Source organism: Chlorocebus sabaeus, chromosome 15 (genome assembly GCF_047675955.1).
Source record: "Chlorocebus sabaeus isolate Y175 chromosome 15, mChlSab1.0.hap1, whole genome shotgun sequence".
Lineage (NCBI taxonomy): Eukaryota > Metazoa > Chordata > Mammalia > Primates > Cercopithecidae > Chlorocebus > Chlorocebus sabaeus.
The window spans coordinates 89,219,566-89,291,255 of NC_132918.1; the positions used below are offsets into that span (position 1 = coordinate 89,219,566).

General features: G+C 48.7%; 2 long non-coding RNA genes across 2 annotated transcripts in view; one reads left to right on the top strand and one right to left on the bottom strand.

Annotated features, from left to right (window-relative positions):
- Positions 1 to 1,250, bottom strand: part of LOC119625811 (uncharacterized) — a 48,881-nt gene extending 47,631 nt beyond the window's left edge. Inside the window, exon 1 of the long non-coding RNA XR_005241955.2 lies at positions 1,153 to 1,250. This is a non-coding gene — a long non-coding RNA (uncharacterized lncRNA). The remainder of the gene's footprint in view (positions 1 to 1,152) is intronic.
- Positions 1,251 to 23,499: 22,249 nt separating this feature from the next.
- LOC140713556 (uncharacterized) lies at positions 23,500 to 36,499 on the top strand. The gene is made up of 4 exons (XR_012095668.1): positions 23,500 to 23,910; positions 26,483 to 26,616; positions 26,722 to 26,953; positions 35,612 to 36,499. It is a non-coding gene; the product is annotated as an uncharacterized lncRNA (long non-coding RNA).
- Positions 36,500 to 71,690: the final 35,191 nt, after the last annotated feature.

Sequence of the window (71,690 nt, forward strand, 5' to 3'; positions counted from 1 at the left end):
TAGGACATAAGTTCATGTTCTTGCTCAGGACAGGGCAGGGAACATGCCGTCTGGGCAGTCTTTCTCCACACAGCCGTTCGAAACCCCAAGGCGACAGATGCTCTGGATTTTAAGTTTGTAGCTTCCGAGGTCATGGCGGGTTGCCCCTGTTCCATCCAGGCAGAAGGGTTGGAGCTTGGAGACTACTTCCTGGGAGGTTTCTAGGGGCAGGCTCTGGCGTGGAGCAACCCACTCCACTGCTCACACTCCACTGAGCAGAACCCAGTCCTAGAACTGGACCTCACTCTAAGGCGGTGGGAGAATGAGCAGCTCTATCCTAGCAGGAACTCAACCACAAAGGAAGAAGAACGCCCTTGCAGTGGACAGCTAGCCTTCTTCTCGTTTCTTATAGTTTATTCTACTCTGCAGGTGTGTTCTGAGGGTTAAATGAGGCTTTTGACATAGGCAGCGTCCTTAGTATCACGCACGATTAAATAAATGGCCAACGGTTTGAAAATGGAAAAAGACATGAATGGGAAGCGCCTTGAGGGATGAAATAGGAGACAGGCTCTGGTGCACAGTACAAGTGTGGGCCCCCCCTTTCTTACCCAGGCATCCTGGTGGCCCGGTCTGGTGTGTGGTAGGAAGAGGGGAGTGAAATCCTTAGGGTGTCATTCCATCCCAGCAGCTTCTTCCCCTGCTTCCTTTCCAGCCAGATGGAGAAGTTGCAGATCCAGAGTCTTGACAGCCTCACAGCTTCCAAGGCAGTGGCCCCGTGGGGTGCAGACCCCTCCTTCCTGCAGTTGCAGAGCCAGCTAAGAGGTGGGCAGCAGACCAGGCCCCCTCAGCAGCCCCTGGAGCACATACCAGTTGCAGATGCTCAGGAGGCTCCGGGGAAGGAACGGGTTTTTACCAGAACACCACAGGCAGGGCCTCCCAGGAAAGGCCTCCAGATGCCGTGAAAACCTGCAGCTTGTTCTCCTCCCGGCTTCCCAGGTTACCCAGCCACAACGCACAGGTGAGAACCATCTCAGGACCTCCCCACTTTTGGGCTCCCTTACCCTAACTCATCAGTCCACAAGAGACCAAAAGGGGTCAGTAGAGCAAGGCCCCTACCTTCAAAAGAATGCATGTTTCTTTATAGCTTCATATTAATTATTGAAAAAACTGTACCTCAAATCACACCCCCAACCTCTCAGCATGAACAAGCTCCAACAGACTTCTCCCATAAGCCCCTCCCGCCTGTCTCCGCATGTAGGTCGGCTTTTCAGAGCTGCCATCAATGTGGACATGCAGTCCTGCTTTCCACGCTCCTCGCCCTGCTTTGTATACACTTTCCCATGCATCTGGGTCAGCCTGGAGGTGAGTCTTTCACAGAGCAGCAAAATATACAGAAGGCATATTTTGGTTTAGAATCTTAATACCCAGAACATCTGGGTGATACTCAGACAACTGGAGAGATTCTTGCTGATGCTGCAAGTCTCCAAATACGGTCCCTTGCAGAGAGAAAATGCTGTATTTTGCATCTGTACCTACGCACATGGGTTTTCTCAAGCATAGTGGATTTTGGAGTGTGACAGTTAGTGATTTCTCCCCGGGAAGTGGCATGACCTGTAGGAGTTACTGTTGGCTGCAGCTGCTGGTGCAGCCCGAATTATTTATTGGTTTTGATTCGTGCGCCGTTCCCTGTGTAAATTAAAATGTGACATTATTACACCCTCTGACAGCCCATCGACGACCTTTAGCACTCTCCCCCCCTCTGCAGCCATTATTCAGCATAATGTGACTGGTTTCAGGCGAGTTGGGAGGGTGGGAAGGGATGGGTGGGGGCAGGGGAAGGCAGAGTCCAAATTAGAAACAGATTTAAAGAACATTTGCAGGGAATTAGGCAGTGGGCCAGGCGTGCTTGCTGCCAGCATGTGTAACCCCTCTTTAGGGACTGTCAGCTCCTCCCAGGTTTCCACAGCGGATGTTTCCCGGTCGGAGCGCAGCTGGGTTTCAGTTGTCAAACCCACAGCCAAGACATCTGAGAAGCGGGTGGAGCATCCATGTGCACGCATGTGTCTGCACCCGGCCACATGCACACACACTCGGCCCTGAGGACACTCCCAGCACAACTCCACACAGCCACACCTACGACAGCACACTCAGGACATAGACGGATACAGGTGCACACAGACAGAATCAGGACAGACACACTGACGCAGGTGCACACGCAGACTCCACTTGTGCCTTGTTGACACTTTCTAAGAGGGATTCCAGAGCAGATTTCCTAATCCATCCTCCCTCCCTCCACCTCAAGTCGGGCTGTGTGACTTGGGTTAGCCCTCGACCTCTCTGAACCTCTGTGTCCTTAAATGTAAGAGTGAATAATGGCAGCTGTGATGGTCAAAATGGGATAATGAAGGAACATGGTGTACACTCTGCAGCTTTGTTCGGATGTGGGAAAGGGCAAGCAGGATGGTGGCCATGATCATGAGGAAGACAGTGGAGGTGATGGTGAGGAAGACAGCAAACCTTTGGCTCGTGGCCTTTCTGGAGGGGACATAAAGCACTTTGCAGTCATGCTGCTTACTTTGATGAAAAGAATGAAGGGCACCCATATGGGGAGAGCAGGGCAGAGAAGGAGCAAGGCACCCTTTCCCCAGGGCCCCTGTGGTGGGGAGGGAGACAGCAGTCAGCACCAGCCTGCACAGCCCTGGGCGCCTTGCTGCGCAGGAAGCCTGACCCTGAGGCCTGGTCACTGGCCACCCAATACAGGTGCGCACCTCAGAGTGACCAGTGCCAGAAGCCAGATGGATTGGGGGTGGAGGGCTGGGGGAGAGACACGAGGCAGGAAGCAGTTAGGCACCAAAGTAGGAGTTTCTAGACCTTTGGTCAACAAATATTCAAGGAGCACCTACTTGTGCTAAGTGCTGGAAATGCAGTGATGCATAAAACACAGAGCCCGCTTTGTGGAACTTAGCATCAAGAGAGAACAACTGACATGCAAACAGGCAATGCTAGTGTCGTGGGATGTGTGCTCCCCAGGAAATGGGCTAGGCGTGTGGTACTTGGGGCACAGAGGGACCATCTCATTCGGACAGGAAAAGAGGCGGCTTCTGGAAGAAGTGGACAAGACCCAGGCTGTACAGGGAGGGACCTTCAAGGAGCTCAGGAGGGCTGCCAGGTCAAGGGTAAGTGGTGGTGAAGGAGAGAGATGAGGCTTAAGAGGTAAACAAGGGTCAGGTTGTCCTGGCAGCCCCTCTCCGCTGGCTTCTTCACTCTCACTTACATCTTCCATTCTGCAAATGGTGCGAGCAACCATTTCACAGGTCCTGTGCTGGGTGCAGAGACTGCAACGGTGAGCAAAGCAGACACGGGTGGGTTGAACGAAGGTTGTAACTGGGAATGGAGAGCAACTGGTAGATTTGAGAGATCACAAATGAACTGTATTTGGACGATGGTGGTGAGAGAGAGGAAATGATTTCAGATGATTCTCAGATTTCTAGCTGGGTGCCTGGGTGGAGAAGCTGTCCCTCCCTGAGGGGGAAACACAGAGATGGCAGCAGATCGAGGGATGTGGGGGAAATGCTGACAGTGATGAGTCTGCATTGGTCTTGCTTGTTTGCAGGGCTGGGACAGGGGCTAGGTGGAAGCTGATGGCCATCCAGATGAGAGCAGACCCCCAGATGAAGATACAGACAGCAGTGGCAAGAAGGTGGCAAGAGACTGGCTGTCCGAATCCCAGTTAAGAGGAGCAGGGTTTAGGACAGGGTTCCAGCCTGAGCTGGGGAACGAGAGTGCTAAGGGCAAAAAGCCAGCTCATTCCAGGGGTTTCGGGCACCAGGACTGTGACAGCAAAACCATATCAGCCCCTTCTTGCTGGTGGACCAGTCAGGCCCAGCTGCAGGAACCCTCTGTCTGGATGAGGCTTACACAGCTGAAGGCCACCAGCATCTACATGGCGTAGTCTTCTGTACATTAGGCGCTTCTCACCACCACCACTAGATCCCACACAGCACTTGGCACAGGGCTGGTCAGATAGTAAGTGCTCAATTAATACTCTCCTGGGAGCGGATAGACTTTCAGCCAAAAGCAGGAGACTCCAGTGATGAATGCGGCAATAGACCCTTACTGGGCCCTCACTGAGTTGCCTTTGAATTGAATTGGAGCCGCTGGTCTCCTTTAACCACATTAGGAGAAAGCCCCATTTACTAAATACCCTCTCCCTGTCCACCCTCCACAAAGACGGCAGTTTTCAGTGACAACCTTTAGTCTCCAGCGTTCAGGTCAGAGACTCAAGCTTACACCCTTTGAAACCCCAGACATTCGACCTACAACTAGATTCCCTGAAGTACTGCCGTGTCGAGGAAGTCCAGGCTGACTGCTTAACGTAAATACCCACAATCAGGCTGAAATTGAAGTCCGGGAACACATGAGAACAGACCGCCAACCAGAGGTGGAAAGAAAGTATTTTCTCCGCTCACGCGGACCCCCTTGGGAGGGGTCTCATTTGAACAGGGAAGTTTCAAAAGTGTATACCAAAGAAAGGCTATTTAATCAGTGAGTAGGACAACGTGGAAGGCAAAACTAGAGGGACTGGGTCATGATTTTTGGACGCTCATAACATGGGCAAGATCTCACACAACAGGACAGAAAGGCTATGGGTGGCCAGCTGCAGGGCTGCCCTACTCAGAAGCACGGTCTCCTCCCCTGCACATCACGGTGGGTGACCTGCACTGGCACCTCAGAGCCGCCACCCCGCAATTCACTATGGCACAGGGCACAGCACCAGGGCTCCTCCTTCAATCCCAGGGCCGTCCTTATCCAGCAAGGCTCAGCTCGGCTGGTTTTCTAAGGCTGGAGATGAGGTAGCTGAGAGGGAAGTGACTTGCCCAGATCTCCAGTTTAATGGAGAAATGGTGGCAAAGCTGAGATAAGAACCCTGGTCTCTGAGTCCAGTTCTGATGCTGCTCCCCACTTGTGCTGTGAAGAGGACTGCCAGCAAACTCAAGCTCATCCGTCTATGTTTCTCTCCAGACAGAAAATCCTTTATTCCTTGTCATCAATCTCTATCACTCTCCAAGCAGTTGATCTATCCTGAGTCATGATTAGGATGTATTTTGTGTATACAGAAAGAATATTAGAGAAACGACAATAGACAGAGGCGTGGATTCGGTGGCATCAATACATCGCACTTGTGGTTAACTGCAGGTGAAATTTTGGCCTCGTTCAATTTATTTTAAGATAAAAACTACTTCTGTAAACCAGGCGCAGTGGCTCGCACCTATAATCCCGACACTCTGGGAGGCCGAGGCAGGCGAATCCTTTGAGGTCAAGAGTCCAAGACCCGCCTGACTGACATGGTGAAACCTCGTCTCTACTAAAAATACAAAAAAATTTAGCCAGGCGTGGTCGTGCATGCCTGTAGTCACAGTTACTCAGGAGGCTGAGGCAGAAGAATCGCTTGAACCTGGGAGGCAGAGGTTACAGTGAGCTGAGATCACACCATTGCAGTCCAGCCTGGTCAACAGAGCAAAATTCTGTCTCCAAAAAAAAAATATATATATATATATATATACACACACACACATATAATTTTTGTAATGCTTACCCTATTAAATGTATCACTGATTATTTGATTTTTAAAAATATAAAAATTTTTAAGTATCACATAATTGGAGTCAGAAATAGATTTGCATTAAAATATTCAACTTAATATTTTCCATTTCAAAAACAATAAAGTAAATGGAAAAAGTATCTTAAAAAGAATTACAAAAATATATCTTTATCTCTTTTCAGATGCTGGGTCTGGGACAGCTCCACTGGAACCTGAGGTGCCCTGAGGGTGTCCCAGTGATATAAAATATGAGGAAAGCAGAAACAACTAAGAACCAGACTCTGAATGTGGCAGATTCTAGAACTGAAGTGAGCAGCCAGAACTTGACTGACATGCCGACCGGGAGAGCGGTGCCGGCAGCCTGAGAATACCGCCCGGCCGCCACGCCACCGGGATGGGAGTGGGCCCGCCGGACTTCCTGGCTTCTGGTCAGACAGACTGCCTTCCTGAATTACGAGGTCCAGGAAGTGTGGTGACCGGGTGGGGGCGGGTGGAGAGGTTGCACGTGTCACTTACCACCCCCATATGGCCCTCTTCCTGACTGTCGCCTCCCTTCCTCGCTTACAGACCAGTTACTTAATCCGCCACATGACGAGATGGTATCTGGGATCTCTAACGGCTCTGAAATCCCACAATTCTATGACTGGTCTTAGATACAAGACCGGTACGAGATAGGCAAACCCTGGCTCCGCCCGCAGTTTGCTCCATGTGATACACCGTTCACACCGAGTGCTAGCAGTAGGGGAAGAAGCGGTAACTGCTCTGTGTTCAGCACTGAGCCCGCACTTAGCAAGGTGATGCGTGTTTCTAGGCATCGTCACATTTCGTGCCCACGTGGGTGTTCCTAGCACCAGTCAGAAGAGAGAGCTTAAACAGTTGGAGTACGTTGCCCAAAGGCCAGCCCCAGTTTCCCTGAATCTCATCATGCTGGACACTGGACTATTTCTGGAGGTTTAAGGCTGAGAAAATCTAAGTCTGCATCCTCTCCCACTCCTCCTTACACTGGTATCCCTGGGAGAAACCTCGACATTACTCCCAACTTCGCTTCTCCCCAGGAGCAGGATGATTTGTCTGACTCATGAGTTTGGGAGAAAACCTGCACCTGTGGGGCTTGATCCCTCTGCCTCTTGGAGCAGAAGGCAGCCTTCTGTGTTGGGCTCCATCCTGGGGGAGGTTGGCAGCTGACCAGCTGCGCAAGGCCCTGGCAGATAATGAAGCCTGTCTGTCCCAGGCGTGATGTATTAGCAAAGCCTGCCTGGCCACAGCCTGCCTGGCCACACCTGAAGCCGCATCTTCCTCCAATTTGCTGAGAAAGGAAACACTTTCTCTCAGTTGGTTCTGGACTCTGAAAGAAGAAAGGGTGTTGTTGTTCATCGGGCTTCCTAGAGCCCCACCACAGGGACACCTGGTGCAGCCCTGAAGGGAGGAGATGTCAGCAGGTTTAGGGATGGAGACATCTCAGAGCCAGAGGAGAACTTCTAGCAACCCAGCAGAAATATAATGAAGTCACATAGGTGACTGTCAATTCCCTAGTAACAACATCAACAAATCAAAAGAAGCAGGGAAAATTAATTATAATAATACATTTTACTTAGTTCAATCGAGCAGATGATCATTTCAATATGTGCTCAGAGTGCACGTGTGGCTAGTGGCTTCTGTCATGGACAGTACAGCCCTAGGGCCTCCTATGCCTGAGGGGATCTGTTCCCTTTGACGATGTCCCAGTGCAAAGACTTCCAGGTGTGAAGAGGCCTCAACCTTCTGAATCACTCCATTTACGTGGTGGGCATTTCTGGTTGTTAGAAACACCTCATCTTCCATTGGCCCCCATCCCCCACTCAACTCGCTTCTGTCTCTCTGAGAGACAGCCAGAGTGGAACACATTCCTCTAGAAAGGTCCTCAGTCTTTCTGGAAATGCCTGTCTCCTGTCTTTCACCAGCTGCTGCCTCCCTGAGTCGTTGCCCAACATTGGTACTTTTTGGTGGGACAAAGCTTTGGTGTTTTTCTCACTTGAGAATATTATATTTGTAACTGTTGTGGACACCTGTTGTTTTTTGACGACTCAGCATCCTGTCTTCCTAATTTAGAAGAATCCCAAAATAGGTGAGAAGTACAACCCCGCCTCTGACCCCGCCTCCTGTCACGGAGGTGGAAGGGGAGCAGACCTTCACTTTCCACACCTCAAGGCGCTCAGTCAGTCACCCGTTCATGCCTGAGATTGTGAATCCAATAGGAAAGTACAAGGACATGGAGACTGCCAGAGCTGATGTATGATGGTGGCAGCAGAGTCAAGAGTCCAGCAGAGAGGCAGCAAGCATCCCAGGGATCCCATGGTTGAGAACCAGCTTCTGTGGTTTAGAAGCAAGGCACCAACTGGTATGAGAAGCACAGACAGATGGTGCCCTGGGAACACTGGCTGTCACATGCTGGAGAAGGTTCCTCAGCAAGTCACCTTCCCTCTAGGGGCCTCTATTGGAGAGAAGGCACAAAGATCATTCCAGCTATGATTCCTGAGCTTTTAATATATTCTTTCTGATGATTAAGAAATATATCTGTAGGGCGTGATGGCTCACGCCTGTAATCCTACCTCTTTGGGAGGCCGAGGTGGGTGGATCATGAGGTCAGGAGTTCAAGACCAGCCTGACCAACATGGTGAAACCCCATCTCTAATAAAAATACAAAAATTAGCTGGGTGTTATGATGTGTGCTTGTAATCCCAGTTACTCAAGAGGCTGAGGCAGGAGAATCGCTTGAACCTGGGAGGCAGAGGTTGCAGTGAGCTGAGATCGTACGACTGCACTCCAGCCTGGGTGACACAGCGAGACTCCATCTCAAAGAAAAAAAGAGATATATCTGAATTTGACATGGAAAGAGGCTCAGAATATCAGACAGACATTTTACTATAGATCTTGAAAACAGCTCTCCAAAACTAACTCCAGATCCACCTTGGGGTTCTCAACTCCACATGGTTTTCTAAAATTGAGACCAAGACTAAGATGAAGACCTATGCCTCACCCTGATGCTGCCAGGACTACTGTTCCCATGGCTACCTTGAGACACAGCCTGAGGCCCTGGGTGTTTATGGTGGCAGAGTACAACAGAGGACTAGGAGTCAGAACAGTCTGGATCCTCATCCCAGCTGGGCCTCCTGATGTTGGAGGGCCCTGGACAAAGGGTTTTCATTTGCTGGGTCTTAGTTCTCCACATGGAAAACAATTCACTGTATGAGTTTTAAGGTTCTTTTCAGTTCTGACTCTCTGTGACTCTGAATCCAGTAGGAGCTATTATTTCCTTGATTCCTCCTTACTGTTTTCTTCCCTTCTTCTCTGGCTTCTGTATTAAAACATTATATGTTCATGAATGGATAATCAAAATGCAGTATATCCATATCGTGGAATATTACACAGCCATGAAAAGGAATGAAGTATTGATGCATGCTACAACATGGATGAACCTTAAAAACACTAGGCTAAGTGAAAGAAGCCAGTCTCCAAAGATCACGTGTGATATGATTTCATTGACATGAAATGCTCAGAATAGGCAGATTTATAGTGACAGAAAGTACATTAGTGGCTGCCTAGGGCTAGGAAGAAATGGGGAGTGACTGTCAATGAGTACAGGATTTCTTTTGGGAGTGATGAAAATGTTCAAGAATAGATTGCAGTGATGGCTGTACAACTATGTGAATATATGAAAAACTTTTGAATTATACAATTGAAATTGGTGGATTGTATGGTATGTGAATTGTATCTGAATAAAGCTATTTTAAAAACAGGGAAAAAGTTTAAGAGAAATCCAATATATTTTAAAGCTCTGTTCATGGCATTGGAGGTTAGCCTTGAAAATTAAATCCACTCACAGTCCAACAATTCTATATTGTTTGGGTTTTTAAATTTTTCCCCAGTCAGTTAACCATTATTAAATTGATTCGTTTGAATGTAACTACTTTAAAATCACCCCTTCTTAGGTCTAATTAGCAGCCTAATGGGATCAGAAAAAGGAAAAATGGGATCTGACAAGTTTCCATGCTTGATTCCAGAGAGTTCATTGAGGTAGTGTCCCTTTTCTCTAGACTCTTTTGTTAGATTCTAATGGAAATCCTATCTGAAGAATTATTATAGAACAGTACAGCTCATACTTTAATGCACACACAAATAACGTGGAGATCTTGTTAAAATACAGATTCTAATTTAGGAGGTCTGGGGTGGAGCCTTGGAGTCTTGAACTTCTGACAAGCTTCCCATTGATGCTGATGCTGCTGGCCCATGGACCACGCTGCAAGCTGCCAGGTTGCAGAACACTGTTTAATATGACTAACGAGCACTTGCAATGTGGCTAGTCTGAATAGGGACGTAATGTAGGTGAATAAATGAGATAATATAAGTGATGTCAGTGTAAAATATATACTAGTTTTCAAAGACTTAGTACAAAAAAAGAACATGAAATAGTTTTTATGTTAGTTGCACATTGGCATAATAATATACTGTGCTGGGCATGGTGGCTCACGCCTGTAATCCCAGAACTTTGGGTGGCCGAGGCAGGTGGATCACTTGAGACCAGGAGTTAGAGACCAGCCTGGCCAACATGACAAAACCCTGTCTCTACTAAAAATGCAAAAATTAGCTGGGCATGGTGGTGCACGCCTGTAATGTCAGCTACTCGGATGACTGAGGCACGAGAATCGCTTGAATCCAGGAGGTGGAGATTGCAGTGAGCTGAGATTGTACCACTGCACTCAAGCCTGGGCAAGACAGCAAGAGTTTGCCTCAACAACAATAATAATAATAATAATATTCTGGACACATTAGATTAAATAAAATGTGTTATTTTTTAAATTTCAAGTTTTATTTATAAAAAAGACTGGGAGCATCCCTCTCTCAATTATTCAACTCCCCTTTTTCCTTAATAATAGATTTCCAGCTGGGCATATGGTAGCCACATGGAATAAAGACTGCATTCTCCAGCTTCCCTTGCAGCTAGGTGAGACCTTGTGATATAGTTTGGACATTTACCCCAGCCCAAATCTCCTGTTGAATTGTAATTGTAATCCTCACTGCTGAAAGAGGCCTGGTGGAAGGTGTTTGGATCATGGGGGAAGATCCCTCATGGCTTTTGGTGCTGTCTCCGTAATAGTGAGTTCTCACAAGATCTGGTCATTTAAAATCATGTGACCCCCTCCCCCCGCCCACTCTCTCTCTCTCTCGCTCCTGTTTTCTCCATGTGAAGTGCCTGCTCCAGCTTTGCCTTCTGCCATGACTGTAAGGTTCCTGAGGACTCCCCAGAAGCAGGTGCTACTATACTTCTTGTATAGCCTGCAGAACCATGAGCCAACACAACCTCTTTCCTTATTATAAATTACCCAGTCTTGCGTATTTCTTTACAGCAGTGCAAGAACAGCCTAACATGCTATATGACTAAACACTGCATGAAACGTAGGGAGACAGTTGTGCAGCTTCCAAGAACCTTCCTTAAGAGATTACGTCAGTTCACCCCTTGCCTTCTTCTTTTTCATTCCTTCCTCCATCCTGCTGTGTAGAATGAAGAGACGCTGCCATCTTGGACCATGAGGTCAAGGCCGTGAGTGGACCAACAGGATGTAAATGTCATGAAGGCAGGGATTTTTGTCTTTTCCCCACTCCCCAACTGCCGTTATCCCAATGCCTAGTTGGTGCTAAATAAATATTTGCTAAGTGAATGAATGAATGAGCAAGCCTGGGTCTCCCATACGGGGGAGGCAATGTCAGCCCCAGACCACCCACCTGGACTTTTACATGAGTCAGAACCAAACTTCTACCTCGTTTATACCAAGCCTAATCCTATCAATACAATTTTTTAAAGTCCTATAATTGTTTTAGGCCATATAAAGTTTACCTAAAATGTTAAGCTAAACCTCGGTAAATTGAATTATGTTTCTAGTGCATTGTGATATTCATTTATTAAAGTTGTGGATTATTTTACAAAGCCAAAATCCATCAACTTGTATGTTTAATACGTTGAAGTTTTAGTAATTCGGGTTTCTAAAACCAAAATATGCCTCCAACAGTACTTTCTTACTAACAATGCAAAACACTGTACAAATTTAATCCAGCAATGACTTTCTTACCAGCCCTAGAACATTATGTAAGTGAGTTAGTATCAAAGGCAGCATCTTATAAGATAGAGATGAGCTAATTTCCTTCCCCAACTAAGAGGAAATTTTCCATTTCATTCTGTGTCCATTACACTTCACTGCTCTTAAACTGAATAGGAATTTTGTATCAGAGAGGTTAGGAGTGGCAGACTTTAAGCAAAAACAAGTGTCTTTTTCTACTTTTTAAGAAAAACATTTCATTTCATTTGCTCAAGTTTTCAGCCCTGCTGACCTCTGAGAAGAATTACACCTTTATGCATTGCTTTTCTAAAGAAAAAAAAAAAAAAAGCTTTGAAAAACAAAGGACTTGATTAATTAACTTTGGAATGCAAACAGGTGGGGGTAAAAGTCCAGTCAACACTGTGCAGAGCCCCGTGTCCTCGTCTCCCATTCTCAGGAGAACAAGAGGAGCCGGTAGGATTTCAGTGAACCCGGACAGGGCAGGCTGGACTACTGGCAGGGCTGGGGGTGGGGGTAGAGAGAAGCAAAGGGAGAGACCCGGATGGACCAACCCTAGGTGTTTGCACTTGCGACCTTTTCAAGGGCAATGAGAGTTATTATCACGTGCCACAGGAGGACAAAAAGGACACCAATGTGACTTTTCACCCTTCCTGTAGCCTGGAGGCCTTATTCTTCATTCCAAACTCACTGGGCTGAGGGCTTTGAAGTCGCAGAGGCCAAAAATCAGCTGTGGGTCTGTTTGTTTCATGAGTGGCCCCACACTGACACGCCAGCGAATGCCAGCTTCCACTGGAGGGTCCTGGGGCTGCAAGGCTCTGTTCTGTGACACAAGAGGAAATCCAGAAGAGGCCACTTAACTCCAATACAGCATCCTTACTTGCCATGCCATTACCCTTCCGGGCTGGAAGCCTCATGTTTGCCATGAGCCCATTGCCTGGGTATTTATGATCAAGGAAGCTTTTTATCAGAAGGCATCTGAAACCTAAGTTTCCTTTTAGTTGGGGGAAAAAAAAAAAAAAACTTTTCTCAAAGTATACCATTGGTGCAGATTTTCAGAGCCGAATTCCAAACAGAACTGAGTAACATGCCTCTAAACAACGTGTTTAAAAACTCTGGGGTCACGAGATACATTGAATGACTGATTTGTGATATCTTGGAGAAGATGGAAATTCTGGCAGGGAGACAAGACATAACTGGCATTAAAGTGCAAGAGATAAGAATGTATATAGTGAGATCCATCTGCGAGGCTAAAAAACATGTGCCAAGCAAAGAATGCCAAAGGATGATGCTGGAAAGACCAGTGGATAAGGCTCTGGCCATGAAACTGGACATTGGCCCACTGCGAGTGGGGAGCCATTGATGATTATAGAGGCTGAGCAGGACAGGATCAGATTTGTTTCTTGAAACATAAATCAAATGGCAAAGTGGATAAATGGATGGCATAGAGAGCCAGAAGAAGCAGCTACTGCAAGCCCACAGATGCAAAACTCAGAGCAGGCAGGATCATGGAGCTGCTCGGCTACTTTGATGGTTGCTGGTCCTGAGGTGGAGGGAGAAATCCCGATGCAGAGGACATCAGGTTTCTGGCTTGAGACCTTGGGAGATGGAGAAGAAAGAGCAGTTTCAGAGGTGGAGGGTGGAGAGGAAGAGGTCATTTTGGACAGTGTGTTTAGGTGCCTACAAGAGTGGCAATGGAGGAGACACTTCTACAAGACTGCTTGGGTTTATAGGAGCCTCCTTTTTCCAGATTAAGGGATATCTTTCCACTTATTCCCACAGTATCTTTATATGTCACAGGGCAAAGGGATGCTGAGGCCCAACCTGGAACTTGACCCTCAGCACAAGTGGCTTTCAGTAGTAACAATGCATTCTTCCAGGTAGCAATTCCCACCATCTCATCAGCACCTACTATGTGCCCAGCCCTGGTGCCCAAGCTTTCCACTCTCTGTTTATCCTATAACAGCCCTTTGAGTGAGGTATCACTGCATATTTCAAAGGGGCAAACTGAGAGCTAAGACTGAAAGAGCCAGTTACATGCCCAAGTTTTCACAGCTAGAAGTAGCAGAATTGGTGCTTAAACCAGGCCTACGCATTCCCTTCTATGAGACTGCACTCACCACATTATATCACCACAGGCAAAGGTCAGAATTGAAGCCTAACCAGTTCTATAATGGTATTATTTGCAAAACTCATTCATTCATTCATTGAATTAACACTGAACTCCTATTAATATACAGGAACTAGAAGGGTATATGTACTAATATATATACAAAATATAAATGTGGTCAACCTGACATGGGTGTTGGGGTAGAGATAATGCTTGTGGTTACATAAGCAAAAATAACAGTTTTGGCCTTCAAGGAGTTCTAAAGCAGTGGTCAGCAAACAAAGACCTGGGGGCCAATTCTGGCTCATTACCAGTTTTTGTGAATAAAGTTTTATCGGAATCACAGCCATGTTCATTCATTTACATATCATCTATGGCCACTTCTGTACCACAATGGCAAAGTTGAGTAGATGCCACAGAGATCATAATGTCCCACAAAGCTTAAAGTATTTATCTATCCCTTTATTTTAAAAACTGCCGATTCCAGGTCTAGAATCAGAACCACAGAGGCCATGGAATACAATAAAATGTAGATTATTAAAAAGGCACAAATAAAGAGCTGTGACCAAGCCAAGGAGAGTGACTAAAGCCACAGGCAGGATGTACTCAGGAGGAGGTCTTCAGACTGGGCTTTGACAAATGAATGGGATGTTAGCAGCAGACTCCAGTCCGGAGCGCATCCCCCAGGCGGGCCTGCGCACGAGCCAGAATAAGATGGAGGATGCTCAGATGCTCGGGAAGCAGTCATTCAGTTCTCTTTCCAGAGGAGCAGAAGTCATTGTGGTGGGCGGTACTCTGCCGCCACTCAGCTATGTGACCTTGAGCCAACCCGCTTACCTCCTTGTCCCCTGACACCAGCCGTCTCTCACTGGCCTAGCAGGCTGTGAGAAGCAAATGTGAGGGAAAAAAATACCTGAATGACTTGTGAAAAGTTTAAGCTGTCTGCAAACCTGGAGGGTGTTCACGGCCTCGAAGATAATCATGCACAGAACCTACAAGCAAAGGCCGGGTGCGGTGGCTCACGCCTATAATCCCAGTACTTTAGGATGCTGAGGTGGGCAGATCAAGAGGTCAGGAGATTGAGACCATCCTGGTAAACACGGTGAAACCTTGTCTCTACTGAAAATACAAAAATTAGCTGGGCATGGTGGCATGTGCCTGTAATCCCAGCTACTCAGGAGGCTGAGGCAGGAGAATCGCTGGAACCTGGGAGTCAGAAGTTGCAGTGTGCCGAGATTGCGCCACTGCACTCCAGCCTGGGCGACAGAGCGAGATTCTGTCTCAAAAAAAAAGAACTTAAAAGAAAAAATGTCAGCCCTGGATGGAAAGCTGCCTTTGTCCCTGGCTGAACACATACTATTTTAAATAAATTCATTCAATGAGGCTTGGTAAGTTTCGAAAGTGGCCTCCCTGGAGAGGAGTTGTCCTTAAGCTGGGCATGTGTGGACGTCCACCCCATGGGACTGCAGCATGTGCTCCTCAGGGTCTGTGCCAGAGGACTGCAGTGTGTGCTCCCCGGGGTTTGTGCTGGAGGACTGGCCCAAGGAACACATTTTGTCTGACGCCATCACAAAGGGGTCTTTGCGTATCCTCAGCCAGCTGGCCTTGCACTGGTAAACGCTGTGTTCCGTGCTCCCTCGCCCTTCCTCCAGGAAGCACCTCCTTCTGCCCCAGCCTGGATGATGCTTTTCCGCTCACACCCTTGAACCCACATTCCCAGCCCAAGGGGGAGTCCGTGGCCCCGGCAGTGCAGCCCGCAGCACCTGGCTCGCCTTCCTCTGCCCTGGGCCAAACCCTCAGACGCAGGAGAAACCAGAGCTTGCTCAGCTGGCCAGCACGCGGGTTCCTGTCCAAGTGTTTGTGGCTGGGCTTCCTGCTGACGGAAGGGCGGCCTGCAGCTCTCCTCTGACATCCCGAGAGGTGGCTCCCAGGGCCTGGCCGCCAAGCACGTCCAGCTGGCACCCGGCAGAGCTGCCGCCGCGGCTGCACTCTGCGCAGCTGTCCGTTGACATTCACAGGGACGCTGAGGTCAGGCTGAGAGAGCTATAAAGGGGATTCCTTTGGGAAGAGAGGAAGCTGTGAATCACAGCAGAAACGCTGGAGCTCAGGCTTGTCCTGGGCAGATGGCCAGAGCCTGCCTTACATACACCCCACCTTCCAGACTGATGGACCCCTTCGCTCTACTGAAGTCCGCCTCCCTCACCACCTGCGAACCTCCGCCGGTGTCCCCTCACGAGTCTCTACCCCAGAGCTTCCCTTGGCCTCAGGTGCACCAGGAGCAGAGCTCAGGCACACAGATAAGAGCCTGCCCTGGGCTATCAGGACCTCACGAAATTTAACTTCACGGAGCTTCCCTTTCACAAGTGCAACTTGGAGAGTGAGAATACTTGCTGGGTATAATGTGTTTATTTTCCCATGCTTCAAGGGCTGTGACATAGAAAATGGAGTCAGACTTATGCTATATAACTCCAGGGATCTGAATAAGCATAACAGAGAGACAGAGTTTAAATAAGGAAAAACTAACCCACAAAATAGGCTGTCCCAGAAGGTAGTGAGCATCCTGTTACCAGGGGTATTTCAACAGAGATTGCTTGCAGAAACTATGAAGTGCTAGACTGTAAACTCCATGAGGGGAGCACCCCACATCTGTCTCCATTCACTGCTGCAGACACAGCACCCAGCGCAGCGCCTGACAAACAGTCAGTGCACCGAAGTACGTGTGGCAGGAAGGGAGGAAGGAAAAGCGGGAAGGGGATAGAAGATAAAGATGGAGGGAGGACAAGAGTTTGAGTATTTTGCAGAGCAAATTCTTCCTTTAAGGGAGAGGTTGGACTCTTGAATCCAGCTGTCTCCGTTTCCATTGTTATGAGGTGAGGATTATAGGTGCCCTCTGCAAAGGATGTTGTGATATTAGCTGCAAAACACAGCCGAGCAGCTGCCCTCGGAGAGTGCATGCTTCCAGGCAGAAGCCTTCTATCAGAGCACTCTCCATCCACGGCCTCCCTGGCTTCCATCTTGTCGTTCACTTCTCTGGAACCCTGAAAAACACAGAGTCCCCTTTGAAAGATGCAGAGCCCGAGGCTCCAAGACAAGTGAACAGTCGAGCTGGGACATCCTCAGGCTCTGGGTTCAAGGTCCAGCACCCGCTCTTCCCATGCCTGTCAGTCTGTCTCACTGCTGGTCACAGGTTCTTCATCCTTGAAGACAGACGCTATGGCCTAACAGAACACCTGGTGTTTAAGTAGCAGAAGTTCCCCCTATCTTTTGAGAAATGCACAGAAAACAGATAATTCTCCAAAAATTAGCCTCTTTCCCTGCCTCACTCCGGACAGAGAAAATGTTTGGATGTTACCACAAATTGCAATCACCAATAGAGGATCTGGGAATATCTCCAGAGGCAAGTTTACTTTTCACAGGCTAGTCCTCTGATCGCCCCGTTGGATGAAGGGATGCGATGTCTTTCTTTCTTTCTTTCTTTCTTTCTCCTGGGACTTTTTTCCTTTTCTTTCCTATTTTTTAGGTGGGGGGCAGGGACTGGAGTCTCACTCTGTTACCCAGGCTGGAGTGAAGCGGTGCGATTTTATCTCACTGCAACCTCCGCCCCCGGGTTCAAGCAATTCTCCTGCCTCAGGTCTTTTGTGAAGGTCTGACCAGCTGACGATTAGGTCGCTCCGGTGCTTGTTTGGCCTCAGATCCATGCCCTACCCTCCCTCTACTCTCTTTTCATCACAGGGGACCTATCCCTGCAAGCTGCATTTGCCAAGGTCCCCATCTCCCACTGCCAGGAGACTGGGAGGAGGAAGAGGGAGGAAGCTCTCTGCCTTTGACTGCTCCGCCTTTGGGCCCAGCCCTGCCAGGGAATCTTGTCCGCGGTTTTAGCTCTCGCCGGGTTCTGGAAGCACCACCTCCTCTCCGTCCGCAGCCCAGAAACGGTGCCTCCCTGTCCTGTGCCCTCTAGGTCACCTTTCCCCGTGTTTGTGCTTTCCTCTTTCAATGTCTTTCCAAGCAGTTTCCCTCTATTCAGGTCTCCAGAACGAATTATGTTTTCTACCTGGACTCTGTCTGTCTCCGTGTCAGAGTGAGTTTGTTGAGGCCCAGCCCAGAGAGGGTTAAAATGACAGAAGTATGGGACAGTTCAGTCTTGACCACCACACCGAGGGTCAGAGAGGCAGGGCCAGGAAGGAGGTTCCAGGAGGGAAGATCAGGTCTGTATTGGCCTGTGCGTGCAGAGGCCGCCCAAGTGCAGCTTTGGCTCTGTGTGGGGACCAGGGGGCCTGGAGCCGGCCCCAGCTCTCCTCCCACAGGCGCCTTTCCTCTCACGCTCAGCTGCATGAGGCCCCACCAGGCCTGGCCTCCTCCGACGCTGTGACACAGTGTCGGTGCCTCTCACGTCCGTGGGCCAGACCGTGTGACTCAGCCTGTCAGGGCTTTGAGCAGGCCAAGCTTCCAGGCCCGCGTCACCTCCATCAAGGCAGGAGAGGAGGGGCCAGGTCCGAGTCACCTCCATCAAGGCAGGACAGGAGGGGCTTCCTCAGCAAAGGAAGCAGGTGTCTTTCCTCTCCACTCCCAAACCCAGGCCATCCGGGATGCAGGGGAGAGAGCCACAGACTCTACCTTCTCCTCCCCCACGCACCCCTAAGGCCTCTCGCTCCCTCAGGCTGATGGGGTCTGACTGGGACTTCTTTCTCTCCTTTTTTTTTTTTTTTACATGGGAGTCTTGCTCTGTTGCCCAGGCTGGAGTGCAGTGGCACTCAACCTCACTGCAACCTCCAACCCCCAGGTTCAAGTGATTCTCCTGCCTCAGCCTCCCAAGTGGCTGGGATTACAAGCACGCACCACCATGATCAGCTGATTTTTGTATTTTTGGTAGAGACGGGGTTTCGCCATGTTGGCCAGGCTGGTCTCGAACTCCTGACCTCAGGTGATCCACCCACCTCGGCCTTCCACCGCGCCCAGCCCTGACTAGGATTTTTAATAGCTTTACCGCAACAGGGACCCAAGGAGAGGCTGACAGTGTTATTCAGAAGCACAGATGCACCAGGTAGGAGGGAGGGAAGCTGCACCTGGGCTTCTGCTACATGCCAGCCCCTGAGCTAAGTTCTGGCACGTATTTCATGTCATTTCATCAGTCTATAATGGGAGAGAGTCAGGCCCCTAAAAATGCAGCAGGCCCCCTTCAGTACATCTTCACTGGCTCCTACGCATTCTGCAGGGTTGAGTAAACTATGGGTCCTGCCTTCCAGGAAAGTGAAGGACATTAAGTCTGGAATTACCCAAACCTGCCTGGTGTTTACTCCTACAATCAGTGTTTACATGACCTCGGGCAAGTGATTCTTGTCCCCCAGCCTCAGTTTTCTCATCTATGAAATGGGCATCATCATAATCTCATCTCGTTGAGTTCTTGAAAGGTTCTCTGTTTTCTCATCTATGAAATGGGCATAATGTTTTCATCACATTGAGTTCTTGAAAGATTTGTGTAAGTAACAAGCTTAGCACGTAGTGAACACTCTTCAACAAGTTTGGGCTGTTTCTTGTTGAATTAATGAGTCTAGGATACACGTTCGGTCCTATGGTAGCATCTGGGAGTAGGAAAGCATTTGGGAAGACCACCTCACTACTTCTGTCAACCCAGAGAAGCCTTCTGACCCTCACACAGGATAAAACGCAGCTCTTCTTTTCTCATATTGGAAATCTCCAGTGACCTGACCTTAGCAGCATCCCACACGCCCTCAGTCCCCCAGCGGGCCCTGCCACCACCCCTCAGCATTGCCGGATGTGCGGCTGAGGTCCAAGGTTTGGAGAGTTTCCGGGACTGGCCGGGTCACCCTGCGGCTCGGCCGTGTCTGGCAGCCCCACCCTTCCTGGCAGCCAGGCCCTCTGAAATTCTGCCAGCGCCGGGAGAGGGGGAAGGTCTTGCTGGGATGGGGGAGGGCGGGAAGAGGAGAAGCACGGGCCAACTTTGCCCTCCTGTCCAGCCACACTGAGAATCCATCCCTGGCAGTGCCGACTGCTCCTCCTAGTGGGGAAGGAAGCTCTTCCTGGCACCAGGACAGAGCGCCTCCACCAGGCCTGCTAGAGGATCACACCTCCATCTCATCCTAAAGCCCCCAACAGCAGAAAAAGCCCTCCCACATCCAGTTCCCCCAGTCACTTGGTGATTTTTCAGGAGGCACAGTTCTAACGCCCATTTCACAGATAAGAGCATTGAGTCCATCTCTGGCTGTGAGGCTATGGCAGGGCTGGGACTGGAAGCAGGGCCTTTCATTTGACTTCTTGTGGGTTTCTTCCGGGGAACCACTTTGTTTTTGTTTTTATTTTTGTTTTGTTTTGTTGAGACGGAGCTTCACTCTTGTAGGTCAGGCTGGAGCGCCATAGAGTGATCTCGGCTCACGGCAAGCTCCGCCTCCGGGGTTCAAGTGATTCTCCTGCTTCAGACTCCCGAGTAGCTGGGATGACAGGCACCCACCACCACGCCTGGCTAATTTTTTGTATTTTTAGTAGAGACGCGGTTTCACCATGTTGGCCAGGGTGGTCTCGAACTCCTGACCTCAGATGATCCACCCACCTCAGCCTCCCAAAGTGCTGGGATTACAGGCGTGAGCCACCGCGCCGGGCCCAGGACACCACTTCGAAAACTGGCATAGAGGAAGAAATGGCCACCTACTCACCCATTGCCCACCCCTTTCCGTCACCACCCCTCACACAAGCCTGGCCCCACCTTGACAAGAGGACTGCTTCATTTCTTTGCCCTGGGTCACTAGAGCCGAGTGCCCCAGGGTGCCTGATTAAAAATGTCCTTTCCTGCCAGATCATCCTGCTTCTTCAAGCTCCACCCATCTCAGGATCAGCCTTCCCTTCCAACCGCAGGCCTGACCCCGCTGCTCTACCGGAGGAAAGGGCATTCTGTGCTTCGTGGTCGGATCCGGGGTTCAGCAAATCTCGTCCTGGAGCTACCTCCATCAAAGACAAGCTGTGCAGAGGCCCAGGGCAGCTCAGATGCTTGGGTGGCGGTGGTGAGGCACGGCTCCAGCCCTGTCAACAGAACCCACAGAGGTCTTCAGGCTGCCCGCCTTGAGAGCAGACTCTGTCACCCCTGCCCTGGCAAAGACCCATTGGAAAGAAGCCGTTTTGGAGCCAGTCACTCATTAAGGAGGGGGAGGTGGCGCTTGCCCTGTCTTCTTCCTGAAAACAAAGTCCTTCCTTTGGGCTCTCCGGAGACCGGCCTCCCGCACTGAATGCAGCCACAAGTGGCCCCCGGGGAGCCCCAAGTCCTGGGGACAGGCCCCAGAGGCCTGGCTTGGAGACCTTGGCTTGGAGGCTCTCCCAGGCCTCGGAGCCTGCTGTCTTCCCTGGGATAGAGGGGAGGGCCTGCCACCCGCCACCCGCTGCCCGGATCCTGTCATGGGACAGAGCTGGGCCTGAGCTCAAGGACAGAACAGGCAGACAGTGATCTGTGCTTTCTGGGAAGGCAGCCAGTCCTCGTGCCCTCGGGCTTCCGGGCACTGAGGATTGTGGCCGAGCAGGCACCCGCCGCTCTGGCTCGGCCCCCTCCAGGCCCAGGGTGGGTGGGCACACCCCATCTCTGGTATCCAAGCCAGAGAGCTACAGCAGGAGGGCCCTCACACTACACTCTCTGCCTTGCCCGCGGCTTCATAAACTAAACAGTACAGCATCGAGGGGTGCGGGCACGCAGCCTGAGCTCTGAGCCATGCCAGCGTGTGCCCCAGGACACACCGAGGCAGCTTTTGGTGGGTACACCCTAAGCATGTCTCATCCTTCCCCCCTAGTGAGGCTGAGCTGCCCAAGGGCATGGGAAAAGCACTGATTTGGCCTCAAAACAGCACTGGGGTCCAGTTCCTGGGCAGTGCTGCCATCCACCTGTGGGACAATGGTGCGTCATTTCATCCCTTGAGCCTGTTTCCTCAGCTGTGCCGTGGGGCAGTAACCTCCGCTGTGCACCTGCCTAGTTGCTCAGTCTTAGGGTGTCAGGCAACTGTGAGAGTACCCAAGGCATGATACTCCCATGAAAACTTCTCCCTACTTTTTTTTTTTTTTTGAGAAGAGTCTCACTTTGTCTCCCAGGCTGGAGTGCAATGGTGTGATCTTGGATCACTGCAACCTCCCCCTCCCGAGTTCAAATGATTCTCCTGCCTCAGCCTCCCGAGTAGCTGGGATTACAGGCACCCACCATCATGCCGGGCTAATTTTTTGTATTTTTGTAAAGACATGGTTTCACCATGTTGGCCAGGCTGGTCTCAAACTCCTGACCTCAGGTATCTGCCCGCCTCGGCCTCCTAAAGTGCTGGGATTACAGGCATGAGTCACCATGCCCATCCTCTCCCTACTATTAAAGCAAGAGTTTTATAAAATCTTATTGACCTGGTTTCATAATTCAATTTCACATATGAGGAGAAATGAAGACCAGGGAGGGTGTAAGTCACCGGCCCGCAGATTGGAGCTGTCCTCAGGCATCCCTGGAGGCCCAGCGAGCAGCCCGGCCAGGCCAGTTGTGATTGACAGAGTTGGTGTCTGCCCACCTGAGGGCAGGACAAGTGGGTAACCCCGAGCAGAGCCCCAGGAGGGAACTGCAGGGGGCCTGGAGCTCACCTCTCATTCTCTTACTTAATGGAGAGACCTGCCCACCTCTCAGAGGACGCAAGGCACTCTCCTGTCCCGCTCTCCCTCTGGGCTACTCAGAGCAAACCGAGGGAACCATGTTTCCAGGACAGAATGGGGAAGGGGGTCAAAACCAGGCGCAGGAAAACCATGTCAGATGGTTCAACCCCGATGGTGAGAACTATCTTCCAACAGCCAAGGGCAGTCCTATAAGAAGGGATTGAACTCGATCTGACCCCAAAGGGTCTGATGAGGGCTCTAGAGCAAACATCTGTGGAGGGCAGAGTTTGACTGCTATGGGAACTTTCCAACAGAGGACGGACTGAGTCCTTGGCCAGCACACCTCCGGTCACTAGAAGTGTCCGTGCTAGACGGTACACACACGGTGGTGGGGAGGTGATTCCGGAAAGGAGATTACGAGTTAAGGATATCAGAGGATCCTCCCACTTCCTGAAGATTCCAGGCTTCTCTATTCACCGCGGGCTGTGAGGTTATCCCTGTTATTAATTAGCAAGGGCTGCCTAAGAGGGTTATTTAGAACATAAGAGCTTGGCCAGAGCACGCTGCTGGTGCCTCCCCAAGCGCTACACATATTGTACACATTATCCACATGTAGGAGCGGCCTGGGCGTCCATCAGGACAGGCAGTTTAATGGGTTATAAATGGTTCTGTTCCCACATAACTTTCTGCGTATGCAAAAAAAAAAAAAAAAAAAAAAAAAAAAAAAAAAGCATCTCTTTACTCTCTCTGTGTAAGAGCCCACGGAGGCGCCTCACACTGACTGCCACGAAGTTCACATGTGGCCTTTGCAGTGCCAGGAAAAACAAGTCCGCGCACGAAAACAACCCACCCTAAAATGCGGTGGGCCGATGGCTCAGGGCGGGTGGTCTCCCAGCTGCCACACACGAGTTTGGTGCGTGGCATTCACCGGCCAAAATCCAAACCCTAGCTGCCCGAGGCAGGAGGGGAGGAAGGCGCCAGGCCGTGGCCCGTGCCTAAGGAGGTTGCCGTCCACTCTTGAGGCTGGAACTGCAAGGCTGCGTGGGCTTCCTGCCTATCCAGCCGCCCCCTCAGCCTGGAGCTAGGCCAGCAGGCGGCAGCTGTGCACCGGCTGCAGGTGTGAGGAAAATCAGCAGCCAGGCACCAGGAGGGTGGAGGGGCGGCCTTCATCTTAAAAGGGGGCCCAGCCCAGGCCCCCAGGAAAATGCAGCTCTAAATGACAGGATGCTGGGCTCCTTCAGGCAAAGTAATGTCGTCAGACCAAGTTACATCTCATCCTGTTTTCATCTGAACCATGGTGGATGTACGCGGGAGGGGCGCACGCGCTCAGAGGTCACCCGGAAGAAGTGAAGGACAGTATCTCAGAGGACCCGGAAAACAAGAGCAGGAGAGCATCATGCCCAAGGCCTGTCCTGGAGCAAATCAGTGGCAGAACTAGATCTACAGCCACATCTCCAGAGTCCCCGTTCTCTTTTCCCCAAGCTCCATGCCGCCTGAATGACAGGTTGGAGGAGGTAAGCCCAATCTGATACCTGCTGTCTCTGGGACCCACCTGCCATGGTTCTCCCTCTCCTCCCTCTTCAGACCTTGGAGCTAGTGCTGTGCCCTCTGCCTGGGATGCTCTTCCCATCTCTGCAGCCGGCTCCTCAGAGCTTCCCCACCTCTGCTCAGATGTTGCCTCCTCCAGGAGGCCTTTCCTGACGGTGCTCTCTCTGCATCACTGCCTCATGCTAATTTTCTGTAAAGCACTCTCTGATGTCTCCTTGTTTGTTTCCGTGTGTGTCTCATCTGTCTCCTTACCTGAAAATTTAAGCACCAGGAGAGCAGGCACCAGTAGGGGCTCAACAAATAGAGTTGAATGACCAAAAGAGAGAATTTCGTGTTTAACTGCAAAAGCCCAGAGTGCCTGAGGATTATGAATACTGGTGGAGATACTGTTCAACTTACACTTTGAATCATGCAAGGTTCTCCCTCTGGTGACTCACAAGGTCCCTGCTGGCACCTCCAGGCTTTGTGCTCACAGAACCTGAGACTTCGCAGGGAAAAGAGGACAAAAGTGGTTTCCTGGTTCCTTAAAGAGCAAATGGGATTTTCTGAGAAGTACCTTTCTTTGTTTTCCTTCTCCCTCAAGAGAGAGGGTTCGCAGCCTGCTCTCTCCTCCCTCCCGCCTCCCATAATTGCTTCCCTCCCTTCTTCTTCTTCCATCCTGCGTATTTGTCATTCTCTGCTTGTGGCAAATTGCTTTTCACCTTTGAAAACCACGAATGGTTGCTACCGATGACAGCCTGGAAGTGTTTTGCAAGCAGGGAGGCGTTTAGCAGTAGAAAACACTGTCGATGACTCTCCCATTCGTGGCTTCACTGAAATTGGGTTTACTAAGCATTTATGGACAGCCTATGAGATGGGTACTGTGGAGGACAGCCTGGCGATGCAAAGGTGGGTCCTGCCTCTTAGGGACTCTCAGGCCAGAGATCATTTTTACTCAAGAGATGTTTTATTAAGTGCTTGCTAAAGGCTAAATACTGGTAGGCCTACAGTAAATGAGGACTAGCCTTGCCCTCAAGGAGTTCATTGTCATGTGAAGAAGGAGAAATTACTGACAATTTCAAACTTCAGTTTTACATTCTGTGAAGGGAGGCATGCAGATGAAAGGAGAGAGTGGCAGGGAGCTAAGGGAGCAGACGGGAAGTTCAGCTGCACGGGAGAGGTGGGAGCTAGGCAGGACGAGGTGAGGGTGGTCATCAGTGGGAAGGGGCATCAGGCAGAGAAACACCAGGCTCCTATTACATCTTCCACTGTGCGGGGCAGAGGTGGGCATGAGCTCGTTCGGCCCAAGGACTGAAAGGAGATTCTTGTGACCGGAAAAGGAGGGAGGAAGTGGACAGCATGAGCCGAGCCAAGGCTGCAGAGGCTGGCAGGGGAAACACGGAGGCCGGGAGGCCGGGAGAAGGTTTGCAGAATGGTTAGTGTTCTATCGCAACAAAAAGCCAAGAGGGCGGAGAAAGACAAGGCTGAAATATCTGTTAGGCGCAAGATCATGCTAGCAAGGGGAGTCCAGGGAACCTGGGACTGAAGGGCTGTGGGTGTGGACCCCAGTCTGGAGGTTGTTGCAGAATAAGTCATAAATGACAAGGGCCGCAGCAGAGTGGCAGGGGTGGGGTGGGGGTGGGGGGGGCGGCGTTGGCAACTGCAATAATAGTAACACCACCATGGTCTTCCCACTTGCCCCTTCCACCACATGAAGCCTCCATTTCAAATGCCCTCTCAGACCCCTCCCCCGCTCTTCCCGACTCCACTCCTCTTTCTGCTCCCCACTGGAGATGCTGCCAGGAAAACAGAGGTTCTGGAGAACACGTTCATTCAGCTACAGGGAGAGGAGGAGGCTGAGAAGCCAGAACAGCCAGCTCATCCTGAAAGTGGAGGCCCATGAAGTCCCTTTCTGACCCAAAAGATTCCCACCCGGAGTGAGTCTGAGCACACACATGTGTGATATCTCACACACACACACGTGTGATCACACACACACACGTGATCTCACACACACACTCATTCAAACACTCACTCGAAAACTTGCCCCTTATTATTTTACCTAAAATTTCAGCATCTGGAAATTAACTGGAATAAGAAAATCCTTTCCAAGAAATGTGCATCCTGACTCATGCCTTAGAAAGGAATGGTCTGGCCGGGTGCAGTGGCTCACGCCTGTAATCCCAGCACTTTGGGAGGCTGAGGTGGGCAGATCACTTGAGGTCAGGAGTTAGAGACCAGCCTGGCCAACATGGTGAAACCCCGTGTCTACTAAAAATACAAAAAAAAATTAGCTGGGTGTGGTGGCAGGTGCCTGTGATCCCAGCTACTGTGGAGACTGAGGCACGAGAATCCCTTGAACGTGGGAGTCAGAGGTTGCAGTGAGCCGAGATCTTGCCATTGCTCTCCAGCCTGGGTGACAGAGTGAGACTGTCTCAAAAAGAAAAGAAAAGAAAAAAGAAAGGGGAGGGAGGGAGGGAAGGGAGGGAAAGGAGGAGACCCTTGGGAACTGGGAAGTGTAGCTGATGATGAAATATTTTTTTTCTTTGAGAAATGCAGGCCTGGCTCCAATCAGCTAATTTTTCAGACCTTTGATCCATTGATCCTTTGGGCAGTCTGGGCTTGCTTGGTTCAGTGAGAGGCAGCAGAGGACGAGAGAAATGGCGCAGGGCTGAGAGCTGTGAAGTCACTGGGTGAGTCCCTTCCCCTTGCCAGGCCTCAGTTTCCCAGTCTGTAAAATAAGAGGACTGGAGGGACTGACTCTAGGGCTGACTCTGACCTTTTCTCTCCAAGCGTAGGTGAGCGGTGTGACCACACCAGGCCAAGGAAGAAGCACGTGCCCAGCCTGCCATCTGCCCTCCTGTCCTGGAGCCAGCTCTTTCCACCAGCTTCCTTCGTCTTTTAACACTTGGTGAAAAGGAATGACGCGTCAGTCACAGCCACTGGCCAGTGCTCACGGAGCATCTGGCAGGAGGAAGCGCCTTCCTGGCTGGCCTCCCGTTCATCAGTCAGAGCCGCAAGCTGGGCCAGGTAAGGTTTCAGTGGCTGCTGATGGCGGCTGCCCGGCAAGGGTTCTGGCCAAGTCCGCCCCCTCGTTCCTTTCTAACTGGGTTTTGGGCAGCTTTCAGGACTTCCCAACTCGGCGGCATGCCCACTGCCACAGTCCCCACCCGCCCTGCAACATGAGGAAGGCAAGGAAGCCCAAGCCAGGCAGAGCAGTGCTCCCTGCATCACCCACAGGCAGCCCAGGGTGCATGGGCCTCCCAAGAGCCAGCCCAGGCCTGGATGGCCCACTGGGGAGGGCAAGGAGGGGAAGAGGGGAAGGAAGGCTGTGCCAAGGGCTGTGCCTGTGTTTCAGGGGCAGCTGTGGAGCCTGAGCTGGGAGGCAGCTGAGAAAGGCAAGAAACAGGAAAGGGGACAGAAGTCTCCTGGTGGGTGAGGCAGCTCTGCGGCAGGCAGAGAAAGCAAGAGAAGGGGCCTCTCCTGCCCCCATCCTAACCTCCCAGATCCTCCCCAAAGGCTCCGAGCCCTTCCCCAGACACTCCCCAATCTCCTCCCAGTCCCCGCCACCATCCCTTCAGCCCTGATTTAGAGCTGGGCAGTCACAGGACAGACTCCGGTTAAGCCTCAGAAACATACACCCAGCAAGGGGTTTGGATTTTCTCCTTCCTACCCTCCCTCGAGGCCCTTCCGTGGAGGAGGAAGAGAAGCAGATCCAGCCTGGAGAAGCCAGGCCCCGAGGCCCTCTGGCACCCTGACTCCAGCACCCTGGTCTAACGTGCAGTAGGAGAAATGAGGTCTGGAAGGGCGAACAGGCAGTTGGCCCCCCATGAGGCCTTGGCCTCAGGCCCTGGCTGGGTTGGCAACAGCTCTTCTTGGCTCAGACAGGCTCCCTTGGAAATAAACCTCTGTTACTCACTTCTTTCCTCTAGTTGGCTGACAAGGGAGTCGAAGCTGTTGGCTCAAATCCTTTTTTTTTTCTCTTTAACCTCTCCTCCATTTTTTTTCTGCTGCTAAAAAATTTGTTTTGCAAGATATAGTATATGGCTCTTTTACTTCTTGAAGTTTCCTTAAGAAAATAATGGTGCTTACAAGAAAATTGTGATGACTCCCGGCATTTGCACAGGACTCCGCTGTGTGTAAAATGCTTACCTGGATCTTTGCAACAGCTCCAAGCTGCAGACAAAGCAGGTTGTTATCCTGTGAAATCCCAGGGGGACTCTGAGGCTCAGAGAGGAGAAGAAGCTTCCCAGGTCACACCGCTGGCCGGGTGAGGGCCCAGGGACCTGGATTCCGCCAAAGAAGACCTTGAGCAAGTTTGTGTGTGGCCCCTCTTGGCCCCAGCAGCACAGCAGGGAAGGAAGGCCATCCTCCCACAGCCAATCCCCCTTTATCCCCTGGGCAACCTCAGAGAAGGGGAAGCTGGTGGCACGTGGATGTAACTAGAGCTGAGGAACACTAGGGGAATGAACTCCTCAGGCCCCACAGGGACAAAAATGTATCCCCTTGTCCCCGCCAACAGGGAAGGGGAATGCCTGGGGCTACACTACTTCTTGAGTAGCTACTGTGCTTTCAGGCAGTCTGCAAACATTACCGCCCAGGCTGGAGTGCAGTGGCGCAGTCTCGGCTCACTGCCACCTCTGTCTCCTGGGTTCAAGCGATTCTTCTGCCTCAGCCTCTGGAGTAGCTGGGAATACAGGCATGTGCCACCACGCCCAGCTAATTTTTGTATTTTTACTAGAGATGAGGTTTTGCCATGTTGGTCAGGCTGGTCTCAAACTCCTGACCTGGACCAGGAATTCAGTTCAGGTCACTCCTGACCTGACCTGATCTACCCGCCTGGACCTCCCAAAGTGCTGGGATTATAGGTGTGAGCCACTGCCCCTGGCCAAACATTACCTCCTTTTAAGCATGACAGCAAACTTCAAGGTGGACATTATTCCCCTTTTATAAAATAAGTGAAACCCAGAAAGACGAAGTCATTGCCAAGGCAACACACGGGAAGATGTGGAGCCGTATTCAAACTCGGGTCTTTTTGACTTCAAAGCCTATGCTATTTCCACTGCCCCTGGGCTGCCACTCCCTGAAACCACCTGGCCCACTGTGCACAGTCTCCCTGTGGAGGGAGAAGGCACAGACCACAGAGTGAATGTCGGCAGGCAGTTCCGCGTGACCTCGGACAAATCTCATCGTTGAGTCTCAGATAGAGTCTTATGCCCAGCACGGGGCTGGGCTCACTGCTTGAGCTTGAAGGTCCTTCTGATGTCTGGCCATCCTTTAGGTCTAACAATCCTGGGCTAAATACTTAGAATACATTGTATTCAGCTCCAAAAATCCTTCTTTGATTCCCTTCCATGCCCCGCACACAGAGCTAGGAGTCAGAGCAAACGTAAGCCACACTTGGTTCTTATCCTCATTGGGCTCCTAACAAAAGGTGGATGGACCATGAGAATGACATATGGGCTTCTTCTGACCTCCCGTTGCTGTCGGTGAAAACAGGTCATGGAAAGATGGGGAGGTCACAGTCATGACAGCTCAGAGGGCTAGAGGTGGGGACTCACCAACCTCCTCTCTCTAGGAAGGGGCAGGGGATCTAGGATCCCCACTCTCCTGCCTAGTCTAGAAGGCCCTCGGAGACAGTACCCTTTAAGGCATAATTAAGAGAAGGAGTTCCCTCCCAGCCGCCCACCTACACTGGGGTGTGGGCTTCAACATACAGGACTCTTCTAGGGGTTAGGCTGGGGGTTACACAGACAGTCACACCTCTAAGGCCAAAAGGGAGGTGACAGATGTGAGGAACCCACATGTTGAAGCAGAAGGACCCTCTGGGAAACCTCAGTTTCACACTCGTTCCCAGAGCACCTACTCTGTGCCATTCCTTGTGGCAGGGCCAGGAGAGAAAGACTTCAGAAGGGGAAGTCCCAGCCTTCGAGGAGCTCCCAGGCCACTGGGACAGGTAGACTGTCTCTGGTCCAAGGAGAAGTCAGGGGGGCAAGAGCAGGGGAGACAAGGTGCCATTGGGCATGGTGGGGAGCAATCGATTCTGCTTGGGGGGCCAGGGAAGGCCACATGGAGAGGTCAGTGAGGGACTGAGAGGGTGGAGGGTCTCTAACAAATGGAGTTGGAAGGAGAAAGGCAGGGACAATTCTACAGAAAGAGCAACAGAAAGTGCAGTCCAAAACCCAGCGCAGCCACACTGCAGCCCTGGGCTCACTCAGCTTCTCTGAAGCTATTTCCCCATCTTCAGAATGGAGAAAATAACTCTCCAATCCTGGGAAATACCCTCCTGTGCACGCTCCCCTCACACCTGCCTTCAAGGACGGCGCTTTCTGTCTTCTCAGCGAACCTTCCCCCAGACATACCCTTTGGGAAACTAGAAACTTAGAGGAGATACAAAACATAGAACACAAATGGTGGGACAACCCTTATTGTCAATCAATCAGTATATCTGGACATTTTACCAACAGGGAAACTGAGGCCCAGAGATATTGCTTGACCTGCCCAGGGTCAGGGACCAGAGGACTAGAAGTTTCTTTTCTATCGCAGCCCTAACCATGTTTGTGAGGGTGACACCTTTGGATCATCTTTCGTTTGAGGGAAAAAGGTCAGCCTTTGCGGCCCACCCCACACCCTGGCTCCTCTCTCCCATTCATGGCAACTTTTTGCATCCACCCTGTTTCACTGGCCATTGCTGTCATGTGTCTGGGTCGGGATTTATGGTCTCAGTCCCCAGCTATGGAAGTCGGTATCAAACTAATGGAATAGCTCCTGCCCCTGAACCAAACGCCCCAGAATCTAAGGAGGTTTCAGCCTGTCTCACTCATGGGGCCGGAGGGTAGAGGTGAAGGAGATGAGTTCCTCTGCCCAAAGCAGCCTCCTTCCGGGGGTGCCTGTGTGGAGGACTGACAGGTTAGGGCTTGCCAAGGGAGCCAAGGAATCTCAGTGACTGGCAGGAGAGGAGATGGGCCCATGAAAAGTACACCAATGACAGGTCATCCTGGGCTGTGAACAATAATTGCTCTCTTGACCAACATCCCTTAACACCCAAAGTTTGAGTGGTAGAAGTCACCAGATGATACCCAGGAGGGCATTTCCAGGCTGAGGCTGTATCTGTCCGTCATGCAGGGAAGAACAGCTGTCAGAGTTGGGGGTTGCAGCCTATGCCTCTCTGTGGCTTTGCTTAGACTCCTATTACATCTTTCACTGTGCATCCACCCCTGGATTCTCTAAGGGTTGGAGCGCTTTCTCAGGGGGCAGGCAGTTAGGGGAAATGCCTTGGGGAGAATTTAGGTATCCCAGGCCTCAAAGCAAAGCTACAAAGCTAGGAGCTAGCTGCTACTTGGCTGCCACCAACTCGCTAGGAGGGCACTGGGAGCGTGAGTGTGAGCGTGCACAGAGGTCAGCAGACATGCCTGCAGCCCACGGCACTCTAAGTCCCTCCAACCTGCCTCCCTGTGTTGGATTGACTGATGCTTCAGCTTGGTGGGTTTCCCAGGACTCTGGGACTAGAGCCCTGTTTTGGTCTCCACTCACAAGGGGATTGGATCACGCCACAACGCTGTAGGTTCGGCCACCCTGGGAGGGGAGGAGGTCATGGCCAGGGTGGGGTCTTGGTGGCACTGAGAGACCTCTCTCTGCAGTCAATAACACAAAGCCTCAGACTGGAAAGGACTTCCCAGGCCATCTATCCGGAACCCCTCATCCTATGGAGCCATCCTGTGGACAGCTCTGAGGTCCAGGGTAGGGTCCTGCCCCTCACGACTGAGGAGTGAGGGATAGTTTGGAAACCCCGGGCGAGTCAGGAAGGTTTTCCTCTATTTGGGACGAAACACTGAATTAGAAGCCCTGGGGAACTGGCCCCATGATAGGATGGGAGGATACAAGAGAGGACTCTGCAAAGCACACCCATCAGGCGCCTCCTCCATAGACCACCCATGGCATAGACCACCCCTCCACCCATGTGATCCATCCTCCATGCACAGTACACACAAAACCAACCTCAGAGGCCAAATCGGAAATTCCTAGCCCTCATTTTGGCCAATAATTGCCAGTGCCTCCCTCAGAAACCACTCCCTGGGCTTCCGGGGAAGCTGAGCGGACCAATGAGAATGATGTCCTGGCTTTTTCTGACCTGCTGCTGCCGTAGGTGACAAGAGGTCATGGGAAGAGAAGGAGGCGGGAGAACATGGAGGTGAGCGCAGGATCACTCCGGCTGAGGGCTTAAGTTCAGAGAATCGAGGGTTGCTCTTGACGGTCTCTCCAAGATTTTCTAAAACGCCAGGCCAATCAAGGCATTTTTAAAAGCTCCAAGTTGTAAACAAGGGGCAAGAGCAGAGCCGGCATTCTCCCATTGTAGTGGGTACCAGCATTACCTGGGGAGGTTGTAAAAGTGCAGATTCCCAGCCCCTTCTCTAGATTCAGAAGGACTGGGTGAGGGCCCGGCACCGCATTCTAGCAAGTCAGCTGCTTCTGGGATTCAGGCCGGGTGGGAGAGGCCAGAGGAAGACGTGCTAAGAACCCAAGGTGGCCTGAGTCACCAAGGAAGTGAAATTGTCACAAGCAGTGACATCTCAGGCCCGGCATCAACAGCGAGGCTGTGAGGCCTCCATGGCTCAGAGGGGCACAGGAGTGTGCCTACTGCCTCTGCAGCATGAGGAGCCGGGGACAAGCCCAAAATGGAGCTGAGGGAGTGTCAAGATGCTACACCTGAGCACGCAGCTGGGCTCCAACGAGTGAGCCAGGCAAGAAGGCTTGGGTGGGAGAGGAGCTGGGGCAGAGCCAAGGGGTCAGAGAAGGAGGAGCGGACAGCAGCAGGGCACGGGGTGAACGGGAGGGTGGTCTTGGAGAGCCAGACGCAGTGGGCTCTGAGCTCCCAGCCGCACAGGGTCCGCCCGGGGCACGACAGGACACTTGCTGAGGGAGGAAGGCAAACACTATGGAGTCTGCATAGGTCATTACAGCTGTGCAAAGAACGCTCCCAAAGAGAGCTTGGAGAGATGTAAATAGCTACATTTCGTGATCGGCGGGTTCCTTTTTTCCATAAACTTTGCTTAAGTTCATAATAAAAAAAAATAAACACAGGCAAATTACACTTACTTCACCCAGTCATTTCTGGGTGGTAAGTTCTGTAATAAATTCAGAATTCATATGTGTGGGTTGAACTTCCCATATCAGCCAAAATGCGAGCCCTGGGGAGAGGGGCAGATGGGGAGGTTGTTATACTGTCAAACAATCCCTTAAATGGCCCTCTGTCCCCACCAATTCTCTGTCATTGTTGCGTCCCCTGCTATGTCCATCCCGCTTATACCAGAAAAAATCAGAGCTCAAAAGCAGGCAGAGGTTTGCCAAACTCAATTCTTCTGGTTTATTTGTGGGAAATGGCAGTGAGAGGAAGTCTGATGTAGTGGAAAGAGCACTACACAAGAAGTCAAAATATTTGAGTTAATTTCAAGCACTCACTTGTCCTTTGTGAAACTGGGAAAGTGACTTTCCCCAGCAGGCCCTCGCTTCTCCCCACTGCATAGCACAGGAGGGCATGAGTGACCTGTTGCTGCATCACGATGGCCCCCAAATGCAGCAGCTTAAAGCGACAAACATCTATCATCTCGGGGTTAGGAATCTGGGAGTGGTTGAGTTGGGTAGTTCTGGCACAAGATCTCTTATGAGGTTGCAGTCAAGATGTCCTCTGGGGGCCACAGTCAGCCCGAGGTTACAGTGGGGGATGATCAGCTTCCAGGATCACACGCATGGCTGTTGGCAGGCTCAGAAGATCCATTTCCAAGCTCATCCTTGTTTCTCACGACAGAGGCCTCCCCCAGGCTGCCTCATGACGTGGACACTGGCTTTCCTCAGAGCAAGTGATGACAGAGACAGAGACAGAGACAGATGGAGAACCCAAGACAGAAGCTACTGCCTTTCCATCATCTAATTTCAGAATTATCCAAGTGACTATTTCCAAGTGACATCCATCATTTCTGCCATATTCTGGTCTCTAGTGGACTAGTCACCAAGTCTAGTCCACACTCAAGAAGAGGATAATAAGCTCCGCCTCTTGAAAGGTGTAATGTCAATGAATTTGTACACACATCTTCAGAGCCACCACAAGGAGTTCGATCCAGTGACTCTCAAGGTTCCAGGTCTGTGGTTGTGATGCCCCGATCCCTGGAACATGAGGCATGGTGAAGAGAAAAGGACCAGAGGTATCTGCTGCACTTCGTCTAGGTGGGCTGTGCTCTCCTCTCAGTAGAGGGGGCCTGGAGATGAGGGATGCAGATTGAGGAGGTGTGCTTCTCAGACGGATGCACAAATCTGGAGGGCTGCCATTCTCCCCAATGATCCCCAAGCCGTAGAGTGACTGCCAAACGGGTTCTATAAGCACATGGCTGGGGCCTCTAACTTGAGTGCCTCCTGCTGCAGCAAGGAACAAGGTTCCACCCCCTCAGTGGTTCTGGGGTCTGGCAGCTGGACATGGAACCCTCCCCAGGGACAAGCCAACCAGAGATGTTCCCGGGCTCTGTCATTCTTCCAAAGGAATAGGGAGGACCAGTGCTAGGTTAGCGGGGGATGAACCAGGAAGGGCACAGACCCAACCCTCTCCTGCTGACCAAGGAAAGAAAGGAACAGAAAATCACTTAGCACCAGGTTCTCTTAAGAGGCCTTGCAGTGCAAGATAAATCACCACGGGCTCTGTCACCACTACCTTTGTCCCCAGCCACTCTAGGTTTGTTTCCTTACCTACAAAGTGTGCATAATGAGAGATTTTACATCATAGAGCTGGGAAAATTGGAGAATCCATTGAAGACCCTTAGAATAGAGACTAGCACATAATTAGCACTCCATATTATTAAGTTTGTAAAAGATATCAGAGATCGTTCAGCTCCACTGCACACCTTGCACAGGAATTCCCTCCAACTGATGATGATAGAGGATGCTTGGCCCACTGCTTAAATACTTTGAGGACCTGGGATCTCACCACCTGCCCTGGCTGCCTAGGACCACAGAGCCAGCCCACAGATGGGCAGCTCACACTGGACCCGGAGCCATAATCCACCTTTCTACGGCTGCCTCCTCCACTTCTGTTCCTTTTCTATCCCAATAGCAAACAATAGTTTTGAATTTAAAATAGCCCTGTAACACATGAAAGGAAAAATAAAAGTGCACCCTCCTGTTTTAGCTTAGGTAAAATCTCCTTGGCAATCCCCCAAACATTTGACTCATCCTCACTTGCATCCTGTTTCATTTTAAAGCCAAGTCATAACTGACACATGTGATCGAAAGCCTGGTGTGTTAGAGATGGGGAAGGAGGATGCCTGCCCATAAGACTGAGTACGACCGTTCAGACTGGGAGCAAGAGGATGCGTGTGCTGTCGAGTGCACTGGCCGGGGAGGTGTATCTATAACTGGAAGGACGTGTGTGTGTGTGTGTGGTGTGTGTGTGTGGTGTGTGTGTGTGTGTCTGGTGTGTGTGTACATGAGGGTGAGTGGTGTGGGCTCTTATGTGCATGTGTGGATAAGTTGGTGTAGTGTATGCCTGGGTGTAGGTGTGTGGGGGTATATGGAGTATAAGTATGTGGGTTTGGGTGAGGACCATCCTGGTGCTCCCTGGCCAGGGCACAGTGATCCCCAGCTGCAGAGCAGCCACTAATTTGGGAGCGCATTTCTTTATACCAGCTTCCCCACTCTTTTCAGGAAGCTGCATTTGTTGGCCAGGATTTGAGATTTCTTTCACTGAGGCCTCCGGAGAGTCATTCCAACGGTGAACATGGAGCACAAACTCAAGAAGTGAAACCACATATACTGCCTCAAAAGCAACAAGGCAGGAGGGTGTTGAAAACCCCGGCGGGGGAGATACAAAGACTCAAAGTTCTGCAACCCGCACCCCTTGGAAAGAGAGTAGGTCAGCTCCTCTCCCAACCCAAACTCCCAGTTTGAATTTTTAAAACATCAGCCTTCTAAGCAAACATCTGCCACTCTCCGGCTTCTGAATGAAAGGTGAAGATCAGAAAAAGGAATCTTTGTGTTTTCATCAGGTATTTTAGCAAATGCAATGAGGACATTCAGATTTGATTTCCCTGTTTTGTACACACACATAAGTCGGTGCTAAGAGGATTACTTTTCCTGCAGTCGCGTCCTTCCTAAAGGCCCCGGTCAAAAGAGACCCTTGTTCAACAGCGTTCTCTCTGATTCCTCTGGCTTTTCTTCCTTACCTCAATGTGCACACGTCTAGCTTGCTCCTAAATCCACCCACCTCACAGACTTTGGGATAACGAAGATCCCAGCCCTCCATTCTCCTCCCGCCCCGGTTCCTTAATAAAGCTGGAGATGAACATTAGCGCTTGGTTCAGCAGCATCCGAAAAGGAAAGGGTGGCCTCCTCCAGCCCTCGACACCCCATAGAAAAGTGTAGCCTTTTTGCCTCTGCTCCGATGAATGGCTTTTCGAGGGTTTTCATCAGGGCCGGGTCTGCCGGTGCAGAAAAGCCTCACAGATGTTGACACTTTTTCATCCCTGGGTTAAGATGTCTTCCATAAGCTTTTATTCCTCATTTGTTACTTCTTTATTATCCGGGAGGTTTTGCCTCCTCCCTCTTCTCCTTTCTCTGAGGAGAGCAGCGGTAGCTGAGCCCGTCATTATCTCGGCCCTTTTCTCCTGCCTCCAGAGGCAGCCCGGGACTCGGGTCCCATTGTGGCGAACAGCAGGTAGCTGAGGCAGGGCGGGTCACTCCCCAGACCCTTTTGTGCAGCCGTCCCCTCCTCCCTGCAGCTTGGTTCTGGGGATGTAAAAGGTCAGGAGCAGCCAAGCTTCCATACCTGAGCTTTTGTCTGGGGCTGGAGGCAAATGATTTTAGAAGCAATTTCTTGGAAAGCGGCCTGGAGACTCCCTTCTCCCTCGTTAAAATGCACAGCTGTACTCCTAGCCCACCCCTTGGGGCTGGGGGTGAGGGGACAGGGGGATTAGCTCAGATCATCTGGATCCAAAAATGCCCTGAGAAAAAACTTTCTATGTGGAGGATGGTTGAGACGATTCAAATGGAAGCCTAGAGCCCCTGAGATGTTAAGCAGAGTGGGTTTTGTAATAAACAGAGTGCACTGTTCCTTCACTTTTGACTCTTCTTTGTTTTTAGTGGAAGCAGCCAGAAGCCTCCCTGCAACCTCCCTTTCCTAGCCTGTCAAATGGAAATGATCCACCCTCCCTAGCTGCCTCATACAGTTTACTAGTTATTCTGTGGCTCCAAAGGGGTGATATAGAAACTGTTTTGCAAGCCGTAAGATTCCATACGGCATTCATCATTTTTGCCCTCTACTGGCTGTATGGACCCTGACTTGAATATAAGCCACCCCATAATGCAGTTAATTTTTCTGAAAATTATAAAGCAGAGATATAGACAGATTTAAGAGCCTTAGGGCATGTGGTTCCAAACCCTGCCCAGGCTTATGCTTTGTGGGTGAGGAAGGTCTTGGGGCAAGACAGGCTTTCATGGTGGTAAATTCTTTGAGGTTTGATGTTGCTCCCCTTACAAGGCAGCTATGGGAGGCCACCTGCAGAAAGTTGGTGTGCAAATTTATGTAGGGAAAGATCAAAAGGGCCCAGGGGTGCTCACTGGCCACCAGCTTAGTATAAGCCTTTGCAACATGGCTTCCAGAAGAGCCAATGGGAGCTTAAGCTGCCTAACGGAAAGAAGGGGCACCCCCCAGGCTCCACCCAGGGTGCTGAGACCTTTCTGGATATCACATCTGGAGACAGCTGTGCAGGTACAGAATTCTGCTCAAGGGAAAGAGACTAGAACGATGAGAGGACTAGAAATCTCACTCTTACAAAGATGGGCTGGAGAAGCTGAGGCTGTTTCCCCTACTTGAGAGTTCAGGGATATTCGTAGGGAAGGGGAATCGGGCTCATTCTGTGTGGCCCTGGGGAGGACGGGCACTGGGACTGCAGAGCGAAAGCTGAAATGAAAATGTTTTGAGCACATGAGAGGAAAATATTTCAAATGCCCAGATTTGTCTAAAATGGAATGGGCTGCTTTAAGAGAAAGTGAGCAATCGATCATTAAGGTAATCTAGCAAAGTGGGAGACTGGGGAGAAGATTCATCATCCCTGAGCATTCATTTAGGGCTTACTCTGTGTCGGGCCCAACATGTCCTTTCTCATCATGAAATTACTCCATTCTTTGATTTATTAAGAAATTCAACTTCCCTTTTCTGGTGATTAAGTTGAATATAGTCGACTTTCTCTCCAGGTGATGGCTGAGTTGTAACACTCAGTGAACAAAAGCAAGCAGATCATGATGGAGAGTTCGTGCTCTGAAAAGTGAGTTTTGATATTTGTAGCCTTTAGTTGAGGCCAGATGCAGCTGGTACAATATGTAGAACAGTGGGGAAGTGGAGGGGTGGCCACTGGGGGGAACAATAAAACTTCTGGGGCCTGGGAAACAAGGAAACCATGACACTGGAGCGAAAGGGTAAAAATCTTTGAAGGGAAAGAGCCAGAGAGAGGATCCCAGTATTCTGTTTGCCCACATCTTTGTCTGAACCCTGAGCCTCATGTGCACGGAGACATCTCAAAGCAACTAAGCTACTGGAGAAGAATCTGAGCTGATATTGGCATTGCTGCCTAAGAAACAGTTTGCAGTTTGAATGGGTTAGAGTAGGGAGTTAGGCAGACATGAGCAGAACAGGAGAGGGACCCCCCCCCCCAGGAATGTTGGGTGGCCAACAGGTGACGGTCGGGCGGTTGTTAAACTGTCACTCTAAAATAATGATCAGCCTCACCCGGCACCAGGGAAAGACAGGCTCCCAATAGATAGAAAACACCTGAAGCTGGTGACCAGCCGCTTCCCGATAAGATCTCAGGAACTGAGAGGCTGGGCTCAAAGCATGTGCGCTAAGAGGCAAAATGGTGTTGTTTAACTGCTATAGGACCTTCTTCTAGGAAAGCTGGTAAGGAAAAAACGGCCTCAAGGGAACACGTGTACAACGTCAGTAAACACACTGCACATGCAGCCCCTCCCGAGTGCCGGCAGACCACCAGGCACGCAGACAGCCCACCCCAAGGGAAGACTCAGGGGAGAAGAAATGCAAACCCTGGAAGCATGTCAGTATCTAAAACCCCAAGTCAAGGGTCCGACAGGCACCTGGACCTCTAGAGTCACCCATTTGGCCTTCTTCCAAGTGTCCTTTACTTCTTTTCATTCCTGCTCTGAAACCTTTTAATAAATTTCTACTCCTGCTCTAAAAACTTGCTTCAGTCTCTCCCTCTGCCTTAAACCTACTCTGCCTTTCTACCAAATTCTTTCTTCAGAAGGGGCAAGGACCAAGTTGGCCACAGACATGTCAGATTCGCCACCAGTAACAAATCCAAGCAAGATAATTGCCTGAAACCCCAAAAGAGATAACATCCATTGGAGAAAAAAAGCGAAATCCAGAATCTATACAACTTGACATGCATAATGTCCAGAATGCAGACTAAAATAATCCAACATATACAGAAGCAGGAAAGACGGACACATTCTGAAAATAAAAACACGTCAACTGAGATAGTCACGAGATGGCCCAGATGTTGTAATTAGCAGACAAGAAATTTCTAGCATGCATTACAACTATATCCAATGAAGTAAAAGAAAATATGGTCATAGTGAATGGACTTAAAATCTCAGCAAATAAATACAAATAATAAAAATGCAAATTCTAGAATAAAAAAATACAACATCTGAAAATTTTTCAAAAATCACTAGATAGCTTTAACAACAGAATTGAGATTGCGGAGGAAAGGGAAGGTGAACTTGAAGATGAAACGACAGAAATTATCCAATGTAAAGAACAAAGGAAGGCCAGATGCACTGGGATTAGACTCCTGTAATCCCAGGACTTTGAGAGGCCGAGGCGGGTGGATCACCTGAGGTCAGGAGTTCGAGACTAGCCTGGCCAACGTGGTAAAACCCCATCTCTACTAAAAATACAAAAAAAAACTAGCCAGTCGTGGTGGTGGGCACCTGTAATCCCAGCTACTCTGGAGGCTGAGGCAAGAGAATCACTTAAACCGGGAGGCAGAGGTTGTGGTGAGCCGAGACCAAGTCACTGCACTCTAGCCTGGGAGACAGAGCAAGACTCCATCTCAAAAAAAAAAAAAAAAGAAGTAAGAGAAAATGACACATTATGCACAAAAGAACAACTATCCAACTAAGAATTGATATCTCATCAGAAATCATAAAGGCCAGAAGAGAGTAGAACAGCATTTTTTAGGGTTAAATTTTTAAAAAACAAACAAACAAATCCTTTCAACCTAGAATTCTACATTCAGTGACAATAGTCTTCAGCCAGTCGCAGTGGCTCACTCCTATAATCCCAGCACTTTGGGAGGCCAAGACAGGTGGATCACTTGAGTCCAGAGTTTGAGACCAGTCCAGGCAACATGGCAAGATCCTGTTTCTACAAAAAATACAAAAATTAGCCAGTTGTGGTGGTGCACACCTGTTGTCCCAGCTACTTAGGAGGCTGAGGCAGGCGGATCGCTTGAACCTGGGAGGCAGAGGTCGCAGTGAGACAAGATTGTGCCACTGCACTCCAGTCTGGGTGACAGAGTGAGACTCTGTCTCAGAAAAAAAAAAAAAAAAGAATTAAAGGAGAAATAATAAATGTTCAAAATAAAACAGCAAATTTGTCACTAACAGATTTGCACTATAAGAGATGCTAAGGAAGTTTCCCAAACTGAAGGGAAAAAGATATCAAATGGGAACTCAGATCCTCAGAAAGGAAAGAAGAATATTAGAAATATAAAACATCTGGATAAATACAAAAACTGTACTTTTTTCCTCTTAATTTCTTTTTAATATATAATATAGATTGATAGTTTAAAACAAAAATGATATCACTGCCTCTTATGGATTATAACACTTACAGATGTCATACACATAAAATCTAAATCTAAATCTCATAAGGAATGAAGGGGTGTATGAAGTTACACGACTGCAAATTTTGTCTATTTTGTGTAAAATATTAACTATAAGTACACTTCAAAAGTTAAGAATACACAAACGTATAATCCTTAGAGCTACCATGAGGAAAAATATCATTGAATTATAGATAAGAGCCAATATGTAATTTTAAACGGAATTCTAAATTTATCCCACAAAAGGCAAGAAAGGAGGAATCCCAGCGGGTGGGGAAACAGTAGGGACAAATAGAAAATGAATAATAAAATAGTTGGTGTAAACCCACAATATTAATAATAACATTAAGATTTAATGGACTAAGCACTTCAATTAAAAGGCAGAGTTGTTCTGAATGAACGAAACTACAAGTAAGACCCAACTATAAATTGTGTATAAAAATATATACTTTCAGTATAAATACAAAGAGAAGCTGAAAGTAAATGGACAGTAAAAAAAAATTTGGCGTGCAAACAATAATATTAAGAAAGTTTGAGGAGCTATGTTTTTTTTGTTGTTGTTTGTTTATTTATTTATTTTTTAATTTTATTTTATTTTATTTTTTTTTTTGAGACAGAGTCTCGCTCTGTCGCCCAGGCTGGAGTGCAGTGGCCGGATCTCAGCTCACTGCAAGCTCCGCCTCCCGGGTTCACGCCATTCTCCTGCCTCGGCCTCCCGAGTAGCTGGGACTACAGGCGCCCGCCACCTCGCCCAGCTAGTTTTTTGTGTTTTTTTGGTAGAGACGGGGTTTCACCGCGTTAGTCAGGATGGTCTCGATCTCTTGACCTCGTGATCCACCCGTCTCGGCCTCCCAAAGTGCTGGGATTACAGGCTTGAGCCACCGCGCCCGGCCTATTTTATTTATTTATTTATGAGACAGGGTCGCACTCTGTTGTCAGCCTGGAGTACAATGATGCAGTCACAGCTCACTGCAGCCTCAACCTCCTGGATTCAATCGATTCCCCCACCTCAGCCTCTCAAGCAGCTGGGACTATAGGTGTGCATCACTGCACCCAGCTAATTTTTGTATATTTTGTAGAGATGGGGTTTTGCCATGTTGCCCTGGTTTTGCCATGTTGCCCAGGCTGTTTCCAAACTCCTGTACTCAAGGAATCCACCCACCTCAGCCTTATAAGTTAGCAAAAGAAGAGCAATTAAACCCAAATTAAGTACAAATTAAATCAAATTAAGTACAAAGAATGAAATAATAAAGAGCAGAATTCAATAAAATCCAAAATGGACAAACATTAAAGAAAAGTCAATTAAGTGAAAACTGGTTTTCAAAAGATATCAGTAAAATTAAAAATCTCCAGCTAAGTTGATCAAAAAACAAAGAGAAAAGCCACAAATTCTCAAAATCAGAAATAAAAAATGATAACATTAGTACAGATCCTGCAGATATAAAAAAGGGTGAAAGGGTTTATTATTAATAATTTTATAGCCATGTATTTGACAATTTAGATAAAATGGATAAATCCATTGTAAGACATAAATTACCAAACTGATGCAAGAAGAAATAAAAATTTAAATATCCTCATATCAATTTAAATAACTAAATTTGTAAATAAGAACTTTTCCATTAGAAAAGTTAAGGCTCAGATGGTTTCTCTGGTGTATTCTATCAAGGGTTTGAAGAAGAAATACCAATTCTACATCAACTTTTCATAAAAAGGAGAAGGAGGAAACACTTCTAAACTCATTTTAGGAGGTCAGTATTACCCTGACATCAAAACAAGACAGAGATCACAAGAACATAGACACAAAAATAAATTTTAACAAATAAGATCAAGCATATATCAAAAAGGATAATACATTGTCACCAAGTGGATTTAATCCAGGAATGCTAGATTGTAATTCACCACATTAATAGAATAAACAAGGAAAACATGATCATTTCAATAGATATAGAAGGAGCACTTGAAAAAATCTGACACTCACTAATAATAAAATCTCTTTCAAAGTAGGAATAGAGGTATAGAGATAAATAGGAATAGAGGAATAGACGTAAAATAGAGGTAAATAGAGGTAAAATTCTTCAACTTGATAAATAACATTTATAAAAACAAACATCATACTTAATGGTAAGAGACTGAGTAATTTCCCCTGAATAATTTCAGGAACAGTGCAAAGATGTCCATCTCACCACCACTATTTAACATAGCGTTAGAAGGTCTAGCCAGGGCAAAAAGGCCAGAAAAGAAAATAAAAGGCATATAGATTGAAAAGGAAGAAATAAAACTCTATTTACAAATGACATGATTGTCTCTTAAAAATTCTAATAAATCTTTTTTTTAATTCTAGAAGTAATAAATGAGTTCAACAATATTGTAGGATTTATTTCCTGCATTAGTCCATTCTCACACTGCTATAAAGAAATTCCTGAGACTGAGTAATTTATAAAGAAAAGAGTTTTCATTGGCTCATGGTTCTGCAGGCTGTACAGGAAGTATGATGCTGGCATCTGCTCAGCTTCTGGGGAGGACTCAGGAAACTTACAATCATGGCGAAAGGCAAAGGGGGTGCCAGCACTTCACATGACCAGAACAGGAGGAAGAGAGAGAAAGCCAGGAGGTGCCACACACTTTTAAACAACCAGGTCTCACAACAACTTACTATCATGATGGCAACACCAAGGGGGATGGTGCTAAACCATTCATGAAAAGTCAGCCCCTGATCCAAACACCTCCCACCAGGCCCCACCTGCAGCATTGGAGATTACATTTCAACATGAGACTTGGGCAGGGAAATACATCCAAACCATATCAACAAACAGGCAAATCAAACATAATTTAATATACTAGCAATGAATACATGGACACCAAATATAAAATATAACATATAATCAAGAAAATGAAATATTTAGGTGTAAATATTACTAAAGATGTTCAGCACTTACGTGTTGAAAACATCAAAATGCTAATGAAAGAAATCAAAGAAAAATCTAAGTAAATGGTTGACATATGATAGCATGGATAGGACGACTCAAAATAGTAATAATGTCAAATTTCCCCAAATTGGTATACAGGTGTAACACAATTCCACTCAGAATCTCAGCAAGATTTTTATAGATGTAGACAAGCATATTCTAAATGTCTATGAAAAAAGCAAAGGGAGTTGAATAAGTAAAATAGTTTGGGGAAAATAATTTGGAAAAAAATCATATTACCTGATTTTAAGACTGATTAGATAGCATCAGTAATCAAGTAAGCAGGAGGAATAGATACAAAGATCAATGAAACAGAATAAAGAACCCAGAAATAGGTTCTAGATATTCTAGGTATAAGCCCCACACAAGTAGGGCCAACCCATTTTTGACAAAGGTGCAAGAGCAATTCAATGGAGAAGGGATTAGCCTTTTTAAGAAACAGCACTAGAGCAAATGGATATTCCTGGACAAATACGAAAAAAGAAAAAGAAAGGAACCTCAACTCAAAAATCATGCCTTTTACAAAAATTAATTAAAAATGGACCATAGATTTCAATGTAAAACATAAAACTATAAAACTTTCAGAAGATAACATGAGGACAAATCCTCAGGACCTATGGTTTGGTGAAGAGTTCTTAGACCAAAAGCAAAAAAAAAAAAAAAAAAAAAAGACAGAAAAAACTTTTAAGTGATAAATTGGACTTTATCAACACTAAAAACTTTTACTCTGTAAAAGATCCTCAAGAGGAAGAAAAGACAAGTTATAGACTGGGAGAAAATGTCTGTAAACAGCCAATCTGAAAAAGGACTCATATCTAGAATATATAAAGAATTATCAAAACTGGCCGGGTGCGGTGGCTCAAGCCTGTAATCCCAGCACTTTGGGAGGCCGAGATGGGTGGATCACGAGGTCAGGAGATCGAGACCATCCTGGCTAACACGGTGAAACCCCATCTCTACTAAAAAATACAAAAAAAACTAGCCGGGCGAGGTGGCGGGCGCCTGTAGTCCCAGCTACTCAGGAGGCTGAGGCAGGAGAATGGCGTGAACCCGGGAGGCGGAGCTTGCAGTGAGCTGAGGTCGCACCACAGCACTTCAGCCTGGGCGATAGAGCAAGACTCCGTCTCAAAAAAAAAAAAAAAAAAAAAAATTACTAAAACTGAAGAGTAAAATAGTCAAACAATTTAAATAGAAAAGTAGTAAAAGACACATGAAGAGAAATTTTAATGAAGAGTATATAAAAATAAAAAATAAGTACATGAAAAGATGTTAAACATCACTAGTCAATAAAGAAATGCAAATAAAGACCACAATGAGATATCACCACATATCTATTAGATCAAGTAAAATTTCAAAATAGCCGCAACACCAAATCATGGCCAGGATGTGGAGAAACTGGATTTCTTATACATTGCTGGTGGTAATGTAAAATGATTCAGTCACTTTGGAAAACAGCTTGAAAGTTTCTTTTAAAATTCCCATACCTCACAGCAATTGCACTTCTAGGTATTTATCCCAGAGAAATGAAAACTTATGTCAACATGAAAACCTATACATAATTGTGCTTAGCCACTTCATTTTTATTATCCCAAACTGGAAACAACCAAAATGTTCTTCAATAGGTGAATGGTTAAATAAACAGCGGAACATGTATACTACAGAAAACTGCTCAGCAATAAAAAGGAATGAACTATTGATACATGCAATAGTTTGAATTGATTTCAAAGTCATTATTTTAAATGAGAAAAAAAAAAGCCAAGTTCAAAAGGTGACATACTGTATGATTCCATTTATATAACACTCTTGAAATGACAAAATTATAGTGTTGGAAAAGAGGTTAGTGGTTGTCAGAGGTTAGGGATGGTTGGAGAGAGGGGGATGGGTGTGACTATAAAGAGGTAGCACAAGAAAGATTTTTACGGTGATGAAATAATTCTGCATATTGATTGTGAGGTGCTTACAAATATACATATATGATAAAATGACATAGAACTATACACACACATTGTACCAGTGTCAGATTCCTAGTTTTAATATTATACTATAACCATCTAAAATGTAACCACTGGGGGAAACTAAGTGAAGGGCACATAGATCCTCTTTGTGCTACCTTTGTAACTTCCTTTGAACTTTTATTTCCAAATAAAAGGTTGAATTAAAAATTAGTTGCATTTCTATATACAAGCAATGAACAATTGGGAAATAAAAGTTTAAAAACTTCGTTTATAAATAGTACTTAAAAATAGTTAGAAATCAATTTAAAGAAAGGTATTCCAGACCTATAACCTTAAAACTACAAAATATTATTAAGGGAAATTAAAGAAAACCTAAATAAATGGAGAGGCATACCATGTTCATGGATTTGAAGATGCAATATTGTTAAAATGCTTTTTTCTAAAAACTGACCTATGGACTCAATACAATCCTCATCAAAATCATAACAGACTGTTTTGGAGGAACTGATAAGTTGATTCTAAAATAATATGAAGAAGCAAAGAGTCAAAAATTGCCAAAATAATTTAAAAAATAAAAACAAGTTTGAAATACTTGCATTACCTGATTTCAGGATTACTACAAAACCACAATAATCAAATTGTATGGCATTGGCATGGTTATAGATCAGTAAAACAGAGTAAAGAGTGCAGGAATAGACTTGCATTTATATACTCAATTAATTTTTTTATAAAAGTGCCAAGATAATTGAATGAGGAATGTATAGTCTTTTTACAAAGTGGTACTAGATATCTTTATGGGGGAGAATTAAGTTTTAAACCTTACTTCACATCATATGCAAAATGATCAAAATAGATCATAGACCTAAACATAAGAGCTAAAATGATAAGAATTTCTGGAAGAAAACAGGAGAAAATCTTTGTGATATTGTGTTGGCAAAGATTACCTAAACATGACACACAAAGATTATCTAAACTTGACACAAACAGCATTAATCATAAAAGAAAAATATAATAAAATGGATTTCATAAAAATTAAAAACTTCTCTTCACTTAAGGACACATTTAAGAAAATGAAAAGACAAGCCACAGACTAGAAGAAAATATCTGTAAAATATATATATAGTGAAAGACTTTTATATAGTATAATAAGAAAGCAAACAATACAGATTTTAAAAATGGACAGAATATTTGAACAGACACTTCCCACAGAAAATATATGGGCAGCCAATATGAACACGACTAGTCAACAAGGAAATACAAATCAAAACTACAATGAAATACCCAATATACCCATTAGAATGGTTTTTTTTTTTTTCTTAACTGTCATCACAAGGAGTTAGTGAAGATGTAGAAAAACCAGACTCGCAGACACTGCCAGTAGAAATGTGAGACAGTACGGCCTCTTTGGAAAAGTGTTTGGCAGCGTTCTTAAAGTTAAACATACACCCATTACACAGCCCAGAAATTCCACTCCTACGTACTTATCCAAAAGAATGAAAACATAGACTTGTATGTGAATGTTCACAGCAACATTATTCACAACCACATATTCATAACAGCTAAAATCTGGAGGCCGGGCATGGTGGCTCACGCCTGTAATTCCAGCACTCTGGGAGGCTGAAGTGGGTGGATCACTTGAGCTCAGGAGTTCAAGACCATCCTGGCCAACATGGTGAAACCCCATCTCTACTAAAAATACAAAAATTAGCTGGACATGGTGGCAGGCACTAGTGATCCTAGCTACTAGGGAGGCTGAGGCAGGAGAATTGCTTGAACCCCAGAGGTGGATGTTGCAGTGAACCAAGATCATGCCATTGCGCTTCAACCTGGGCAACAAGAGCAAAACACTGACTCAAAAAAAAAAAAAAAAATCTGGATGCAACCCAAATGTCCCTCAATTGGTGAGCAGACAAATTGTAGTTATCCTACGAATTACATCAGAGCAGTTTTTCATATTTTTTGATGGGCTAGGATTCAAGGCAAAAGCAAAAATGGAATTGATTTAAATAAATACAAATAAAATCTTTCATCTTCTCTTCCCCTCTCACAATTCCTTCAGATCACTTTCTGACACGCAAAGGAATGACAAAAATGCAATCCAACATTGCATCATAAATTACTAGACACCAGCAGCTGTGCTAAGTGCTGGGACACCAAGAGGGATCACACCTGGTTTCTGCCCTTAAGAAGCTCACAATATAAACAAGGATAGAGGTGGGTGCACAGTGAATGCTCATACAAACCAGACGGCAGTGCGGCAAAGCACAAGACAATGCTTCAGTCAGCAGGGGGATAGTCAGTACTGACACGGTTAGGAGTTTGAAGACTGTGGCCTCACAGAGGAGGTGACAATGAGTAGAACCTTGAAAGATGAGACTGTTTTTTTGTTTGTTTGTTTTTTGAGAGACGGGGTTTCACTCTGTCACCCAGGCTGTTGCAGGAGTGCAGTGGCACAATCATAGCTCACTGTAGCCTGAAACTCCTGGCCTAAGTGATCCTCTCACCTTAGCCTCCCTAGTAGCTAGGACTCCAGGTGCACGGCCATGCCTGGCTACGTTTTTTATTTTTTGTAGAAATGGGATCTCGCTGTGTTGCTCAGGCTGGTCTCAAACTCCTGGGCTCAAGCAATCCTTCCACCTTGGCCTCTCAAAGTGCTGGGATTGCAGGAATGAGTCACTGTGCCCAGCCAGGATGAGACAAATTAAATTAGCAGAGAAGGTGGAGAGATATGGCAGAGGAAACAGCAGAGGCAACATCCCAGCAGTGACGCCTGTGACGTTTCGGGGAGTCAAGGGTATTTTGGTGGGGCAGGTGCTTAGGAGCAAACTAATGTGAAAAGAAGCAATGCAGAGTATTTGGTCCCTGGTTTAGCTGTTTGCTGTCTGATGGTCTCTGTGTTTGGGCATCAGCGTCCAAGCCCTGCTTATGCCCACTGGGCCAGCCTCTCAGGAGCAGCAGGGTACCCTGTACCTATTCATTCAGAGCCAGCAGCCAGGTGATAACTCAGCATAAAGAAACTTCTTTTGAATCACATCATTGGTGACATTGGATCCATACTGTCAAGCCCACAAGGCTGCAAAATTTCCCCAATGTATTCATTTGGGTTCCAGTTAAATGGACAATAATGATCCTTTAGGAGTGTGTGTTGAGGTGTCAACATATCCAGCACCTTACGCTTTACAAAACACTTTCTCACCTGTGACCAGACAAGTCTACCCATGCGCCCATGAGTTAGGGAGGCAGAGAAAATGTACCCCATTTGATAGATGAGGAAAGAGGCTGGAGTTGCCAACTAGGTTCAAGGTCGATGTCCCCTGTCACAGCGGCTGAAGGACATAAAGAGTGTGAAGGTCAGGGGCGAGAGAAGGAATGATTTATTGACCAGGTCCCCATCCAGCTTTTTGGGATATGAGTCTTTCAGCAGAATGTCAAAAAGTCTAATTTTCTGTGGACTCCAGAAAAGATGATTTTGATCAGATCAACAAGCCACCACAGAGTGTTAAAAGCATACCCTCTGGCTTTTTCTGCTAATGACTATGAAATTCACATTCAGTGATGAACCTCTTCTCAGGATGGAATGCTTTTATAGTAATGCCACTAATTAATAACTCTCTTCTTCTCCTCTCCCTCTTTGTGATGTTGAATCATAGGGCATAGATGCTGGCAGGGCTTTAGAGGCACTAGTAATGTGGTTTTTAAATCCTTTTCATTGACTGATCCGCATCTTTCATCTCCTTGGTTCAGAACCTGTGATGTAGACAACAGCCTGGATCATTATGCCCATCTTATACGTGAAATAACCAAGGAAAAAAGCGGCTAAGCCACTTCCCCAAGTCATAGAACTAGGTCTAGAACATGTCTTATGACTACCAAACAATGCTCAATCTACTACATCAAACTTTCTTTCTCTTCCACCCTGCAGGTCAGATGCAAATTGCAACCTCCCTGAGCTTCACCAAGGAGGAAAGCAGCCCAGAGCGGAGTAGAGGTCCAGCTTTGATGGCCGTGTGGGAGAGCCCCTTGACTCTTACCCTCCCTCCAGAGAGAGAAACAGTTTTGCCTTCAAACCATCATGAGGATTGTTGCCTGCCAGCTCTGTCTCAACTTAAATATCACTCCAAGCCAATATCAAAAGGAAGGTGCCAGTGTCCACCATTCCCCAGCAGCTGGCCACATGGTGCCATCCTAGCCACAGCTGAGCCTGCTCCAGGCCATTCTCTTGAAACACATAATAGCATCCTCCCCCCAGCCCAGCTTCCACTGACAGGCAGGCTCTGAAGCCAGCAGGCTGCTGCCTGAAGCAGCTCGCAGCAGGAGCTCGATGGAGGCCGGCAAGGTTACAGGTGCTTTTCATCCAGCCTCACAGGAGAGCACCAACTTCCTGCTGCTAGAAATTTGTCTGCAAATTTTTGTCTTCATTCAAATCGATGGATAGAAGCCGGGAGACACTGGGGTGATATGATAACTTGATTAAGCCCCAGAACAGATGACACGGTAGCTCAAAGGCCATGTGCTCTCCTCCTTAACCTCTCCCAGGGAGACCGCAGGCTTTGCTAGTAATTGGCCCATTGTCCTTCCGCTGCGATTCCTGCACAAGCCGGGAGTCGCCTGGTTAGGGGATCCTTTCTGGGGCAGCCTTCAATACTCTCAGACCCATCAGGCCTAGGGAACTGTGAAAAATACCTGTGCAATGGAACACACCAGAGTCACATTCTGAGAAGCTGAAAATGACCCTTACTGAAAACAATGACCTAAGATATTCTCCCATCCTCAAGCACAGCTGTAAATTGCAACACATCCAGGGATGAAAGCCCAAGACTGTTAAAAGGTGTTCAGACTTTTAGAATATTCTGTTTTTTGGTAAGAAAATCCCCCCAACCTTTCATTGTTGTCCAGGTCGGTGTCTCCTGTTGGATTACACATTATCGAGAGTGTTTCTGATCAACCACTTCCAGACACTATGGCGTTCACTGGTGTGAGCCCATCTTGGGTGAGCTAATGTGGATACCTGTGTATGTCATTACCTCTGGGAAAGAGAGAGGTGGGTTCCAAGCCGGAAAGAAGAGTGCTAAATAGAAGATACAAGCAGAGGGCCCAGTGGCTCAGGCCTGTAATCCCAGCACATGGAGACTGGCCTGGCCAACATGCCAAAACCCCATCTCTACAAAAAAAAAAAAAAAAAAAAATGGCTGGGCGTGGTGGCTCACGCCTGTAATCCCAACACTTTGGGAGTCCGAGAAGGGCGGATCACGAGGTCAAGAAATCGAGACCATCCTGGCTAACACGGTGAAACCCCATCTCTACTAAAAATGAAAAAAAAAAAAAATATATATATATATATTACTCAGGCGTGATGGCGGGCGCCTGTAGTACCAGCTACTTCAGAGGCTGAGGCAGGAGAATGGTGTGAACCCGGGAGGCGGAGCTTGCAGTGAGCGGAGATTGCACCACTGCACTCCATCTAGCCTGGAAAACAGAGCCAGATCTGTCTCAAAAAAAAAAGAAAGAAAGAAAAGCCAGGTGTGGTGGTGGGCACCTGTAATCCCAGTTACTTGGGAGACTGAGGCAGGAGAATCGCTTGAACCTGGGAGAAGCAGTCTTAGGGAGGAGGAGGTTTCAGTGAGCCGAGACTGCACCACTGCACTCCAGCCTGGGTGACAAAGCCAGACTCCATCGAAAAAAAAAAACAAAAGATATAAGTAGATATTTGCTGTGATGATAGTTTTCCATTCTGTTTTAAAATCTTCTGTCAGCCTTTGTTCAGTGACTTAAGACATTTTAGAGCTGAGAGGGAGCTGAACACGAATCCCCTCAACCCATTTTTTTTTGTAGGAATATATGAGAGGAATAAAATTCACTACTGTCTGCTCAAAGCTTGAGTTGGATCCTTGCTGGGGAACGTGAAAAACAAAGCTGTTAGTGACGTTTTGAAAATAAGCAAGGTATACTATTAAAGGTTAAATAAATGCTATTTTAAATTTTCATTATGATTTATTGCTCAAGTCTCCCTATAAGAAAGAGGGCTACAGTATGCCAACATCACCCCTTTCTGTCTTTGTCATGGGAATGGAATGTCTTTTGAACTGCTAAAGTAGATAATTCCATGCCTGGAAGAAAAACGAAGGGAGGGGGAGGGGGAGAGTAGAGGGAAAAAAGATCCTCTCATTTCCTAATAATTGCAAAGGCCAGGAATGTGCCACAGCGGCATTCAGGAAAATTCGGCGATGCGTGCCACAGTTGGGTGCGCGCCCTGTCCCTCTAGTGCCAGGTGGGGGACTGGGAAGCCGCCTCTGCCATCTGCCAAGGACCCACGCGGCCCGAGCGATTTACCCATTCCCTGCAATGGCGAGATTTCTTAAAAAAAAAAAAAAAAAGTTTTTTTCACAGTTGGCCTCTTGGCCCCGAAGGGCAGCGCGCGCCCGGCGTGCAGTGTCCGGGCCCTCGCGGCGCTTGGAGCCTCCAAGCTCCGGCCGCGCGGCTGGAAAGGCCTCTCTGAAGGGGGCGGTCCGCTCTGCCCACTGCGACTCTGGCCATTGTCCCCACTCGCCCCGCAAGGGAACTGAGGAGGGAGCTTTTTAAATAGTTCTCCGGGAACAAAGGGAGCCCAGGCGCCGGGCTTCATTACGGGCTCATCGGCCACACCAGCGGGCCCGCCTCTCGCCACAGCCTCGGCCACAACCAGCACCAGCCGGTGGCTCAAGGCCGCCGCCGCCCGCTCGCTGGCTCCTCCCAGCCCTTCCCTCCTGCCCCCGCCGTCCCATCCCCTCCAGCCCCGGGCCTCGCTGCACCCACGCCCCGCCAGACCGCTCCCGCCCGCCAGGTAAAAGCAGAGCGCCGGGATCCACCCGGCCCCGGGCCCCTCTGGACGTGCTCCACGCCCTGGCGCGTCCCTTTCCCGGTGGGGACCCTCCAGCGACCTGAGTTTGAGAGAAGATCTAACCTAAGCCGCCACCGCGAGGGACCACATTTAGGAGATCTGAGCCTCCTCTCCTGCCACCCCACAGACCTAACCGACCACAGCCAGGGGTGGGTCATTCGAGGGTCAGGAGAGGTTTTAGACATAAAATACACACATGGGCGACCTCAAACACACTCTCTGAGCCTCTCGCTGAACAAAATGGAGCTAGGTAGTTTTGGGTTTTTTGTTTGTTTGTTTGTTTGTTTTGACATGGAGTCTCGCTCAGGGGCCCAAGCTGGAGTGCAGTGGTGCAATCTCAGCCCACTGCAACCTCCCCTCCCAGGTTCAAGTGATTCTCCTGCCTCAGCCTCCCAAGTAGCTGAGATTACAGGCGTGTGCCACCACGCCTGGCTAATTTTTGTATTTTTAGTAGAGAAAGGGTTTTGCCGTGTTAGCTAGGCTGGTCTCAAACTCCTGACCTCAGGTGATCCTCCCGCCTCGGCCTCCCAAAGTGCTGGGATTACAGGAGTGACCCACCACGTGGAGCTAGGCAGTTTTAAGAGTGATCAATAATGTATGGGACATGCCCCTTTCTATGATTTAGGTTCTGCTTAAATCATAATTACAGTCATTGTCACATGGAACCTACAGCATCCAACATAAGAGGCTTTGAAAAGTGCTTCTGGGCCTGACAAGGTGGCTCCCCCCTTGTAATCCCAGCAACTCTGGGGGCTGAATTGGGAGGATTGCTTGAGGCCAGGAGTTCAAGCACAGTCTGGGAAACATGGCAAGATCTCATCTCTAAAAAATAAAATAAATTTGCCAGGCATGGTGGTGTGCACCTGTAGTCTTAGCTACTCAGGGGGCTGAGACAGGAGAATTGCTTGAGCCCAGGAGTTTAAGGCTCCAGTGAGCTATGATCACACCACCGTACTCTAGCCTGGGTAACAAAAGAGACCCAGTCTCTTTTAAAAATTTTAAAATAAAATAGGAAAGAAAGTGCTCTGAAGTGATGAGGTCTGCAGTGGGGCAGACAGCAGGCTAGGCAAATCATAGCACACGCTCCTCCGCTGAGGGAACCCTCCTCCATGCACCCCTGCTCCTGCCTAAGCTCCTCTACAGAGGGACCTTCAAAGCCCGTGGCAAGCGCCCCGGCAGGTGCTGCACAATGATAAATCCTGATGCATAAGACCCCCAGACAAGGCTAATGGGCCATGCTGCGGGAAGCCAGGAGGTAACTGAATGGAGAGGTTTCCCTGGGTGGCTGGGAGGGCTGTTCCACGTTGAACCATGCCGAACGCGGTTGCTCACATGGGAGGCTGTTCCACGTCGAACCATGCCGAACACGGTTGCTCACATGGGCTGTTCCACGTTGAACCATGCAGAACGCGGTCGCTCACATGGGAGGTGATTCCACGTTGAACCATGCCGAACGCTGTTGCTCACATGGGAGGTGATTCCACGTTGAACCATGCCGAACACTGTTGCTCACATGGGAGGCTGTTCCACGTGGAACCATGCCGAACGCTGTTGCTCACAGAGAATCTGGCCAGCGCCCGCAGGAAGTGGGTGAAAGAACATTCACAGGTAGAATAAGAGTGCAGCCTCCCAGGGGAGCTTCCCGTAGGGCCAAAGAGCTCGCACTCCAGCTCCTCCGTGGCACCCCAGGTTAGTTAAAAGGTTGCCCTCATTGGTGCCTACCCAGAGGACTCCTGATACATCGGATGAGGCCTGGGCAGGCAGGTGGGAAGCGCAAACCCACAGGCAGCTGAGAACAGCTACAAATCCTCTCCTCCATCCCAATAGAAGACCATTTGTTCCTTCTCCGTTGGGGTGGGTGCTGAGGAAGGCACTTTGTTGCAGAGTGGAGCAGACAGCAAGCTGACTGCTGTCCCCAGATTGCCGCCCACACCTAACCAGGACTAGCCCTGGGAGCAAGGAGGGAAAACGTAGGACAGCGACCAACCCTGGCCCTGCAGATGGGTGAGTGCACTCATACTCCTTCATGCAGCTCATACCAGGCACCAGATCCCAGTGATACTCTGTCATTCACAGCACACCAGCGGTTACACCTGAGGTCCCCAAAGGAGTAAAGGCAAGAAGAAATGGATTTGGCTTTTTCTTTTTTTTTTTTTTTTTTGAGACAGTCTCACTCTTGTCCAGGCTAAGTGCAGTGGCACGATCTTAGCTCACTGTAACCTTTGCCTCCCGGGTTCAAACGATTCTCCTGCCTCAGCCTCCCGAGTGGCTTGGATTACAGGCACGCACCACCATGCCCAGCTAATTTTGTATTTTTTAGTAGAGATGGGGTTTCTCCATGTTGGTCAGGCTGGCCTCGAACTCCTGACCTCAGGTGATCTGCCCGCTTTGGCCTCCCAAAGAACTGAGATTACAGGCGTGAGCCACCGTGCCTGGCCAGATTTGGCATTTTCAAAGCGCGTCATCGTTTTCTTGCTGGATTGATGTCTGGCAAGCTTGCCTGATAACTGGTCTGGTGTACTTCCTTCTTTGATTTGTATATATTTTAACCTTTTGTTTACATGTCCTGCCTTTTTTTTTCATAGTGATTATGAATTAACTGGAAAAGTTTTTTTAATTATTAAAAAAACAAATAGAACCCATCGAATAGTCTGGAACTTAGATTTACCAGTGAGAAAAACTGCTGGTTGAGACTAAAATAGAGCTTTAACCTACCAAGAGATGTCGAGGCCGGGGGTGCTTGTGCAGGAGTACGTGTCAGTGTGGGTGAGGAGGGGGCACAATCGCAGCCCTGGACCCATGCTTACTCCCTCACTTCACTTCCATCCTCTCAGATAAGATCATTTCACTCCTGAGAGAGGACCTTCCTTCTCCTAAAGCCTCCTAAACCTCAGGGCCCACATCCAGTCTGTCCGACGTGAAGGGACGCCGTCCTAGGGACGCCGGGAAGCCAAGTGCAGTCTTCCTGAGGCAAATGTGCCGCGAACGTTTTTCCCCATCTGGGATGGGGGAGCAACCGACGGCCTGGCTGCTGGAATGCTGCTGAAACACAGTAGGTGAGCAGGCCTCGGGCAAGGCGGGATGAGGCCCAGGACAGATGACGCAATCTTGGCCTCCGCTAGAGGGCTGGCTTGGGAAGGCGGTGGAAAGCTTCCATAATGAGATTCCCAGCCCGGCTCAGTCAACCAGAGGCAGTGACATTAGCCAAGGCCTTGTTCTGGCTGGAGCAGAATCCTACAGGCTGCTCTTAGAAGAACTGGTTTAACCTAGAGCAACAGATCTCATAATAAGGGTATTTGTGTACAGGAAGGATGCTTTGCGGAGAGGAGAGAATATGTAAATATTTTTTGGTGTTGGTTTTAAAAGTCTGGGGAGAAATCTGCTAAATGAAAAACTTAACATACATTTACTATTCACAGGCATTGCATATAATAAAACAGTGCATTTTAAGTCTAAAGTGTTGCTCTTTAAAAACTCTATGAAAGCTTCAAAATGAATTTTGTTCAAACTCCTCTCTTAGCTCGACACTTAAATGTTAACTGAACTGTTTCTGAACTCTGATTTTGAACTAGTTAAAAATCTTATTTCATTAGACATTTCTGGAGCCCGTAAGATTTCTCCCCAGTGGGGTATGGCCCGCCTGCCCATTGCAGATGAACCAGTATACTGGCGTGTGAGCGGCCACCACATCTCGTATGTGGCATGTATATAAAACCAGTGTTTCAGTCAATATCACTTTATTTTTTTAAATGCTGGTTTTCAGTCTAATTCACAGTTTTGTGGAAGCTGTAACATACTTGATGCTTTTAGAGGCCCTCGACATTGATAATACTTGAATAATTGTGGGTGGCCTTGGGCCTCTGGAGCTTTAAGGAACAAAGTTAAGTGACACATCACCTTGCAGAAAAAGGTATATTCTATGTAATTATGGACTAGTCACCCCCATTATTCTGATTAGCACTCACTACAATAACAATTATACTCTTTCAACATTCGCATAGCACTATAATGATATCGGTTCTGTTTCATTGTTGTGCCTTTAGCAAACACTTACTGATTTCCTCCCATGTGCCACGTTCTGTGCTTTCTGTTTTTGAAGCCACATTCAGCAGAAGATACAAACATGGATCAAATAAAGATGGTATTATGTTGTAAGTGTTAAATTAAAGAAATAAACAGAGAGCCAAAAGGAGGAAGGTACAAACTCTGCCCAGAAGAGGGAAGAGAAAGTAGGGAAGGCTTCCCTAAGGAGGAGGCACTGAAAATGGCTCCTTGCTCTTCCGGACCCTGTCTGGAACTGTAACCACAGCCTCCTGAATGGTCTCCAGCTCCCACACTTCAAGCAAGAGGGTAAGTAAAGTTCTAACACTGTGCTGGGGGACAGCCCTTACCACGACCACCACCCGCCATCCCGCGCCCACCAGGCCTGGAGCTCTTCAGCAGTGGGGAATAGCCATTCTGATTCAAAGTGACAGCCAGACCTCTGCAAGATGTCAACAAGGACCCTCCACCAGCTAGTAATCAAGGAACACATTCATTTACTAAACACGGACATTTTGAAGGGTAAATTCTGGTGAACGACGCCCACTCATCCCTCTGACTCCTACTCTTAGCTAATGACCCTGAGAGTCAAGTTGCTTTTGTACCTGCTGTTCCTTCTGCCTAGAGCACCTTCCTCCTCTTTAAGGACAGGCAATATAGATACCAGTTCATCCAGGAAGCCCTCCTGATAACCCCCAACTAAGGGAACTTAGCCACCCTCCACTTCATTCATTCAACTAAAGCTCACTGAGCACGCACCGTGTGGCAGACACGAGGGACACAGTGGTGAACAAAACAGACGAAACGTCCTGCCCTCGCGGAGCTTACATTCTAGGGCAGGGAAATGAATAATAAGCAAAATAAACACGGGAAACACACAGTGTATTAAGATAGAGGAGAACCAGCGGGGGCGGCCCACCCTGGCAGGAAGGTGTACTGATAATGGAATCTAGAGTTGCCGGTGTGCAGGCCTCATAAAGAGCAAACCCACTTTGAATTTATTTCACGATTATTTTTAAATTCTCTACAGATGACACACCTCCTTAGGTCCTGCCCCCGGCCACCATTGAATCGGAATGCCACTGGATTGAAGAGTGACAGGTCAAATGGAGGAAGCAGAGCAAGGATGGAGAAGGGGGAATGGTGTTGAATGGGTTGCAGTTTTAAATAGGATGGTCAGGGAGGGAGGCATCAGTGAGGTGACACGTGAGTCAAGATCTTGGAGGGAAAGAGTTCCAAGCAGAAGAAACAGTAAGTGCAAACGTCCTGAGGCAGGAGAGTGAGCACAGAGGAGACCAGTGAGAGAACCAGAGAGAACGGGGACACGGACCACACGGTCCTTTGGAATGAACGTGGCTGACAGAGTGAGATGGGAGGGAAAAGATGGGATCTGACTTCCTTTTTGAAAGGATTACTCTGGAAGCTGTGTGGAGAAGAATCTGAAGGCAGGGTGGGGACTTACGGGGATATGATGAGAACAGGGAGAGCCGGTTAGAAGACTCAGTTCTCCAGCCAAGAGCCAGCGGTGGGTTGGACAAGGGGAGGATGATAGTGGTAATGAGAAGTGTCTGATTTGGAAGCGATGCCTCAGTTGAAGGGAGACAGGAGCCTAAGAGAAGAATCAAAGAGGACACAAAGGATTTTTGGACTCCCATTGACTGAGATGGGAAATCTGTGGGCAAGAAGGGGTCTGTGTGTGGGTGGGGTGGGCAGGAGCTCGGCTCAGGATGAAATGTCTGTTACCTGCCAAGCAGGACGTCTTAGAGGCAGTGGATTCTCAGCATACATAGCTCTGAGAGTCAGCAGAGAAGTCTCATTTAAAGATGAGTGATGGAGAGTTCCAAGGATTGAATCTTGATGTTCTTTGTCGTTCCTTTGCAGGAATCTGAAGAGAAGATGGCAAAAGAGTCTGAGAGGCAGCAGCCAGGAGAATGAAAGCAAGGTGGATGTGAAGAAAGCGTTCAACGTGGAAGGAGGAACCAGCCATGCCAAATGATGCTAACAGTCAGGCAAGATGAGGACCAAGAAATGTCCACTGCATTTAGCAAAATGAGGACACTGGTGACCTTGACAAGAACAGTGTCAGGGATGACAGTGTAATCGGGGTGGATTCAAGAGAGAATGGGAGGAGAGAATTTGGAGATGATGAGTCCAGACAATCATTTTGGAAAGCGGTAAGAACTGGGGCCATTCTCCTGGGGGAGGAGGTGGGGTCGAGAGAAAGTATCTTTATATGGGAAAGATGGTAGCATGGTAGCATGCTGCTAGGAGAGACCCCACAGAGAGGGAAAGATTGATGGTGCAAGGGACAGAAGGGAGACACTGGAGTGATGTCCTTGAGCAGACAGGAGGGCATGGGAGGGATGGTTCATCCACAGAACAGGAGAGGGGCAGACACAAAACGCGGGCATGTGGTGAAGTGGGGGGTGAGGTGGGGACAGATGCTCATGAGGATCTCTTCTGATTGCTTTTATCTTCTTCATGAAATAGGAAGCTGAGGCATCACCTTAGAAGAAGGCTCAGCAAGTTGGTGTAAGGCAAGTGGGACTGTAAGCTCCATGAGGACAGGAACCTTGTCTCTTGTTCACCATTGCCCCCCTGTGTTAGCACAGTGCTAGGGATGTACTAGGTGTTCAAAAGGCATCTATTGGATGATGAATTAAAGAATGGCAAAATGGGCAGATTATCACAGGACCTGAAGCCATAGGACCTCACCCTAAATAGGCACAGGCCAGATGGCCAGTGCTTTTTTTTTTTTTTTTTTTTTTTTTTGAGATGGGGTCTCACTCTGTTGCTCAGGCTGGAGTGCAGTGGCGCAATCACCAACCACTGCAGCCTCAACTTCCTGGGCTCAGGCGTTCCTCCCACCTCAGCTTCCCAAGCAGCTGGGACTACAGGTGTGCACCACCACACCCAGCTAATTTTTGTACTTTTTGTAGAGACAGGGCTTTGCCATGTTGCCCAGGCTGTTCTCAAATTCCTGTGCTCAAGTGATCCACCCACCTCCACCTCCAAAAATGCTGGGATTACAGGTGTGAGCCACCGTGCCTAGCTTGCCCAGTGCTATACTGATTCGTACACTTATATTTATAGCCATCAAATCCCAGGGCTGCCTGGGGGCCCTGGGCAACCTCTGGCCAGTCTTTTCCTGCTCTTCCCTCTCTCACTGAGCTTAGAAGAAGCTAGACTTAGGTCTTCTTGTAAAATGACCAGTGTTCTCTCATTGAAGACCAGGGTACCCTTCACAAATGTATCTATTCTTTACTTTTTTTCTCTTTCCTAGTGACCCTCATGTTGTCATATTTGTTGCCAGGCTCACTAAGGAGGGCACCACGAAACCAGGGTTGTCACCTCTAGGCAGAGGGGAAGCTTGAAAACAATAACACATGGCCCTACAATGTTCATAGGCACCATCGCAATTCAACTACCATGTTCATAGGCACCATCGCAATTCAACTACCATGTTCATAGGCACCACCGCAATTCAACTACCATGTTCATAGGCACCACCGCAATTCAACTACCATGTTCATAGGCACCACCGCAATTCAACTACCATGTTCATAGGCACCATCGCAATTCAACTACCATGTTCATAGGCACCATCGCAATTCAACTGCCATGTTCATAGGCACCATCGCAATTCAACTGCCATGTTCATAGGCACCATCGCAATTCAACTGCTTCAACAAGGCCCAGGGAATATTTTTCTTTGCAAATTACTAGTATCCTATCAATATGACTAGTAGTCTACATTGTTTGCCATCTTCTGGTCCAAGGCAGAGCTGTGGGGCTGTGGAGGCAAAGTCCTGCCTGAAATGGGACCGCGGGCAGGGTGCCTCAAGTCTAAGGGTCTGGATCCTCAGCCACGAATCACACAGCCTGGAGCCTGTGGGTGAGGAGACCCTGCTACACTCCCCTCAGCCAGAATCCTAGACCCACAGGCGTCCCGGGGCTCTGCGACACTCTCTAGCCCGACTCTCTTCAACACCAAACCCCTTATGCATCTGTCAGATGGTCCTTCAACTTCTGGGTGAAGTGCCAGTTTGAAAGTGAACTGCCAGAGAAGCAGTCGCTCCAGATGTCTTCAAAGGCCTGTGTCTGTGACCCCATCTGTCCTTACCTCAAAGGCCAGGCTCCCGTCCATCATGATGGGGAGAGTGGGGAAGGGCTGGACTGGTCCTGTCAATTCCAAGAAACAGGTGACACACTGGCCGGGTGTTCCTGGAACTGGGATCTCCCCTTGTCTCTCTCATGCTGAACGGCCTTTTGGAAACATCTGCAAGAGGGTGACGGTCTTCCCTTCCGATCCCTTCTTCGTCCTCAGGGCACCAGAAGAGCAGCTGGCAGCCCCAGCACAAGTCCTTGAATTCTTTGTCAGGTTTAAGAGGAGGCTGGGGGGTGGAAGATGGGAGAGGAATCTAATTATTTAGTCAATAAACATGTATTGAGAAGCCAGTGTGTGCCCGGCACCCTTCAAGATGCTTGGGATAGCTGAGTGAATGAAACCCACAGGATCTCATGCCTGTGGGGCTTGCATTCTAGTGAGGGGGAAAGGTCAGAGTTCAGGCAGAGTCTTCCTGACACAGAGGCCTTCCCTTCCCCCAGGGCAAGAGGGATCCAGCCGGGCTCCTGCTGGGCCAGTGGGTCAGTCCCCCTTCCCAGAGCCAGCAGCGGCACTCAGCAGAGCCCCCACCCTCCAGGTCCGCCAAGCCCATCGGCTTACTCCAGTTCCCAGAGACACAGAGCCACTGAGCAGTCAATGAGAGCAGCTCCCAGCCACGGTTGGTGGCAACCCCAGGGCCCGCTGTGGGGAACGCTGTGGGTCCGCTCCCTGCCACCTGCTTCCTGCCTGTGTAGCCACAAGGGAAATGCCACCTTCTGAGGAGGAAGAGCCTGTCACCGAGATAAGCAGGTTTTGCGGGCCACTTCCACAGGAAAACACTTTCTAAGAAGCCAGTCTCCTTCCTCTGGGCGTTTTCCTGGCAAGCAGAGGCGGCACGAACACCTGCAAGCCGCAGTGAGAGGCGGTGGATTAAAGTAAGCTCTCCTCACTTTTAATACGCCCAGCACCCCTCAAACCCTGGGCTTGGCTTCCCAAATGTCATCTTTCTAGAGAAAAAAAAATGCCCACACCTACCGCTGTTTGCAAACAACTCAAACAACTTAGGTGTGTCTTCTCCCTGTCGAGGCAATAAAAAAGAGGCTGCTGACATCTGCTTCCTTTAGGAAGCTTGTAAACAAATACTCATGCAGGCGCGCACGGTTGCTTGGCTGGAAGCAAAGCAGCACCCCATGCCTGGCCGTCCATGGGCCCCTCCTAACCTGAGCACTTGCTGGAGCCAGAAGAGCCTGCCCCAGGAGCTGGCAAGGGGTACATGGTTCGAGGGTGGGTTTCCAACTCCTAGGGTCGACGCTTGATCCAGCCAACTCCAAATCAACAAGCCAAACAAGACAAAATCACTATGGGGAAACTTCTCCCTTTTTAAGCTCCAGCTTGTATAAATTAATTCTTTGTATACAACCATGGAAGGAGATTTGAGGTGAAACACAAGTCACCCCAATGGTGTAATAAACTTTCTGAAGCTTAAAAAAATCATCAAAATACGGAGACAGTTGGATGAGACATTTCCTCCAATGCAAAATTAGTTTCTACATCAGTGATTCTCAGAATAGGGTAAGGTGGGGGGAAGAGAGTATAATGAGTTTACTGGCTTTTTCAAACTACCTGTGTGCCACTCCCATCCTCAATTCTGGAGATTCTGACGCATGCCCCAGGAAGCCTCTCCTGACCGAGAACCCCCGTCATAGTGAGTTATTCTTATTCAGTGGTTCTCAAAGATGAGCTTGCACCAGAAGCACCTGCAGAGCCCAGTAAAGCTCAAACCACTTGCTCCCACCCCCAGTTTCTGATTCAGTAACCCTGGGGTGGGATCCAGAATTTGCATTTCTAACAAGTTCCCAGGTGATGCTGTTGCTGGTACCAGGGACTGCCCCGAAAGTCCTCCAGGTGTTTTGAGGCAGAAGATGATTAAGAACAACTGGGTTTGAAAAGAAATTATTTGCTGTGTATTGCAAAAGAACAAAATCAAAATTCTTTGTAGCACCTCTTGATGCTAATGGCATGGCAGTACACGGAAGGACTGTGGGGGGAATGGCTGAGACCTCAAGGCTGGAAATAAGCACGTGACCCAGATTCTAGCTTCATCCCCCCACTTGCAGATCTCGGGCAGGCCAGAAAGTTCCCTCTGTGAGATAAGGTTTAGGGTTGTCAGCTGTTCTTTAGCTGGAGCACAGATGTAAGGAGAATAGAGCTTGGATTCCATCTCCACGTGGGTCAGGAAGCTTGTCCTGTCCTGTGGCTGTGGGCAGTGGCTTCTCAGGGATCGATCCTCAGGCCACTGAGCAGGAGAACGCAAGGGCAGCCACCCCTCACCACTGTGCCCACGCTCGACCCACCCCAGCTACGGCAGAAACTTTCCGCCCAGAAGGAAAGGCCCCGTTATTAGAATTCAGAAGGGACTTTGTGGTAACCAAACGTGCAGCATATATGCCAACATCATGCCACGCCCCAAAGGTCAGTAATGGTCCCAGTCATGGTCTAGAAAGAAAACGGGCCTGCAGTTCCAGGAAAGGAAACCCACAGTCTGGGAAAAGTAGAATTTGAGAATTAACTTTCGTTTCCTATTAGTTCTCATCCCATATGGGATTACACTGTCTGGTAATTATATGTGTGAGGTGGGGAAATCGATTCCTCTGCTTCCTCCAGGGAAGGGAACTTGTTTTTCAGAGCTTCCAGGGCCTAGCACAGCCCTGGAACACACTAGGTCCTCAGGTAATGATAAATCTTTTTAAAGTCCGTGCCTCCCGGGGAGGAGAAAATGCCATCAAAAGGCAGGACTTCGGGAGCCTGGGAACCTAGTGTTCATCCTAGGGAAGCTCAATGCCGCCTAGCAAGGAATTCTGCAGCCACGGAACAAAGATTCCTTCCCCTCATTCTGTTGGCTTGCCTGGCTCTGCTCCTGAATATTTAATTGGAGTAATTAAGCCTATCACCAACAGGCTGTCAGTCCCAGCATTCAAACACTCCCCTGTTGTTCTTCCAAAGAGTTAATGATCTTCAGGCCTTGAAAAGATCCTGTATTTTTGGCTGGTTATCAAAATCAACTAGAGAAGAGCTGATTCCAGGATGCTGCGAGCCGTGCTCTCTTGCTCTGTGGTGGGGGGTGTGCTGGGCTAGGGGAAGAGGGCTTGCATTCATTCCCACAGACATTCCCACACATGCCCACACATATGTGCACATCAACACCAACACCAAAACTTAGGTGTTCACTGATTTAATGAGGCGATTCATTTTCTGCTGGGTGGGGTGGGGGTGGGGTAGTGGTGTGGTGCAGCGTTAATGATTCCTGAGACATATTCTGTCTTGTATGTTTATACCTCTGCAGTTAGCCCTTCTTTTTTGCCCCAGCTCCTACTCAAAGTACTCTTCCGTATGGAATGCACGATAAACAGGCCAGATGATTCTATCAGTTCTCTTGGAGTTTCCTACATTCTATTCTACCCCTCAAGATCATTTTCACTTCCCAGACTAGTCATTATGATGCCCTAAATGATGGTTAAGGGGCATGACCAAAAAAAAAAAAATCCAGTTGAAAACTACTTGGCCATTTTGCATAAAACGGGTGTCAACCAACTGGTCTGTTGTATCACTCGACAGGATCCCCTTAGGAAATCTCTTTTAGAGCTCAAAAGCCTGATGAATTTTCTCTCTCCTAAGAAATCCATATACTTTTCCCTGTTTTATTTTTGTCTTGGCTGCCAAGAGCCTCAGAGTTAAATTAAATACCAGCTCTAGGTTTTGTATATTTACTTCCCTCCTTCTTCCTGTGGTCCTGAAAATAAGATAACTATTTTAATAATCTTACTGAATGTATTTTCTTTGTTGTAGGCATCCAATTTTTTTCTTCTTTAAAAAGCACAAGCTATCAATGACCTTAGTGTAAAATAAGAATAAGTGCAGGATCCTGTGCTCAGAGGGAAAACCAATTGCATACAGAATGATGACTCCCTATAAACAAAAATTCCTGAATAAGATTAAGAGGGTCATAGTGGACCACAAGGTGATGGTGCTACAGTAACCCTGTGCAGGGAAGCGGGTGGTCCCCTAAGAGACCAGGCTTCTGAGTGTATGGTTACATTGTGAAGGCTCTCCTGTCTCCAGGATGCTATTTTATTTCAGCCCTCCATGAAGCTTGGTGGTTTAGCTTTACAATGGCCCCCAGAGAAGATGTTACTAAGAGTTGTAGAAAAAGGTTGTGTTGTGCTTAACTGCAATCCTTTTACATGTGAGAGCAAGCTAACATACATCCGTTAGACACCTACTGTTTTCAGAATCCTGCCAGAGGAGCAGTAGGTCTTTTTCCTCAATGGTTTTCTCCCACCCACAGTCACCAGTGTAGATAGAAGCCCTTGGAACCACGTTCCCCAGCAGCACAACAGGTGGAGCTTGGAAGATGGTGCATCTCCTGCTGGCCGGGCTGCCTAGACCCTGGGGTGAGTGTCGAATAGGGCTTGGACCCCCTTGTTCCTCCAGCTTTTAGAAAATTCTCATCCAATTGGACTGCTGTGAGGGGGACCTGATCTGAACCCTCAAACTCCTGCTCTGCAAAGCCTAGATCCGACAGAGGCCCAGCCTCAAAAGCACCTCACTGTTCAGGCCCTGCAGGCAAGCTCCCGGAAGCCGGGTGTGGAGCACTGCCACACGGTATGGTCCTAATTCTCCTGTCTCATCCTCTGCAGCCTTTGCTCCTGGAGCAACTGTATTGGGTGTTCTGGCACCAGTGGCCGCGTGAGCCATGCTGGCCGCTTTCCCTGACGTTTTTTAAATACAAATTTTTAAATGTGTCTTTGAGATGAAAGCAGGAATGCCAAAAGTAGGCCGATGCTTTCTTGTGTTCAATTACAGCCCTGGGGAGTACCCCACACAAGGAACTGCTCAGAGCCCCAGCCAAGATGAAATCTGCTTTTCCAATAAGCACTTCAAACGGCAGGGGATGTTTTTGGCTGGCTTCAGCAACTGGGAGGCCAACAGTTAATAGGGCTGGGCACAGAGGCAGGGCTGCCCGCCATCAGGGGAAATCTGAAGCTGCCTTTCACAGCAGCTTTCACCGCAACTGAAGTTACAAGACACTTGTCTGGCTCCCCCAAGCCAGTGGCACGAACCCACCTTTGGACTTCATTGAAAAGATCTTCCAAGATTTAATCTTCCACGATTAAAGATTTTGATATCCAATGTATGGAGAGTTAATTCCTCTCTATACAGTTTTTCTTCATTATTTTCTCAAGCCAAATTCTTTTACAGTGTTAGGCATGTCCAAATTATTTTACTGGACTGGAATTTTGTTGGTTTGAAAATAGGCCACACCAGAAATGCTGACATAATGAAATGAGGATACTGATGGTGGTGGTGAGGATAGATGGATGGATGAATGGGTGGATGAATGGATGCATGGGTGGATGAATGGATGCAAGCATGCGGGGATGGATGGATGGATGGATGGATGCATGGGTGGGTGGATGGATGGATGGATGGATGGATGGATGGATGGATGCATGGGTGGATGGATGGATGGATGGGTGGATGGATGGATGGATGGGTGGATGGATGGATGGATGGATGGGTGGATGGATGAATGGATGGATGGATGGATGGGTGGATGGATGGATGGGTGGATGGATGGATGGATGGATGGATGAGTGGGTGGATGGATGGATGGATGGGTGGATGGATGGGTGGATGGATGGATGGATGGATGGATGGATGGGTGGATGGATGGATGGATGGATGCATGGGTGGATGAATGGATGGATGGATGGATGGGTGGATGGATGGGTGGATGGATGGATGGATGGATGGATACATAGATTGGCTGGTAGTAGAGGTAGTGGCAGTGTTACAAGGTAAGTAGGGAAAGGTCTAACAGCTCCATTTCCCAAACCTGCAAGCTGAAATTCCACAAAGTAATTGACTGGCCCAAGCTTACCACAGGTGAGCCTGATGTAGAACCCCAGCCTTCTAAGTTATGTGCTCCTCAAGACACCAACCTGTACTTCAGTAATCTGTGCCACGCTGTGATTGTATATCCGTGTCCTGCCCTGGCACAGAGCTTTCCAGACTCAGCCACGGTCATGGGTGCATTTTGCCTGGTTTAGTTACTAAGTATTGGCCAATTATCAAGTCATGAAGGGAATCGTCACCGGGACTTGGGATTCCCACTTCATTCTTGAATCCCTAAAACCACTCCTGGATTTGAACAAATATTTCCTGACCCGTTAGGTAGAAGAAGCAGCACCAGGGTAAGCAGCAGGGATTTCCAAAGTGCGGTGTGGATAAAGGATTTGTTAAAATACATATTCCTGGACCTCATCTCCCTGCCAGGTTCTGAACGAGGAGGTCTGAAGCAGCTGCAGGAAATACAGGTTCAATAGCAAAACACTTAACCTCTTCCAAGTCTCATTTGAACCTCACCTGGGTAAGGTTTATCCTGACCACTCTACCTAAAACTGCAACACACATACAACCTTGTCAGTCCCCAGCACCTCACCCTGCTCTCCTTTTCCCCCAGTACTCTCACCTGTTAGATAATTGACTTGTTGCTTTTTTATTTTTTTTGAGACAGGGTCTCTCTCTCTCTCTCTCTCTCCCTCTGTCGCCCAGGCTGGAATGCAGTGGCACAATTATGGCTCACTGTAAGGTCAACCTCCTGGGCTAAGACAATCCTCCTACTTCAGGCTCTGAAGTAGTTGGGGCTACCACCACACTCAGCTAATTTTTGTATATTTGGGTAGAGATGTGGTTTCACTATGTTGCCCAGGCTGGTCTCGAATTCCTGGGCTCAAGTGATCCTTCCACCTCAGACTCCCAAAGTGGTGGGATTACAGCACCCACACAACTTATTTCTTATTATACTTGTTTGTTCTTGGCCTCCCGTAATAAAGGAACTTCAGAAGGGCCAGGACCTGTCTTCCTCACTGCTGAATCCCATGAGCCTGGAGCCACGCCTAGGTCAGTAACTCCCTGTTGAAAACAACAGAGACTGAATGAGGAAGTAACTATAATGAATGCAGGTTGCTCGAGATGCACACTTGGAGAAACACTGCCCCAAGAGCATGAAGTTGGCACCAGCCCGATGGGGGTTGGGTCCCAGCTCTACCCATCTGCTGTGTGACTTCTTACAATTTAAGCCTCCTGAGCATCCGTTTTGTCTCATCTGTGAAATGGAGACAATCCTTATATCTTAGGGTTGCAACACAAGGATCCAGTAATATAACCAGGCACAGAGCAGGATGCTGCAGCAATACTTCCTCCTCCCTTATCTTTCGGGTGGAATTTTGCAAGCAATGGTGTCTGAGCAGAAAATGAATCTGAAGCCTCCCAGGTGGGAGGGAGCACATTCCCGGTTTCTCATCAGGCAGACAGAGGCAGGGAGGAAGAGTGAATGCAGGTCACCCATTGGGGGAGTGTATAGTGTATAAGTCATCCCTGCCGGCTACCTCTGCAGCTCACAGGACACACGTTCACCTCCCTCCCTCCCTCCTTCCCTTCCCACCAGCAGAAATGAACAAGCAGTTTCTCTGAGTAAACAGATGATAAATCACTGGCTAGAATCGGTACTCCCGCCAAAGCAGCCTCATTTGAGATCTCAGGCAGAGCGAGCGCGCGTGCTTGGGGACTGCAATTTGGATTTAGAGGCAGCCCTGCCAGGCCTGCACACTGCCGGCTGAGCGTTCCTCCCCAAACAGCCCAGCCTGCTTCCCCGGGGGCCCTTGGAGTAAGTCCCGCAGACTCTTGCCAGCCCCACCTGGAAGGACTTAAGCTCCAGCGTGGGGGATGTGGGTGAGATGGGAACGAGGATTTCCTGACAGTGATCCTGGACAGGGTAACTGAGGTTGTAGACTTTTTCTCTGAGTTTTATGAAGCAGATAGGATTTGGAGGTTAAGAGATAAAATAAAAAATATCTACACACACACAAACACATTACACACCCCAAAGAGAGAAAAAGAAAGCAGCCCCTGCAGAGGGGGATCAGGGCATCTGTCCACATGGATGTCAGGACAGCGGCGGTGACGCACAATCCAGAGTCCAGAGCCCACGTCCAAGCTCCAGTTCCGCCACTCACTGTCCAGTGACCTTGGATGCGTCTCCCTCCCGGCCTCCCCTCGGGGTTTCTTCCTCTTGAAGCGCGAGCATGCATTCCTGATGCTCCCTGAGCTGATGTTTCATGGGTCTCTGATTTCCAGTTGGGCCCTGGCCAGGCGCATTGCGGAGGCAGTAGGGAAACTTGCCCAAATGTGTGGCCGCCCCAATCTTCTTGGCCAGCCCCCAGCCCCAGCTGAGATCCAATTCAAAGCTTGGACCTTTACTTTCAGAGTCTACATTGGAAGGAGCAGGATTCTTCCCGACGTCCCACACCTTTGTCCTGGCTTTCTGTCCCGGGTGGGGGCTCTGTGCCTGGCAGGCTAAACGCCCTCCGAGCTCTTCAGAGGCAGTTTCCACCCTCAGCCCCTGCCCCGCTGTAACAGCCTCAGGCTCAGGCTGAGCTCTGGAACCATATCTGCCTGCAGGAGGGGTCCCTCATCTGGATTCAAGGAGAGACTACTGTTCTTCAAAGTAACCCCACTCCCGGTGGAACCCAGCCGCCACTCCCACAGGGCTGCCCAGGAGTATCCCACTCGAGACCCCAGCAGGAGCCCAGCAGGAGCCCAGCAGGAGCTTCGGAGGAATTCGCTTGGAAAGGGATCTGCCAGGGACTGGTTGTGTGACCTTGAGCAAGTCCCTTCCCCTCTCTGGGCCTCAGTTTCCCCACCTGGCTGGGCTGGCTCTGTGCCATCTGCCCGGTGCTGACAGTCTGTGTCCCTGTCCGACCGCGGGCAGCCTCTCCCTCCCTGGGGCTGTAGGGAATGCTGCCGTCATTGGCCAGCCAGGGGTGGGGTTCAAATGGGCGAAGCCAGGAGCAACCCTTGCAGTCGGGGCTCCAGGCAGGAACCAGAAGGGAAGCCTCCCTCTACTCCCCAGCATCATCTCCTCTTCCCCGCTTAGAATCATGGGCTGGCAAAGCCAGGGAGGCCATCAAGCGTCATCCAAACCAGGGGTGTTCACGCTTCCTTTATGTACATGGCATTCCTCCAAATGAAATCTCACACAAATATCAGATTGGGGGTTTGGGGATGGGGATAAAGGGATGGGCAGGGATGAAATATGGCGAGGAACATTTGTGATAAAGACAGCTCGGGGCCAGGCACGGTGGTTCACGCTTGTAATCCCAGCATTTTGGGAGCCGAGGCAGGAGGATTCCTTGAGACCAGCCTGGGTAACACAGTGGGACTCCGTCTCTACAAAAAACAAACAAAAAAAATTTAACCGGGCGTGGTGGCGCGTGCCTGTAATTCCAGCTTCTCAGGAGGCTGAGGTGGGACAATCACTTGAGCCTGGGAGGTCAGGGTTGCAGTGAGCTGTGGTCACGCCACTGCACTTCCAGCCTGGGTGACAGAGCAAGACCCTGTCTCACAAAAAAAAAAAAAAAAAAAAAAAAAAAAAAAAAAAAAAAAAAAAAAAAAGACAAGACAAGACAAGACAGTTCTGGCGTCCTGGTTGGGAAACTCCTCCAGCCATGCAAGAACCTTCCAACCAGCTGGGGCAGCTAGACAAGATAGCATTGCTCTACTCAGCTGAGTTCTCTTCTCCAGAATCAACTCCCATCGCTGCTTAAAAGGAGTAATGTGGCTGTAGGGGAGAGAACACTAAAGTTTCATCAGCAACCTCCTCACCCCCAACATACAAAATGCTCCTTACAAACGCAGTCCTATCTGTGCTGGTAAAGAAGGCAATCCCCCCTTACCACCCGTCTTCCACCTCTGTGCATGAGAACACATAAGTGGGAAGTATCTGATCCACGCAGCTCAGATGAGAGAAAGGAGGAGCAGGAACAGGAAAGGAACTGAGCAGAGGAGAGACCCAGAAAGGGAAAGATGAGAGGTGGTTCTTGCAGCTGACTTGGCAAATCCCCAGGCCTGTGGGATTTTCCGGGACCCTCCGGGTTTTGAAAAGGCAGGGGAGGGGCAGGGAACAGCCAGGGAAGATGGAAAAGAAAACTGGTGTCCGGCCGGGTGGAAATGGGGAGCAACTACCCCGTGAGTGTCATCAGAGCAGCATAAGCAAGGGCTGGGTCCCAGAGGTGAGCCCGGCGTCCTGCCTGGAGGGGGCGGGCAGCAGGGCTGACCAGGGTGAAACAACCTGTGCCGAGCGGCTGCAAAGGCCGCGTCTCCCCAGCACGGAGCACATCACTGACGTCAAGCGCGGCGAGGCCGCGGCCAGCATTAATTAGGTGCAGATGCACGGGGGCGGGCAGGCCTGGGCCAGAAGCCGCTCCCGGAGGCTCCGGCCCCGGGTGCGCCGCCTCCCAGCCCGGAGTTCCTCCAGCCGCTGCCGAGAGGAGGCTGAGCCGCAATCGGCCTCCCAGCGGCGCCACAGCGCGCCCTAGTGGCCGATGTCCGGAAAGCGCTGTCAGAAGAATCGCAGGCTCGCGGCCTGGGAGCCCCGCAGCCCTCATCTTCTGTCCGCCCTAAGGCTCATTGACTTCACATTAGAATCACTTGGGGAGCTTTTAAAAATCCCAGTGCCTGGGAGGCACCTATTCCGATTACATTTGAACCCCGGGGAGCGGGCCCCGGGCCCCAGTATTTTTTAAAACTCTCTCTCGGTGCTTCCTATGCACCACCCAGTGTAGAAGCTGTTCTCTTAAAGCAGTGGTTCTCAGAATTGAGCGTCATGGGAGTCGCCTGGAGGGCTTGTTAAATCACATATTGCTGGGCGCCACCCCAGAGTTTCTGACCCAATACTTTTGTAGCTGGGCCCTAGTCCCTCTTACAAGTTCCCAGGTGATGCTGATGCTGCCGTCCCGGGATCACACCTGGAGACCTAGTGCCAAACACTCCTAATCAAGGCACGGACTCAGCCGGCACCACGGGATCAGCAGGGAGCT